General features: G+C 31.1%; 18 protein-coding genes across 18 annotated transcripts; 10 read left to right on the top strand and 8 right to left on the bottom strand.

The window, feature by feature from the left end:
• Positions 1 to 901: 901 nt before the first annotated feature.
• GO595_004191 (uncharacterized protein) lies at positions 902 to 1,507 on the top strand (the record flags this gene model as incomplete). Its single annotated transcript, XM_067917295.1, has 1 exon — positions 902 to 1,507. The coding sequence occupies one exon, from the start codon at positions 902 to 904 to the stop codon at positions 1,505 to 1,507; it is 606 nt and encodes a 201-aa protein (XP_067775729.1).
• Positions 1,508 to 1,958: 451 nt separating this feature from the next.
• Positions 1,959 to 2,690, bottom strand: GO595_004190 (Flavodoxin-like fold family protein; the record flags this gene model as incomplete). The annotated part of the gene is made up of 1 exon (XM_067917294.1): positions 1,959 to 2,690. One exon carries the CDS (start codon positions 2,688 to 2,690, stop codon positions 1,959 to 1,961), a length of 732 nt encoding a protein of 243 aa, XP_067775728.1.
• A 901-nt stretch (positions 2,691 to 3,591) lies between these two features.
• On the bottom strand, positions 3,592 to 3,939 carry GO595_004189 (uncharacterized protein; the record flags this gene model as incomplete). The annotated part of the gene is made up of 1 exon (XM_067917293.1): positions 3,592 to 3,939. The coding sequence occupies one exon, from the start codon at positions 3,937 to 3,939 to the stop codon at positions 3,592 to 3,594; it is 348 nt and encodes a 115-aa protein (XP_067775727.1).
• Positions 3,940 to 13,470: 9,531 nt separating this feature from the next.
• On the bottom strand, positions 13,471 to 13,857 carry GO595_004188 (uncharacterized protein; the record flags this gene model as incomplete). Its single annotated transcript, XM_067917292.1, has 1 exon — positions 13,471 to 13,857. The coding sequence occupies one exon, from the start codon at positions 13,855 to 13,857 to the stop codon at positions 13,471 to 13,473; it is 387 nt and encodes a 128-aa protein (XP_067775726.1).
• Positions 13,858 to 19,052: 5,195 nt separating this feature from the next.
• Positions 19,053 to 19,547, top strand: GO595_004187 (uncharacterized protein; the record flags this gene model as incomplete). Its single annotated transcript, XM_067917291.1, has 1 exon — positions 19,053 to 19,547. The coding sequence occupies one exon, from the start codon at positions 19,053 to 19,055 to the stop codon at positions 19,545 to 19,547; it is 495 nt and encodes a 164-aa protein (XP_067775725.1).
• Positions 19,548 to 19,654: 107 nt separating this feature from the next.
• Positions 19,655 to 21,902, top strand: GO595_004186 (protein ZGRF1; the record flags this gene model as incomplete). The annotated part of the gene is made up of 2 exons (XM_067917290.1): positions 19,655 to 21,139; positions 21,264 to 21,902. The coding sequence occupies 2 exons, from the start codon at positions 19,655 to 19,657 to the stop codon at positions 21,900 to 21,902; spliced, it is 2,124 nt and encodes a 707-aa protein (XP_067775724.1).
• Positions 21,903 to 23,763: 1,861 nt separating this feature from the next.
• GO595_004185 (Farnesyl pyrophosphate synthase) lies at positions 23,764 to 24,783 on the top strand (the record flags this gene model as incomplete). The annotated part of the gene is made up of 1 exon (XM_067917288.1): positions 23,764 to 24,783. One exon carries the CDS (start codon positions 23,764 to 23,766, stop codon positions 24,781 to 24,783), a length of 1,020 nt encoding a protein of 339 aa, XP_067775723.1.
• Positions 24,784 to 24,893: 110 nt separating this feature from the next.
• Positions 24,894 to 25,751, top strand: GO595_004184 (uncharacterized protein; the record flags this gene model as incomplete). Its single annotated transcript, XM_067917287.1, has 1 exon — positions 24,894 to 25,751. One exon carries the CDS (start codon positions 24,894 to 24,896, stop codon positions 25,749 to 25,751), a length of 858 nt encoding a protein of 285 aa, XP_067775722.1.
• An 8,349-nt stretch (positions 25,752 to 34,100) lies between these two features.
• On the bottom strand, positions 34,101 to 34,985 carry GO595_004183 (TIGR02452 family protein; the record flags this gene model as incomplete). The annotated part of the gene is made up of 1 exon (XM_067917286.1): positions 34,101 to 34,985. The coding sequence occupies one exon, from the start codon at positions 34,983 to 34,985 to the stop codon at positions 34,101 to 34,103; it is 885 nt and encodes a 294-aa protein (XP_067775721.1).
• A 115-nt stretch (positions 34,986 to 35,100) lies between these two features.
• GO595_004182 (uncharacterized protein) lies at positions 35,101 to 35,952 on the top strand (the record flags this gene model as incomplete). Its single annotated transcript, XM_067917285.1, has 1 exon — positions 35,101 to 35,952. The coding sequence occupies one exon, from the start codon at positions 35,101 to 35,103 to the stop codon at positions 35,950 to 35,952; it is 852 nt and encodes a 283-aa protein (XP_067775720.1).
• A 2,226-nt stretch (positions 35,953 to 38,178) lies between these two features.
• On the top strand, positions 38,179 to 39,120 carry GO595_004181 (major facilitator superfamily transporter; the record flags this gene model as incomplete). The annotated part of the gene is made up of 1 exon (XM_067917284.1): positions 38,179 to 39,120. The coding sequence occupies one exon, from the start codon at positions 38,179 to 38,181 to the stop codon at positions 39,118 to 39,120; it is 942 nt and encodes a 313-aa protein (XP_067775719.1).
• Positions 39,121 to 40,492: 1,372 nt separating this feature from the next.
• GO595_004180 (Appr-1-p processing enzyme family protein) lies at positions 40,493 to 41,323 on the top strand (the record flags this gene model as incomplete). Its single annotated transcript, XM_067917283.1, has 1 exon — positions 40,493 to 41,323. The coding sequence occupies one exon, from the start codon at positions 40,493 to 40,495 to the stop codon at positions 41,321 to 41,323; it is 831 nt and encodes a 276-aa protein (XP_067775718.1).
• A 3,959-nt stretch (positions 41,324 to 45,282) lies between these two features.
• Positions 45,283 to 46,533, bottom strand: GO595_004179 (26S proteasome non-ATPase regulatory subunit 12; the record flags this gene model as incomplete). The annotated part of the gene is made up of 1 exon (XM_067917282.1): positions 45,283 to 46,533. The coding sequence occupies one exon, from the start codon at positions 46,531 to 46,533 to the stop codon at positions 45,283 to 45,285; it is 1,251 nt and encodes a 416-aa protein (XP_067775717.1).
• A 670-nt stretch (positions 46,534 to 47,203) lies between these two features.
• Positions 47,204 to 47,617, top strand: GO595_004178 (FKBP-type peptidyl-prolyl cis-trans isomerase; the record flags this gene model as incomplete). Its single annotated transcript, XM_067917281.1, has 1 exon — positions 47,204 to 47,617. One exon carries the CDS (start codon positions 47,204 to 47,206, stop codon positions 47,615 to 47,617), a length of 414 nt encoding a protein of 137 aa, XP_067775716.1.
• A 127-nt stretch (positions 47,618 to 47,744) lies between these two features.
• Positions 47,745 to 51,011, top strand: GO595_004177 (uncharacterized protein; the record flags this gene model as incomplete). Its single annotated transcript, XM_067917280.1, has 1 exon — positions 47,745 to 51,011. One exon carries the CDS (start codon positions 47,745 to 47,747, stop codon positions 51,009 to 51,011), a length of 3,267 nt encoding a protein of 1,088 aa, XP_067775715.1.
• Positions 51,012 to 52,652: 1,641 nt separating this feature from the next.
• GO595_004176 (Immuno-dominant variable surface antigen-like) lies at positions 52,653 to 54,302 on the bottom strand (the record flags this gene model as incomplete). Its single annotated transcript, XM_067917279.1, has 1 exon — positions 52,653 to 54,302. The coding sequence occupies one exon, from the start codon at positions 54,300 to 54,302 to the stop codon at positions 52,653 to 52,655; it is 1,650 nt and encodes a 549-aa protein (XP_067775714.1).
• Positions 54,303 to 54,543: 241 nt separating this feature from the next.
• Positions 54,544 to 58,109, bottom strand: GO595_004175 (protein ZGRF1; the record flags this gene model as incomplete). Its single annotated transcript, XM_067917277.1, has 2 exons — positions 54,544 to 55,819; positions 56,494 to 58,109. The coding sequence occupies 2 exons, from the start codon at positions 58,107 to 58,109 to the stop codon at positions 54,544 to 54,546; spliced, it is 2,892 nt and encodes a 963-aa protein (XP_067775713.1).
• A 148-nt stretch (positions 58,110 to 58,257) lies between these two features.
• GO595_004174 (uncharacterized protein) lies at positions 58,258 to 59,435 on the bottom strand (the record flags this gene model as incomplete). The annotated part of the gene is made up of 2 exons (XM_067917276.1): positions 58,258 to 59,330; positions 59,402 to 59,435. The coding sequence occupies 2 exons, from the start codon at positions 59,433 to 59,435 to the stop codon at positions 58,258 to 58,260; spliced, it is 1,107 nt and encodes a 368-aa protein (XP_067775712.1).
• Between the last annotated feature and the right edge of the window lie 2,579 nt (positions 59,436 to 62,014).

The following is a 62,014-nucleotide window of genomic DNA, read 5'->3' as shown; positions in this document are numbered from 1 at the left end:
TTCTCTTGCGTGCTTTGTTGTGTACTTACCTTCGCTTATCTTTTTTACTCACAAAAAAGTTCGTACGGAACAATTATTATCTTTATTTGGATTATTAATATCTTTCTTGTCCAATTTCCCTCTTAGTTTTAATGACAGACTTTACGATAACATTTACGCTTATGTGTTTTCGTTAGCTATGAAAGGTATATTTCATACATATATTCTTGTATGCATGTATCTCTTCTTATATATTGCTAATTCTGGTAAACACGTTTTGCTTTGTTTGCTTCTCTCCATTCTTATAGTTATTGGAAGTGGTTTTTCCGAAGTCACCAAAGATACGAGATTACTTGGAATGTTCTTTGAAGGTAATGTTATAGTTTCTATATACTTTAGCACTGTTACTATCATTGGGAAAGTTTGTATTTGTTCTCTAATTGTTTATAATATTATCGATTTCATGATACAAGGAAAAGATGGAACCATCTTATTCCTAGCCTATGGTATCTCCTCTTTCTTCCTTGTATTGATGTGCTTTACTAGTTGGATAGACATTGTCTTGAACCATTACGAGAATTATTCACTTGAATTCTTTACATATTATTCTTTCCAAACGATACTGTCACTTTTTTATGCCGACATTCATTGGCCTCAAATCCCTTATTCTAAAAATAGAAATTATCAAGAAAAAGCACTTGATAATTCTGGATTTCAAGAAGTTAGTTCTGTTCATGAAACAGTTGGAGATGAAGTAAATAATTTTGATTGAATGAATTCATAACGTGTTAACCGTCAGAAAAACGGTTATCAATTCAAATAACTTTTCGTTTTTCAGGGCAAATTATGTAATGAAAAAGTTATTAGTGTAATGGATGTAAAATCAATGCTCAACAAAAAGGTTCAACTACCTCCAATCGATATGTTTTTCAATGGAAATCATGCTGGAGTATCACCAGCTACCCAACTCCCACCTCTTGAATCAACAAGTTTCCCAGTAAATAATTGTCAACCAACAATGAACCCAATTGTTGAGGAAAACGAAGAGCCTGAAGAACCTGAAGACAGCGGAGATCCAAATAGATCAGCACCTTATACATTAAGGGATGACTTACTTATCTTTAAGGTAGTTGCAACATATTATGGCTTTGGATTCCACGGAAAGATTCCATGGTCATTTTGGCAGACCTACAAAAGGGTCGCTAACTCAAATAGATCTAATTCAAGTTTGTACCATCATTGGAATGGAGCAATGAAGAAAAAATACGACGCTTTTATTTCTAATGGAAGACTTGGTGATTGTATAATGTGGCTGGAAGCTGTTATTTCTTCAGAAGGAGTGAAGAATACACAACAACCTTATCAGCCAACAGGCCAACCACTATTTCATAATAGATCTCAGCCATCTGTTCCACTGTCTCAGTTTAACATCCAACAACCAAAACAGCCGCTTGCTCTAGTAAGAACTTCATCTTCCTTCAGTGCGGCTGACATACCAAATTTTCCTCAAAAACAGATGAATTTATGACTACGCGTAGATAAATATATTTTCCATCACAACAAAAGTATTACTCTTGAGGAAAATGATGGAATTACAGCAATAAAAAGAAATAAAGAGTATTTTTTCACATTCTTTTGTTCTATCGTACAATGAATTCAATTTCGGTTTTCGTTCCATCCATTCAATTATTCTGAAGAAAATATTTACACAACAAATTTTACTCACAATTTTGAATGGAATTAATTTCTTTGTGAGGTGTTTTTTCGATGAAGATTTTTCCCCTATGTGAACTTGTTGTGAAGAGTTTTTTTGAAGTTTTTAAATGAACTATTTCAATCTATCATAAACACAAAGTATTATTTGATTAGTAAATTGATTTGTTGAACATGATGTGAAATAAGAATTTTATTAAACAGTTAAAAATTAATTCAAAATTGAATTAACAACGATCAAAAATACCTAAAAAAGTTTCAGCTGATTAAAGGTTTAGCATATCCTCTAACGTGAAATCTGGTGTTGAAGCAAGAACTTCAGCATCAGTTTTTCCTTCAACATCTTTGTGAGTTGGAATTGGTGGGATTTTGTCAAGCTTTTTGATTCCTTTCTTGAAATTAGCTAAATATTCGGCTTCATTAGCTCTTGTTTGTGGTTGGCGAGCAGAATAATAGCAAAGAGAGCGAACTGGTTGCATACCACTAAATCTAAATCCAAAAGTAGTTGCAAATAGAACGCTATCAATAGGAGCAACCTTTTCAAATAACAATTTACCAGCACCAGTGGTGATGATGCACATGATTTTCTTGCCACTAAGAAGACCTGATTCCATATTATGTGTTTTATCATATGCAAAGCCGAATGTGAAAACACGTTCAATATATGCATAGAAGCATGCTGGGAAACGGAAGTAGTACATTGGACCAACTACAATGACATGTGTAGCCCACTTAAGAAGTTCTTGTTGCTTTGTGATTTCTTCAACTAAATTGTTTTCTAATGCTTGGCTAGCTTGTGGTAAGAAATCGTCACCTTCAAAAACAGGGTGAACATAATCGTTAATGGAAATTGTTTTAAGAAATCCTTCAGACTTTAAATCAACAACTTTAACCTCATTGCCATCCTCAAGGAGAGATTCCTTAGCAGCGTTAGCAAGTCTGTAAGCTGTTGCATGGTTATTAGGGTCTTGATGAGCGATTAAAATTAGAACCTTCATGTGACAAAGTGACATAAAACGATACAAAATTGAATTGGACGATTCGCCGGGCCCTCAGAATTATGTTAAAATTTAGGTTAAAATTTTAAAGCCCACAAAATTCTGAGCCTCATTTATGGATTTGAACGGTTGACATTTTTGGATTCTGAATGGACTTTCCGATAGGAGAATTTGAACCAATTTTTATCGGAAACCTTCATAGGTATTTTTAACGTATTCACAGTTAACATCATTAACACGATATATTAAACTCGAAATGCGATTTCCACCCATCGTACATAGCGATCAACCTACAATTTTGATATTGTGGATATATAATATACATACATAGTTGCATCTATGATTAATAAAATACTAAATATAATATCATGATTAGCACGAGATAAATTTATTCTTTCTTTCCAAATAGTGCCAAATATCGACTTTTGCATTAGTTTACATTAAACGATATGAGCTATGATAAGTGACGATATAAGAGAATTCGAATGACGGTAAATATTATTCAATATTTACTTTTTTCTTGTAATAATAAATATTTATCCACATCATTGAAATTTGCAAACAGCCAAATTAAATGATTCTTAGTTTGTTAAAAAATAAAAATATTGAAATTTTATCAACCGTACCAGCGGGGACATAAACTAGAGCCCATAATAATGGGATATCGACATCAGTGATCATTTTTAAAGTAAAATTCTTTACTTTACGCATACCTTGGGTAGCGACGGCAGTGATAAGGGTGGTATTTACTTGATCACCTACGGCGCCGTCACCGACACCTGTATTAAATGTAATGTTTCCTGAACAGTTATAAGTCTCATTAGAATACTTTACAGTTTTCAATGGACGTCCACGTGAATAACTACGTCTACGTAACCTACGAGGCATAACAATAAAAAATTTAATGCTGTGGGAGATTTATTAATTGAGGGTGAATAAGATAAGAAGGAACATCCTTACGGCGACGATCATAACGGATGGCACCTATCGAGACTATTGGAAGTACAATAATCCAATTCTCAACCAACTGAGGATTCTCCTTAATAAAGCCCTTAAGTAGGCCAACGTTGCTGAAATATATGGATTTAACTTGGCCTTCATTGTCTGGCATAAGGCATGGAGCAAGGAGTGTAAAAACTGGTGGAGGGATAGGGTACGGTTTTTCATCGTCTTCCGACTGCATTGATTCGGGACAAATATTAGAGAAATCAAAATCATTGTCGCTAAAGCCAATCGAAAGAATCTTCATATTCCTTTGGACAAAAAAAATTAAAATGATATTCCCACATTCGTGTCAAGTTAGGAACTTGCTTATGACATGTTACATGAAAAACTTTAACTTTACAACATGTCAATTGAATACTATATTAAAAAAAAAAGAATTCAATTAGAAAAATTTCAACGGTTAGAAAATGTATAAGATTCCAATTATATAATTATATTTCAATTGAAAATAAACGTCAATGAAATTAAATCACTTTAAAGAATGATTGGTCAGAGAAGAATCCAAGAATTACAAGGAGATCAACAGGAACAACAACAACAAATTAATCAAAGAGGTACAAGATGGATCTTTACATGGAATCAGAACCCAGACAATTGGCAAGATTTTTTTAAAGCAGATTGGTTTGAAGAAAACATCAAATACTTAATTGCAGAACAGGAATTTGCACCAACAACTGGTATGCCTCATATTCAAGGATATTTAGAAACAAAAACCAGAGTGTATTACAACACTTTTAGATCAAAAATTAATTGTTACTGGGCATTAGCAGTAGGTTCAAGATTGAAGAATTACAAATACTGCACCAAAACTAATCAACAAGTGCTTGAAATTGGAGAAAAACTATTGGTCAAACCATGGCGATTGAAAAAGATCAGGAAAGAAATGAAATGTTGCAGGATTTATTGAAGATGAGCTGGGAAGAATTTGGATGGAAGTGGACAGCTCAAGCCTTACATATAAGAAACAAATTATTGAAATGGAAATTTGATCATACTCCAGTCTTACCTCCATGGAATGGCGATTTCAAAACGAAGAATTATTGGATTTACGGTCCACCGGGTACCGGTAAAACAAAATGGGCAAGAAGTCAAATGGACCCGGATAAAACATTCTTCAAATTACAAAATAAATGGTGGGAACATTATGATGACTTCCGCCATAAATTAGTCTTAATTGAAGATATGTCATTAGATAAAGCAAAATTATTAATAGACCACCTAAAGAACCGGTCGGATAGGTTCTGGTTCGCTGCTGAAATAAAAGGTGCAGCAATTAAAGCAAATCCTGGAAAGTGGTTCTTAATAGTTACATCAAATCATTCTATCGAAGATTGCTTAGGAAATAACAATGATGCTTTGGCCATAAAAGAATAATTTATAGAGGTAAATGTAAATGATCCTAATGACATTTTTTTCCGAACTCAATCAAATTATAACATTTTGACTCAATAATAAGTTCCCTAAAATTATTTTTTAGGTACCTGGCACTTTTTGTAATTCCACTTTTTCTATATGGGCAAGTTTTCGGACATGTGATATGAAAAATGGATAATTACGATCAAAATGAATTGAATTTTGAAAATAAAGTATTCAATTCCAAAAATCAGGAGACCGTTAATGGACAAATTTATATTTTTCGCTAGGTAATAAGATTATGTCTGGAGGTACCAGTTAACGTCCTCCACAAGATAAGGACCTAGCGAAAAATTTTTATTCATAAACGTCCTAAAATAACGGCATTTTGAATAGTAAAATTTAAATTTAACCCCCACCCCTAGTACACTTTATACTGATCACCTGTCTACGCCCTTTTATAAAAAAAGTGCTCCGCGGAGTCGGGCTACGGCAGGTTTGTGATAAATGCACTCATTCGCCATTAGTACGTTTTTGCCTAAGTTGCTTTTCCAACCAAGGAAATACAGTTCCCAAATATCGAACAAACATTCTATGCCAAAAAATATGTTGAAACGATATAATAGAAAAAGTCAAATGATAAACCGCTCCATATTGTCAAACACAAGTTTTTATATCCTCACGACGATATCGTCTCAACCGTTTTTGAGTTTACTATATAAAATGTGTTTATATTCTAATCATTTATTTTTTACGTAAGCTGAAGTAAAATACTACAAAATTAAAGAAGTTATGCTTAACATTGTTGAATAAATCTCATAATATACAAGACAAAATTAATACAAAGAGAATAACAAGAAAATTACAAATAAAATTGATTTTTATAATTTTTTTTTCACAAAGGAAAACTTTACAATAGAAATTGTACAACGTTTTCTAAAGCATTAAACGAGTTATATGTTATTAAATTTTAACTTTTATAAAATTGTGATGGATCTCATTGATTTCTTTTTCTGGCAGATGATGTAACTTATTAAGTTATTATTAAATAAGGAACGTCTTTAGAACGCTTGAAGATATCGAATAAATTACATTATAACTGATATTATAAAAAAATAAATTTATCCAGTGTCACGTTGTCAGGAAATATTTTGGTTGACATTTTATACAAGTCACTTTACAACAAAATTTTTACATGTACTTCCATGAGTATATTTATTCAAAAGTAAAATATTACAATGTATTTTGTGACTTTGATGATTTTCATAAGTTTGTGCGCTTATATTAACTTTTGTTTTGATATTTTCATTTTTATTGTCTTCTTTATACACTTGAAATTCGAGTCAGTTTTGTTCATTTGTAAAGCTATTTTCAGTGTTTATCGAAGGCCAAGAAGTAGCATTCAGAGAAGAAGATGAGAGTTTTCTTTTGCACCTTTTTCAAGAAGTAGATTTTTTATAATGGTATAACCATTTTGATGTGCAATTTGAATTGCTGTCAAATATTATTAAAACATATACCAAATCATTAAAATATAAAAGTTTTTACATTAACATCAATTCCTTCTTTATCTAAAAGTAATTTTACTATTTCTGTGTTTTTAATTCTAACTGCTATATGAAATGCTGTTTCAAATTATTAAAACATATTCCAAATTATTCAAATGAATATTTTTTGCATTAACATCAATTCCTTTTTGTTCTAAAACATATTTTACAAGTTCAATATTTCCTGATTCTGAAGCAAATAATAAAATATCTTTCGGAATTTGATTATTTTTTAGGAAATGTATTGCGAGATATAAATTTCCAAAATCCTTGTGTACTGATTCCAGGTGTGTTCTTAAGGTTGTACTCCAAACGGTCGCCACCGAAAAAATATTGTTGCGTTAATAAATCGATACACATTTATAATTTTAATCTGTAAAATAAAAAAAAAACATTTATAATTATTAATGCTTTTTGTTAAATACCAAATTATTTTAATTTCAATTTTTTTATGATAGATAATCGATTTTACTTTAAATTAAAAAGTTGAAAAATCTCTCTATTACATTTTTTAGAATTATATGATATATTTAAATTTTTTATTAATTTTGATTTATATATAAATCAGTTAATATTGAGTACTATTCATTTTAAAATCAAAAAATCATGAAAATTGATATTGAAATATAATATTAACAAGCGAATAATGTCAGTTTTTGAAATTATAGAATAGTGCCAATTATGATATTATTCTTAGATTCATATTAATCATAGATGCAACTATATATATATATATATATTCATGTTATCAAGATCGTAGGATGATCGCTATATACGAATTGCAGAAATCGAAAGTCAATATTACATATATGTTTGAAATATAATATACATAAAATTTTGCCATTTTGAACCTCAAATATTTGTATGTATTAAGTTGTGGATACTTTGTGAATTCCTAATAATTATATAATGTGTAATATCTTTTGAAATACTTTAAATCAACCAAGAAATACTTTTTATAGATCATCTATCATCCGTCTATCGTCACCTATCGGCGTATTGGACAAAAATAAACTATACAAAAGTGAAATATTGTCACTTTTAAAAATGAAAAAATAAATTTTTCTTGGCTTATTGTATAATATTATTTAGCATTTATAGTAAATCGAATATATTTATCACTTGTTCATTTTATTTTGCCATTATTTCATACGAAAATCATCCAATTAACCAAATATTTCCAATGATAATTTAATTATTTGTAACTGGTATAAACTATAGTTTTTCCTATTTCAATCTTTGAAGTACCAATCGAAGAAATAAACCGAGAAATCACGAACAAAATGATTATGTTATTAAGAAGTGTAACAAATGAATTTTCATTTTCAACATATTCATTAAAGATTTTAGATGATGAATATAAGAATGGAAATGGTATTATGAATTGCCACGCTTTTTTCGATTCACTTTTTGTATGAATAAAATGACCGTTTAAAAAACAGAAAAAGTTTTTTCATGTGGCCGTTTAAAATTTTAACGGACAGAAAACTTCGGAAATGGCGGTGCGCAATGAATCCACCGCTCCTCTTAATGTTTTTAATGATGAGATGATAAAGAGGCTTTCCAATTACAATGATGGTCAACAGATTGATGCTTTTTGTTTTGATTATTCACCAAAATTAGGGAGAATAATCAGAATGGAACCATTACAAAAATTCAAAAATATCACAGAATTATCACTAATTGGTCACAATATTGAGAATATTTCGGTTTTAACAAATCTAACATCATTAAAACGTGTTAATCTTTCATGGAATATTTTATCAGCAAAATCAATTCTCCCACTTATGAAATTAATATCTTTAGAATACGTGGTTTTAAGCCACAACAATATTCAAGAAATTCCTAAATCAATATCCAATCTCAAAAATTTAAGAATTTTCAAAATTAGTGGAAATCCAATTAATAATCTATCACAATTAGCAAGATTAAAATCTAACATCAGTTTATACAGTTTAGAAGGTGAAGGGTGTCCTCTTTTCAAAGATCAAGATTCTATTTTATATTGTATTTTTACTCTTCCACAATTAACCATTCTTAATCGTAGTCCTATTTCAATAGAATTACGAAGACAATCATCAGAACGTTTTGAGCGTGAGCAAATCGAAGAATTAACAAAAATAAGTAACGAACTTGAAACCGAAAAAACCGAATTAATTTCAATGAACACAAAATTGAATGAAAAATGTTCGTCACAAGAAAAAGAAATAAAAGATTTAAATGATAAATTAAATCCTTTACAAGAGCAACTTAAAGAATTAAATATCAAAATTAAAGAACAAGAATTAGTAATTGAACAAAGAAATAAAGAATTAATTCAAGAAAGAAATACTGTTACTGAACTTCGATCACAATTATTTTCTACATCTTCATCAGAAGATTTAGCAACGAATAAAACTAATGAAATTACAATAGTTAATGATAAACTTAAAGAAGAAAACGAATTAATGAAAACACAAATCGAAACACTGAAAATTCAATTGGAAGAAATTTTACAAAATTCAGAGAAATTGAATGAAAACATTCAAATTTTTCAGAGTGATAATACAAAAATTGGCGAAGAAAACGATAAGTTAAAAGAAAACAACGAAATTCTTCAGCAAAACTCAATAAAAATACAACAAGAAAATCATAAACTACAACAAAAGATTGAAGTTATTGAGCAAATTAATCAAAAGTATAAAGAATATAATGAAAATTTAGAAACGAAATTTGAACAAATTAATAATCAAATAACAAAAACTGAAAAGTATAATAATAATAAAATAAATGAAATATACCAAAAAAGAATCAAAGATTTAGAAGAACGAAATTTAGGATATCAAACACAAATTGATAAACTTAATTTAGAAATCATAAAAAAAGAACAAATTTATGAATCAGCGAAAACAAATTTTAATGATAAACAAATCGAAGAAATAAAAAATAAAAATTTGGAATTAAATGAAAATTTAACGAACAAAGAAAAAATCATAAATTCATTAAATTTAGAACTAAATAAATATCACGAAAAGTATAAACAATCGAAAACATATATACAAAAACAAAACAATGAATATCAAACGACACTTGAAAAAGTCTCGTTTTTACAAAAGGAAATATCGAATAAAGAAAACCAATTAAAGAAATATATAGAACTTGAAAAGGAAAATGCGAATTTAAGAGAACAAATTGTTAATTCGATGAATTCGGAAGAGAAAATACAATTAAAAACTAAAATATCACAACTTGAAGAACAAATAATTAATTTAAATGAATCTAATTCAAATTACATCAAAATATTACAGAGTAAAAAAGATAAAAATAAATTAATGAAAAATAAATTAAATCAAAGCAAAACAGAAATTGAAAAATTAAAGAATTTAAATAAAGAAATTTCAAATGAATTAAATAATCAAAAGAAACAAAATGAAATCAATTTAAAACAATTAAAATTACAAATAATCAATGAACAAAATCAAAATGATAATTTGCAATTTCATAAAGAAAATGATGTTGATTCATTTGTTAGAAGTCAAAATCAAAATTCTGTACAAGAAATAACATTAGAAAATATCATAAAAGAAATAACAAAAATTATACAAATTTTTCCACAATTAAATATTGATAATAATTCTTCTTCTGAAGATGAAATTATATCTTTGCTTCATTCTTTTAAAGATAATTATTTAGAATTATTAAATAAATATCAAAAAAATAATAAAAAATATCAAAAGAGAAAAAATAGTTTTAAACAAACATTGAAAAATGTAATTATCGAACAAGAAAATAAAAAATCAAAAATTTTGGAGTTGGAATCAAATAATGAAATATTAACTAATAAAATTAAAAACTTGAATTTCGATATCGAAGAAAAAATTAATCAAATTAATCAAATGAAAGAAAAAATTTCGTTAAATAAACCTATTTTAATATCAATGAAAAATGAATTAAAAACAATAAAAGAAAAAGTAAATAATTTCCAAAACAAAGAAAATCAATACAAACAACAAATAAATGAATTACAAAGTAAACTAAAACAAAATGAAAAAGAAATTAACAAATTAAAAGTAAATAATAACCAAAAAGTTAAAGAAATCCAAAATTTGCAAAAAGATTTAAATGAGTTAAAACAACAAAAAGTCGAAAATGAAAAACTTCAAAATGAAGTTAATGAAAAAGTGAAAGAAATTGAAGAAACAAAAAAATTAATTTCACAAAAAGAAAACGAAATTCAAAATCTACAAAAAGATTTAAATGAATTAAAACATCTTAAAAACAAAATCATCGAAAAAGTTAAAGAAATTGAAGAAATGAAAAATGAAATTTCACAAAAAGAAAAAGAAATTAAAAATTTGCAAAAGGATTTAAATGATTTGAAACAAGAAAAAATTGAAAACGAAAAACTTAAAAATGAAATTTATGAAAACAAACAAAAATTTGCCGAACAATTACAAGAATTAACAAATCAAATTTTTATATTACAAAAACAAATTTCAGAAAAAGAAAAAGAATTCGAAAATGAAAAACAACATTTAATTAATGAATCAAATAATAATATAACAAAAGAAAAAGAAATTGAAATTTTGGAACTTAAAAAACAAAACGAAAATTATTTCGAAAAACTTCAAATTATTTCGAAGCAAATTAAAGAAATATTTAAATCGTCAAATTTGAGAATCAAAAATCTCGAAGAAAAAGAAAAAGAAGTTAACAAACAGAATCAAATTTTATTAAAAGAAAATCAAATTTTACAAACCAAAATTAAAAATTTAAATGAAAATCAATTAAATAAAATCGAAAAAGATGAAACAATCAAAAAATATCAAATCGAAATCAATGAAAAAGAACTAAACAATCAAAAACTTATCGATGAATTATCAAAAGAAAAGAATGAAAAACATGAACTAAAAGAAAAACTTAAAAATATCTCGAAATCGGCTATTAAAAAAATACAAAAATTACAAAACAAAATCGAAATTTTGACACAATCAAAAATTGAAAAAAACGAAATTTCGCCTCAGAAAATTCAATCAACAAAACCGTCGAATCAAACTTTCAAAATATTATCAATTTTGAAAAGATTACACGCGTCACTTTTGGTTAATTCAATGTATTCTGTGATTGAAGATTTAAATGAAATATTTTCTATTATATCACTTGAACCAATAACAAAACAAAAATTGGTTCGAACACATACAAATGGAGTTTTTAATAATATATCAATTATAAAAGATACAATACAAAATCATGAAAATGAAATCGAAGAATTGCTTGAAATGATTTCAACACAACATAAAAAAGTTGTTGCACTATCAAATAAGGCTGTGGATTCACTCCTTTATGTACAGAACGCAGAAAGCGAACAAACACATAAATAAATTGTTTTTAATATGTAATTTATATTGTTTTTGATCAAATATTATATTTAAAGAAAATTTAGTTTTTCAAGATTTTTTAATGTATACTTAATTAGAGGTATCTATCTAATTAGATATTCAAATAAATTATCTATAGATAAATCAGTCATCGTGATCAAAACATTTTAAATTATGTCTTGATTTAACTAAAGAAGGGTAATCTAAAATATCATGTTAATCTTGAGTTAGGAAAAGAAAGATGATTTTAAAAACACGTGGCATTAACGCGACTTAAAACTAAACAATTTTGTGAAAATATTTCTTCCATGACGTAATTCAGAAGTTTCGTAACATGTTATAAAAAAAGTAAAAAAGTTGACGAACATAATGAAAATAATATTATAACAATCACAACGAAGGGGACCAGGGGCGTTGGCCATAAGGGCCCATGTAGTTGTGCTGTGTGTTTTATCGTAAAAATATTATGTGCAGGTTGTGCATGGTGGAAATGGGGGTTTTAAATTTTGAAAATAATTTGTTTCAGCTTTTTGCCGATAATTTGATGTGAATATATATGTCAAATTAACAAAAATTTGTGTTAAAAATACATGTTTTAGTTTTAGCTTTGTGGAATAAGATATGTTTATATGTGTAATTTGTATATAAGTTTTGTTGTAAATTATATGTTTGATTGACAAAATGCTAAACAAAATTTTTCGTTTTAGCAAATTATATATTGCTTGCTTGTGAAACAGACCACAATAAAATGGTGCTACGAAGTAGCACAAATGAAACTGTATGTGTGTAATAACGTGCATAGATTCTCGCATTATATCTTATTACAATCATTTATTTCTATTGATCCTGGTTTCATTTGATTATTTTAATATTTTTATCTCTATCTTCCCTCTTATTACTTTATTGTTGTTTTTTTATATATTTTCATCATTTAACATTCGGTATTGATTAATATTAAAAATATAATAATAAATACCAATTATTAATATAGTAATTCAGCCTCAGTATTCAAATCAAGATGCAGTTATAAATTACATGTATCATAAAGCCCAAATTTGAGCTTATAAATATATATAGGTAGGTATATGGTGCGGTCGGGAGGGGTCGGGAGCAATCTGGGTCCCCAGATTGCTCCCGACCCCTCCAGATCCATAAGTTGGCTCGCTTCACTTGCTACAAATATCAAAATGATTTTTGAATGCCATACGATTCGTTCAAAAATTTGAATGCCCATTATCGTAATAGACGTATTTGGATTACGTTGCTCGTTTCAGTACTGTGAAGGAAATGATGGTTGTCTTATTAAAAATGACATCTAAATTTATTTGTTTCGACTAAAATTGACGAGGTTTGTCTGTAGCAAAAAACGATTGTTCAAAAAAAAATTTTTCAGTTTGTTATAAAATCGAAGTATGAAGCAAATCGTACAGAAAATTCATCTGGTTCTGAAATGATAATAATTTATAATAAAAATGTTCTCGCAAAATATTATTAATATTTTAAGGTTTATTACTTACCTTATAATATTAAGACAATTGACAGAATTAACATCACAATGGAATACGTTACAGTGGTCCTAAATCTGTTGCTATCTGTAGACTCTGTTTCTTCTGTTTCTGTTTCTGGATGTGGTGTGTCCGTTTCTGGTGGTGCTGGTGTTGGTGATTCAGTTGGTGACTCTGACGGTGTTGGCATACATTCCTGAACAATTCCTTTATATGTATTCAAAGTGCCAATTGTTGGACTTCCTTCATAATTATTTAATACCATAATATATGTTGTTTTAACACCTGCAAATGCATTTTCTCCGATTGTACTTGGTTCTGTGGTACCATTATAATATATATACTGAAGATTAGAGCATCCATTAAATGCACTTTCACCAATTTCTTTGGATCCAATCATTACTGTTTCTAATGATGTACATTGTAAAAAACACAGATAGCTCTATTGTAGTCAAACTATCCGGAAGTGTAATGGATTTCAAACTTGAACAACCTCTAAATCCAGCCTCACACAAAGTTTCTAATGTATCTGTCTGGAAAGTCACATTTTCTAATGAGGTACAATCCAAAAATGCATTCGAATTGATTTTGGAGCCTGAAAATGTCAGTGATACACTTTTCAAACTTTTGAACAATATGCAAATGCACCTGCGCCAATATAGTAATCAGTTACTATAACTAATGTATCCTATGACGTACAACGAATAAAAGCATCTTGATAGACATCAATGTTTTGAAGATTTAATGTTTTAAGTGATGTGCATTGGGCAAATGCATTAGACCTTATATATTCACAATGACTGAAATCAATTTCAGTTAATGAAGTGCATCCTTGACAAATGCCATAAGAATAATAAGTGCAACCACTTGGAAGTGATATACTTTTCAATGATGTACAGCCAGAGAAAACATAATTACCGGTGCCATTTCTAATAGGACCACTGAATGTAATTGATTCCAAATAAGTGTTATTAGAAAATGCATAATCCAGTATGTTAGTTACATCTGAGGGAACTATAATGTGCAGTGATTGTTGTGATTCCTCCACTATTAATAACTAAACCATTTACACTCTCATTGAAGGATTATTATTATAGGTAGGATAGCTGTTTTCATAACTATCTAAATATAGTATACCATTAATTAATTGATCACTTAATGATAGGTTGAAAAATAAAGAAATCATTGAAATTAAAATTAATTTAGAAATCAGATAAGATATAAATAAATATAAATAAATATGAAGTGAATAAAATATTTTCATAAAAATTACAAAGTAAGTTCGACAAATATAATGAAAACCAATATTAAATTGTATAAACAAGAATGACATCATTGATTTTTGGATGTTTCAAACATAAGATTTTTGGCTTTGTTGATCATTGTTCATATTTTTTAGTAAAATGCCAAATTATTCAGAAAAGATCGACGAACAAGCCTGACAAATCCCCTCAATATTCAATGATCATTTCTAAAATTTGCTTTTTCAGAGCGAAGAACAAAAAATTGAATTTTTTTGGCAATTTTTTTTCACGAATTTAATTAAAGAATTCAAAGAACCACTTATAAATTTTGTATAAGCTTTTCCATATGAAAACAAAAAATTTAGTGTGTTATATCACTTGAATGATGATGAAAACTTTGATTGCGTTAAATTGAATTTTCTACAATATTTGATTTTTAATCATTATCAGATCTACTTGACACCAAACTAAATCATTTTGTTCAACATAAAATTCTAATTCAATATCACCAACTAAATCATTTGGATATAAATCAAATGCTTGTAAAGCTAATATATCTTCAAATAAAAATTTCATTTCAAATTCGATATCATGTTTATTTCCATCTGCAATTGTATTTAAATCAACATAAGTATCACAAACAGATCGAGAATATTCTGAAAGATTTTCATATAAAGAATGTGTATATTTCCTAGTTTTCTTTTCAGCATAAGGTTTAATTGTAGAATAACAATAACCTTCACGACAACATTCATTTTGTTGATAACCAGTAGGAATATTATTAGACATAATTTGTAATTAATCTAATAATTGATTAGTTCTCTTAAAACCTGTAAATAAAGCTTGATCAAAAACGATAACCCACCATTTTAAATCAAATCATAAGAATATTGAATAGGTAGTGGTACTTCTTTTTTTAACACTTATTTGAAATGTTTACTTACGATCATGTCACATATATGAATATATGAATTGCAGACTCTTAGTATCCGTTGGGCTCTCCTTGGCGTATAATTATATTGTTCAGCCTGTTTGGCATCGAATCGACAAGGTTCTTAATCAAGTTTTCATCAATTGAATTCCAAACCTCGAATATAGCATTAATCAATTCATCAATAAATTGGGGCTGTAACTCTGCCACTCTTTTCTTTAGTATTGACCACAAGTTCTCTATGACATTCAAGTCAGGATAATTTGTTGGCCAGTTCTCAAGAACATTGCATCGACTTTTCAAATATTCCATTCTTTTTTGCTTGTGTGTGAACTTGCTCCATCTTGGAGTAGGGTCCCCCATCCTTCATCATATACGTTATTCATTCCTCGTATCAAGTCAGAACGTTCGATGCATTCGTGAATGTATACTTCAGAATCAATGTTCCCTCTGATTGCAATAAGTGGTGTTTATAATTTGAACTTATTCCACCAAAGATCATAACCTTTGGGGTGAATTTAGTTTTTTTCCGAAAAACATCCGAACAGATTTCGCCTCTTCTTCTCCACAACCAGCGATGGTTGTTGTCTAAGTAAAAACAGGATCTATCAACAAATAAAACATTTTTCCAGTTTGTATTTTGTTGAATGTGATATTGAGAAAAACTTATTCGCTTTTGTTTTTGATCATTGGTAAGCAAGAACGTTTCCTTTGGCGGCAAATAATTAAACCCAAGGCTCTTTCTTACTTTGTACACTGTGCCATAACTAATTTTATTTTCTTCTGATAACAGATCAGCTATCGTTCAGGTTCCCATTCTCCTGTTATTAATAGTCATATTGTTGACCTTATCCGTTAATTCCGAGTAAATGATGGAAGGTCTTCCAATATGAGAATTTTGGTGTAAAACAGAATTATTCAATAATTCATTGCTAACCATTCGAACAAATTTTCTGCAATGACCTGTTTCTCTCTCGATCTCGAAGTTATTTTTTCCCTGTGAAATTAGCTGTATCACTTCTAGGCGCCTCTAAATCATACATTGACTCATCATCTTAAACTCAGATTCCATGGAACGATTAATTATAAACAGTATCCATTCAATTAGGTGGGATATCGTTTTTGATCAAGCTTCATTTTAGCTAAATTCTCAGGATCTTGTAAATTACTAGAATTAATAGCTTTTGATAATTGTATAGTTATTCTAATTTTAAAATAAATAAAACCTTCAATTATTTGTGAAATCATATGATCACCATGAGTAATTATTAATCTAGTTTCTTGAGATTGATTAAAAGGAGCATTTTGATCATTACAATTTTCAGTTCTTATAATAAAAAAAAGAGTACGGTCATTTTTAGCAATTAAATCTATAAGACGATCAAAATAAACTCCAACATTAATTTGATCATATTGTTCATCATTGAATTGCGTATTATTATCATACATTGATAAAATGATAATATTTTTTTCATAATTTTTAAATGGGCTGAAATGTTTGGAATAAAATTAAAAACGGAATAAAGAAAATAGGATCTTTACTTAATAAAGTGAAAGAAGGATTCACAAAAATTAGTCCTAATATTGTGAAAGGTTATGAATTTGCTAAACAACATATAGAAGACATTAATAAAATAAAATTTCTTAAAAAGTTACCTGTGGATAAAATATTCGAAATCGGTGATAAAATAATCCCATCGTTTAAAAATATAGGTAATGAAGCGAATGATAAGATACATCCCATATTTTATCAATAAATAAAATTAATAATTAATTTTTATTATTATTTATCGCTTGGAATTTATGGAACAAAATTAAAAATGGATTTAAAAATACAGGTGCTTGAATCAGAGATCAAATTATTATATTAGTTGGAAGATTTATAGGTAATGTTTGGAATAAAGTAGCCAAACCTGTTGTAAATACAGTAGGTAAGATATTTGGAATTGAAAATTAACCTGGACATGCAGGTGCTATTGCAAAAGAAATTAAAATAGCAGATAAATTCTCACCTGTTATAGATGGTGTAGCAAATGCACTAGTTGGTCAAAAGTCATAATGAAATATTATATATATATATATTGTTTTGAATATTTGAAACTACACTATGCCGAATCCCAGGCGTTTTTTAAGGACGCCTGCATCCCATTTGTCATAGTTTAGTTCCAAAAAATTCATTGTTATTTAATAAAATTTAAATCATTTTTTATAAATGTCGAATTATAAACATAAGGTTATAGTAACCTATCACAGCAAAAATAGGTTGAATATTCCTGAAATTACAAATCTAAAAGATATAGGGAAACATAAAAAAGTATCATTTACAAATACAATTATATTTAAGAAACCAATCCCATTTTCAGCTTTAAGACAAAATAGTGAAATATATGTATCACGTTATGAAAAAGAAAATAAATAAACATAATTTATTTGTTTATTATAATTTAAGTGTCCTTGAAAATGATCTGGCTTTAAATCGAATGCGGTCTGTGTTGTTTCGTTTTTATGTTGGTTTTTAACCATTACATTATTCAATAATGTACGATTAATTTCATCATTTCATGACTCATAGATGTATGATTCATACCATCGTCCAAATTTACATTACAATTCATAACTTAAAACTATTTCTAAATAATGAACATTTTGATTTAACGGTGGTTGCTTATTTTCAGTAATTGGGATTGAAATTCGAATGGAATTATCAAAAAATTCTATTAATTGTTTGTGTACAAAATAAAAAATCGGAGAAATTATTATGTTTTATTATCATCCCTAGGGTCCTTGGGATCGTCCCGACCGCATTATATACCTACCTCAATTTACGCGAATAATGATTTCAAGTATTAATATAACATTGAAGTATAAGCTATTAAAGGAAAGAGGATGTTTCTAAACCTTTTTTTGAACTTCATGGGAATTTCTCGTATGGTGGTATAAATCTCAGGCTTATATTAGAATTTTGTAATGGAAACAAAAATTTATGTGGACAAAACCCACAGAAATATTTATGTGGACATTTCTATATACATACACCTATGTTAGCAAGTGGAAGCATCTTAAACTTGCTTCATGATAAGTTGTATTTTTATCAATTTCTTCATTAGGATCATGTTTAATCTTAATAGACAAAGGTATACTATATTCAGTCTTTTTGATAAGTAAGGGATTGTAAAAATAAAGTTTTTTCATGTTTTTTTTTTTAAAATTAACGAGAAAATAAACGATCAAAATAATGTGAAAAAGTTGTATGCTGTTTTCAATATAAGGAAAAGTGCCTTATCAAAGAGAGTGAAGTAGCTCTACGATTATTATGCATTCAATTGCGACGGCTTGAACCTTGATGCTATAGCTCGAGAGAACTTCACTTTTGCTGGGTAAATGGGAGAAGAACTCCATGCAAAGGTTTGCTTTACAAAAATGCTAACACAAAAGAGGAAGAAGTGGGATGATGGTATAGCAATAATTAAACATTCAAAAGAATTTCAAAATCGTTATAGATTTGAAATCAGAGATTTAGAAGGAACAATCGTCGAAAATTCTATTTATAAATCAGAAGAAGGAGTTCCTCCAGTTGGTGAAGATCTTCGAGTCGGAAAACTTATAGTTAATATTGACTCATACGATTCAGGTTCAACCGAAGAAAAAAAGGAAGAACCACCTCCACCACCTCCAAGGACATTAGTTCGCCCAATTCGAACAGCAGGTGCTAACAGATTTGTAGCTCCTCGATCTATTCCTCTTCATCAAACCAGAAATTCACCAGAAAAACAAAGCCCAGAGAGAACCCATGTCCCACATCTTAATGTCCAAGTACAACCAAGTCCAATAAAGTCAAGTCAACCAGTAATACTGTTCCAGAAGAACCACCCAAGACAATTCTTGTTAAACCGCGGACATTTGATGAGATTTTAAACTTCTATTCAGACAATCCTTCGCCACTTGATCAATTTAAAGTCACCAAGTCAATCAACGAAATCACACTTACGCATGAAACCAATCTCAGCTCGATAAAGGAAAGCATGCAAGACGGTACCAAACGAAAACGCCCTGACGAAAGCCTTTCATACGAAGATTTCCCCGTTGATCCGAACACTGACTTTAAGTCTCCACAAAGGACGACTGGCTATGAGTCAACTGACGTCAACCAAACGAAAGACAACATCATTGCGATCAGCTGGGGCGGGAAACTTGCTCCCAAAGTTCCGACGGTTCCATTTGAATTTGAATGCCTCGACGATTACAAAACCGCTTTTTTAGATGGGATTTCATATGAGTTAAATTACAAAATCAATGAAGTGTATAAGATGTATGTTGCAGCGTTATTTTCTGCATCCAACAAAGCGCCTCGTTGTAAAGCGCATGGTCCTGCAGCATTTAACGTTGACAAAAAAGGGAATTATTATTACAAGTGTAAACAGTGTAATTTTTATCAACCAATTCAACCGGACATAATCACGCCATCAAGGAGAGATGTCAGGTCCATTGCGACAGTCATCAACTTTATGCATGTGCGTAACATTAGTTATCACGAGTCAACATTAATCAGAAAGAACAACGTTTACACGCTGTACTTTTCCGACGACAAACTTGACAATGTAGAGTACTCAAAAGATGATTTGTGGGTGATTTTCTCAGATCACATTTCCCCCATATTTGTTGTATCGGAGTCGTATGGGGTATCCCAGAGAAACCGTTTAGAAATAACACCTTTTTTTAATAATCGTTTAATTGAATTACCGATGCAAATTAAAGTCACATCAATTCGTTTATTTAATGTCCAATCAGAGAAGTTATCCATTTCCAAATTATTTAGTTTAGATGAGAGTAGTTTACCAATTTTACCTGTATTACTTAATAACAATCAACAAAATGTAGTAACAAATGATTTTCTTCTTAATGATAAACAAATTGAAGAAATCCGAAATATTGCCGAAGAAATTAGTAACGAGTATCATTTGAATGAATATCAAAAACTTTCGTTAATGAAAGTGATTGACTTTTTCCATCCAAACACTGCGACGCCGCTGTTATTAATTCACGGAATCTTTGGCGCAGGTAAAAGTAAGTTACTTTCCATCATAATAATATTCATAGACCGGATACTAAAGCTGCTTCACCTCGATGACCAAGTGCTCATAGCCTCGTCAACAAACGTCGCAGTCGATAACATATTGAACAATTTAATCGAATACGAATTTGAGGACTTTACACGTGTCGGCTCAGTCAAAAAAATCAAAAAGAATCTTCTTCCGTATGTAACCGGCCACGGCAACGACGAAGCGATTAGCGAACTGCATTTGATAATTTCGGAGACTGATAACAGTGAGCGGAGTGTGGTGCAACGCGCATTAGAAAACGCGCAAAATGAATATAACCAAAAGAAATCCAAGATAGACAGCGTCAGAGTTGTAGGTGCCACTTGCGCTGCGACGTCCTTCAGCGTTATGTCGAACAAAAAGTTTTCTTTTGTCATTTTGGACGAGTGTTCGCAGCAAACGGAGCCCGTATCGTTGCTCCCAATTTCCTTCGGCTGTAAACGGCTGATCTGCGCCGGGGACCCCCTACAACTGCCGCCGACGTTAAGCAAAAGTGCGCCGAACGGTTACGGGCGGCCACTTTTCTCGCGAGTCTCCAAACGGTTTCCGCCTGTTATGCTGCAGACACAATACAGATGTCACCCGTCAATCGCTGACATATGCAGCTGTTTGTTTTATAAGGGAATGGTCAAAAAACGGCGTCACCGAAGATGACCGGAGGCCAGTTCTGGAAACCCTTCCGACGATGTGTTTGTTTGATGTGAAATGCGGAGCTGAGCAATACCGAGGAGGAAGCATCTGCAACGCAGCGGAGGCAATCACAGTGGTGAACCTTGTGAAGTATTTGGTCGACGCTGGCATCAGTGCGAGAGACATTGGCGTGATCGCGTTCTACAAGGCGCAGGTGGAACTCATCTGCGAAGGTCTGACTGTGGACGGACAGCGAAAGAGAACAATTGTTGACGTGTCGACCGTGGACGCGTTCCAAGGCGACGAAAGAGAAGTTGTTATCATAACAACAGCGAAGACAAAGAAGACGGCGTTTGTGGACTCGCCCGAAAGAGTAAACGTCGCTGTGTCGCGCGCGCGAAGACATTTGTTCGTCGTGTCGAACGTAAGGCCGCTGATCGAATCAGAGCTGTGGAACACTCTGTTCGCAAGGGCGTGCAGGGCGCCCAACAAAAGAATCGCGCTCGAGAACGCGCCGGACACGGGCTGGAGGCCGTTCTGAGGAAAGAGAATCAGAGACGCGCCGCACCCTCCGCGTGGATGTAATAAAGAACATTTCCGTTGCAATGTTTAAATTCGCTGTGCACAAAGTGTATAAATACTTTCGAATTACGAACGAACGCAAATGCGAATTCAGTAAAACTTTGACTGCGTTTTTGGAATCGGCGGCAGAAGTGGAGCTGAGTCGCCCACCAACTTACTTCCGCATGCACATATCTTTGAATCATTGCAAAAGAGTTAATTTGCTTAGTAATTTGATGTCTCCTTTGTGAAACATTCGATTAAATTAATTTGCAAAACTTTCTCAAATATTAATTATATCTTTGAATCATTGCAAAAGAGTTAATTTGCTTAGTAATTTGATGTCTCCTTTGTGAAACATTCGATTAAATTAATTTGCAAAACTTTATCAAATTGTTCTGAATTCAACGTGATGATTCATAATGCATTACAGATAAAACCATTTCTTGTCTATAATTGTATGCTGTCGTAAGGCGAAAAACAATCTAAAGCAAGCAATTCCTCGAATGGCGTAATTCTCACCGCAGTTTGTGCATTAATTGCGGTGATTGTAGTAGTCACAATTGTCGTCTTAAGGAACAAAAACAAAAATTCAGACCCAGCGCCTGAAGTTTAATTGCTAAACAACCTTAATTTTTTATCAGATTTTCTACCAAAAAAATTATGTTTAGCAATAATAATTTTAAATTTTTAAAATTATTATCATGCATCATTATTCCAAGTCTTTAACAAAATTAATTTCATTGTTATAGAAAATAATTTTATATACATTCCACAATTACGTTTAATTCAAGGTATTATTGTCAACCGTATAAGTAATATACGATATTAATTTATAATAATTTCGAACGGATTACTGTGTCAATAATCAACCGTTTAGTTTTGAAAGAAATTGAATATATCGCCTATTCCGATATTTTGTTTGATTTTTGATCGGATTACATCTGATTTTTTACAACCATTTTCTGGCTTCAGACAACGATTTCCTCATCAACGTTCTATAAATACGAGGACACTACCTTAAATGAGTTTACTAAAAAATTAAAATTAAAAATCTACTACATAAATCTTCGTGTGTTAGTCCTGTTAATAATCAATCAATTGATAAAATAAAAATATATAAAACATCGTATATATGTTAATTTACAAATCTTAAATTGCCCCATCCATTTCAGTTTGGTTGTATTGGTAGTTTGGTGGGGAAATTGTTGTAATTGTTGAAGATGAAATCATTTTTGAGTTTCTAATCCAGTTGGCCAATATATCATAATTGTCTTGGTTGCTGAGAAACTCTTGAGCCAAAGAGCGTGCTCCAAGCCACATCAGACGTGAGTTTTTCTTTGTAATTGGTATATTTGGAATCATTTCAATTTTTATCCACTTTTTCTCGTCATCACCTTCATTAGAGACAGTAACTTTTCTGGCTTTGACGCTTTTTTTGATGGGATAATTGGAATTATGTTTAAATTCATCAATGCTTTGTCGAGCTTGAATATCAAAAACAACTTTATCTTCTGGAGGAAGTGATTTCCATTCTTCGTTTAAAATTTTTATTATTTCTGTTGATGAAATGTTTGAGTTCATGTTTTGTATTTCATTTCTTCGCTTGTTACAAAATATCTGAAATCCAGTTTCTGGCCTTTTTGGTTCAAATTCTGTTGTTGATGTACCATTTGAATTGTATATTGCATCATTTTCCATTTTGGTTGATATAAACGGTCGTGTAAAACCGTTACCGTAAACTTTACATTAATAAAAGTGGTATAAATTAACGTGCTCCACAAGATAAGTCAGATGACCGTTTATTATCCATCTAAAATTAGACTTATTAAAGGTTGCAAATGAAGGGAAATATACTTTCTGCCTTTCAAGACTACTTTCCAAAAATTATTGAAATTATCAATGAATATCTCAGACCACGTACAGTTGACTTTGTTCTTGAGCATGTAAATAAATTAGTTAATTATTCACTCAAAGGTGGAAAAAATGTTCGCGGAACTCTTGCAGCTTCAACTTATCTTGAGCTAACCGGATTTTCTCCAAGTGATAATTTTGCTCAAGTTGGATACATTCTTGGCTGGTCAATTGAATTACTCCAAGCGGCATATCTTGTAGCAGACGATCTCATGGATCAAAGCGAAACACGCAGAGGACAGAAATGCTGGTATTTACTTGATGGTATCGGAAATTCCGCTACAAATGATGCGCTTCTTGTTGAGAACCTTGTATTTGTTCTTATCAACTATCTCCGTGAAAGGTTTCTTGATGATGAAACAGTTGATGAAATTATATCTATTTTTAGATACATCAGTACAATCACAACCATAGGGCAAACATATGACTCAAAAGCCGAGTCATTTACTCTTGATTGCTACAAAATCATTGTTGAAAACAAAACCGCTTATTACACATTTTGGCTTCCTATTTCTGTATCAATGATTGCTTCACAAAAACTTCCAAAAGGTAAGTATAATGATAAGTCGTTTACACAATTCATGCTCGACATTGGTTATTTCTTCCAGTCACAGGACGATTATTTGGACGTTTATTGCGATGAAGTCACAACCGGCAAAAAGGGAACCGACATAATTGACAGAAAAGTGACATGGTTTTCATGCAAAGCGTATGAACTTGGGAATGAGTCACAAAAGGAAGCAATAATGAAAGTTTATGAGAACCCAGATCAAAGGTATGAAGCTGTGATGAAGGTTTATGAAGATTTAGGTTTGAAACAATTGTTTGAAAATTATTCCGACAAAGAATATGAAAAACTTTCAAAAGAATTGAAAGAATTGGATCCTGTTTTCCCAAAGAATACATTATCGGAACTTTTGGGTTCTTTAATGAAAAGAAACAAATAAGTAAAATTATTTATGTAAACTTTACAAAATAATTTCAATTAAAATAAAATTGACAAAATGTTTTCAATGAATCGATTTTTGCTAGAAAAATCCGTTATTTCATTCGATAAATGAACTCAACAAAAAGAACCAAAAGCTTAAATCTATCACAACATCAGGCCAATGAAATAAAACCTTCTGATGTACATGAGCTTAAGCTTAAAACTCAACAGATTTTACTTAAAACTCGTCAATTAAGAACACAATTAAATAGATTAAATGATAAAATTACAGCCAAAACAAATGCCATTAATAAAACATTTGAACAGCAATCAGGTCAATCACCAATTGTTACTAATCATTCCAATTCTGTTCCACAACTTCAGCGTAGTGTTGAGTTAGCAGAAAATACATTATCTTCTCTTAAAGAAGAAATTGAAGCAGCTTATCAAGACGATAAAACTTTCATTGTCAAAGAACTTGAAGAAGAAGTCAAACTTGCATATTGTGAAAATCAAAGATTATCACAAGAGGCAAAAGAAGCTCGACAGCAATCAAACAGCACCTCCAAACTTCTTAAGGATGCTACTTACAAAGCTTCGAATCAAAATATCCAGGAGTTACGTTCATCCATCCGCGATATCCAAGAAACTAACGCATCACTTCGAGATAAATCATTTGCATATTCATCAAAGAATGAAAAGCTCCGAGTTGATCAAACGATACTAGAAAACGAACAGAACAAAGTTTCACATCAAAAAGCAATTGACGATGCGAACAAAAAGAAAGAAGAATTGACTGAAAAGCTCAACAAAAAGACAGAAAAAATCGAAAAACTTAAACAAGACTATCAAGAAAAAATAGATGAATTAAATCAAATCATTCAAAAACAGAAACAAGTGATCAACGATTTTCTTTCAGGGAACTATAAACCAAAAGAAGAGAAAGAAAAAGATGACAATAAATCAGATGATGATATGAATCAATAAAATATTCCTTCAATCATTTTTTAAAAAAGAAAAAACAAAGTTATTCCTTTTTGAGGATAAGCTGATAAAAATAAATGGTATTATCACAGAAATAAAGCACTAAAAAAAATATTTAAAAATTTCATTAAGATTTGTCACTTTTGATAAAATGACCGTTAGGGAAAAACAAGACGAAAACGGTTCTTTCACAGAAAAACGCTATCGGTGTGTTGAAAATTCTATCGTTCGTCTCAAGATTCTTTTAGTAAGTTAAAATTACTCAATGACAGAGGGATCTCATCCTTTTAAGTTTGTTTTTGTAGGAGATAACCTTTCAGGGAAAACATCTTTGTTGTTTACATTTCTTAATGGTAAATTCCCTAAAGATTATGTTCCCACTATATTTGACAATTTTGTTTGCTCGACTGAAATCAATGGTACATCATACCATTACACTACGTGGGACACACTTGGTGATGCTGACGGCTTTAGGGCATATTTACGAACATTATCTTATTATGGTACAGATGTTGTTATGCTTTGTTTTTCAATTGAAGATAGATACTCATTTGAAAATATCAAAAAGTGGCATAGTCATATCACAAAATATATAATCAATCCTGAAATTCTTCTTATTGGTACAAAATCAGATCTAAGAAAATCTGTTCCGCAAGGGCCAATGCGTTTCCAAAGATGAGGCGATAAATCTAGCGAAAGTAATTAGTGCATTTGACTACGTTGAATGTTCTGCTCTTCTAAATGAAGGTATTTACGAGATATTTCATAAAGCAATTTTAAGGGCAGGCAAAAAGAATACACACATTTCAAAATGTTTTGTTTCTTAATTAGTTAAATTGTTTTTCGTTATTTATGTATTGTAATTATTTTAAATAAAAATCTCATATTATGTCTTACTGTTTTACTTTCGAAATACAATTTAATAATTATTAATTAGTGAAGAAGGATGCACCCTCAGTGTTTAAACAACTACTGTTAAAACTTGTGAATTTTCAAATTGCTTTGTGTCTTAATTATATTCCCTAACTGTTTCATCAATTTTATATTTTTATCATTTGTTAATTTAAATTATTTATAATTCTGTATGTACCATACGAGAATAAGAGATCCATGGATTCCATATATTGATGTTTTTTAATTGATTTACTGATCTCGTAATAATGGAAATATTGGATATCTTGAATATAACGTTTACTTTGTTGTATGTATTAAATAATGTGGTTATAAAGTCCATTGGCTTTATGACCAATTTGATTTCGAATGATATCAAACTGATTAGTAAAAACTGGTACAAAATCCCGTTATTGTTTTTTAAAATAAGCTCAGAGAATTGGTGTTGAAACAAATGTGAACACTTTTTAATTAGATGTATAAATTATTATGCTCAAATTTTCATTAAAGCCTTCTCACTAATCATCGATATATTTGGTTATATTCCACAGAAGAAGAAATATTAAATTAAAATTTACATCAAAACAAATATTATTATAACGTAAAATCGAAATTACGTTTTTTATTCAAAATTTATTTTTTGTATATATATTTTGTTTAATGTATTAATCATTGACCTTCAACATGTCTAATTAGATTAATAAATTTGTCATCAAAGAGCCCAGTTTGCTTTTGATTATCTGAAGATTCTGAATTTTTATCTGAACCTTTGTTCAGGATTTTCCTGCTTTTTGGAACTATAAAAATTATTATTCCAATGATTAATAAAATTGCTACAATTGAACCAAAGATAATTCCTATTAATGCATTTGTAGAAATTTTTTTAGTTGGTTGTGAGTTTGATAAAATATTAACATTATCAAAGAATAATCAAAGTTATAGATAGAATATTGAACAATTGTATATTCATAATGAATTATTTCTGTAGATATATAATAGTAACATGTATTATATAATGTAAGTAATAAAGAATTACAAAAACATGCGTGAAATAGATAAAATTGATTAATGTATCCGAATATAGATAAGCTTTTATTGGCACAAATATTTCTGATTCGGGAAATGTTTTTGTTTCTAAAAATGTGCTTGATAATAAATATAATAGATTTAGTGAATGCATTTGATCTTGTGAATGTATTTGTGCGTTGACCAAGGATATTGGTTGCAATCATCAAATGGGATTTGTGAGATATTTGAAGTCCACCAAATGTTTCATTTCGAATTAAATCTGATTATCGTTGAAGATTTGCTAAATATTTTGAAGAAAACGACCTTATATGAAAATTTTAATGTTTTTATTGGATTTACCATGATAAACATATAATATATAATAGAATGAAACATAAGATTCGCAAATAACAAAAATGCTGTATTTATTAAATTAATAAATAAATAAAAATATTTTGTCCTTAAAACATGTTTATTTATATTTCACTTATAAATTTTTCTTCTTTGAAATCGTCTGAAAATGGATCTTCTTCAATATTTGAATTATTAATACCAACTGAAAATGTATTATCTATTTCATTAATTTTATTATTATTTTCATCTGAAACATTCATTTCTTCTTCATTTTGTTTTCGCTTCTTATTTTGATATTTAATCATAAATATTTTTATTATCATTATAAATGCAATAATTATTACAATAACAATAACAATTATAATGATAATTAATGTATTATTATCATCATTGTTTTTGCATCTTCGACACAAGAAACATAAAAGAAATTCGAATAATAAGTAAAATATTCTGGATAATATACAATTGTATAATTATAATATATAAAATAGACATAAATATATTTAGTTTCAGATTCAATAAAAGTAATTGAATAAGATTTTAAGAACGTATAATAATAATAAATCGATAAAGTTTTTATAAACGATAAAAAATAAGTTAAAGTATAAGGATTAACGAAAGTAAAATTCATCGAAAATGTATTAACATAAGTATTTGAATCAAAGTTATTTTTTGCTCTGGTAAATGTGTTTGAATTAATGAATGTATTTATGTTAGTAAATGTATTCGATAATTTGTTATTTTTGATATAAATTAAATAACTTTAATATTTAATAATAAGATAAAGAATATTAAATATAATTAAAAATGAAATAATATATCGAATGTTAATTGTTGATTTAAATATATAACAAAATATAATTAACAAAATATATAAATTCCTCAATAAAAAATAAAATATTTTTACTTTATTCACTTTATAAATATCAAAATAAATTGAAATTTTTTTTAAAACATGAATAAAATGATTTTTAAATATAGAAGAAGAAATTAATTCGAAACATATTTTAAAGACATCAAATAGTTCTATAAACAAATGACTAAATAAATGATAATATTCATAACTTATTTGATAAATCTTTTTATATGAGAAAAATAAATTTTTGTTATTTGAAAAATTTTGTTATTGTTGAACAAATAATGAGTATAATCGTTATGGTTCTGTTGATTTGTTGTTACATTTTTGTTTTTGAAATTTATATATTTTAAATTTTTATGGAAAATATTTTCATGTTTTTTGATGATAGATCCTTTCTTGTATTCCAAGTTTTATTAATGTTTCATGCATTTCTTTACATTTCGACAGAAACAAAGCAGTAACAATTATTTTACATTATTTTTTAAAACAAATACTTAAAAAATTTAATATCATTTTGCATAGGTTTTATCTGAATACTTGTCTTCAAACAGTTCAAGCCTTTTTTTAATACAAACTGGCATTGAAATAAATTTAATAATATCTTAAAATTTCATAAAGTTGAAAGTAATTTGCCATAAAAGGGTCATAAGCCTTAATCAGGTGTGTATGTTTATCGATAATAATATATAATGACTTAGGTAGAATTAAAGTATGTTAAAAAATTAAATTTCATAAAGATATGCAAACAAACTTAATTTTAGAAAACGACCAAAATTAAGATCCAATTATGGAATTGGTATTCAGATTTTTTGTTTTATTCATCTGACAATAAACGGTCGTTTTGGTCTTCAAATACATTTTTCCTTTTTATTTCAGAAAATATATAAATTTCACATAAATTTTAAACTCACCTATTAGTAGATGGTAATATATTTTGATAACTCAAAATAATTTACAAAAATTCATTCTGAGAATGCAAGTTGAAAGCTTGATTTCTTATCTATTATGAGTATTTTTGTTCATATTCACTTAAAATTAATAAAGAATAAAATAATTCATAATCAAAGGGAATATATAAGCTGAAGGCTTTTGCAATTAGAAAAGCACCTTGTTCAATAAACTTGAACCCACATTTTTGCCAAAAAATAATCTTAATTAAGCATAATTATTGATTGTGAAGACAGAATCTAGGATTGTTATATTTGCGAATGATTTGAAGAACAGGAATAAAAAAAAATATTTTCAATTGTTTCCAATGGTAATATTGATTTATTAGAAAATGCAACACTTCCACAGACTTTAAACAGTTCTTAAACACTTACATTAACTGTATAAACAATTACCGACTTTAAACAAACCTGTCATCATAATTATAGGAAAATATTTGTCCAAAAAAGAAAACAAATAAAAGTGGAAGTGTTTTGTGTTTAGTTTTTTAATAAATCTAAAAATTAAGTTTAAAATATATATATATTTATCAAAAGAAATAAGAGAAGAAGGTTGCAATAGTAAAAAAATTTGATAAAAAAAGCATGAAATTTGAAGAGCTTTGAGTACGAAAAGAAACAAAAGAAGTGCATTTTTGTGTATAAAGAAGATGACATAAGATCTGTTTACACAAAGAAAAGAACCACCAATTCTGGCATAAAAGATTTTGGTATTTCTAGTTTCATATAAAATCTGAAGATTGAAATCATATTGAGAAATAATTTAAATTTAATGAATAAATGTATTATCCTTGAGTTGAAACCTTCTTAAAACGTCTTGGGATGGCATAATATTGTGCGCTCAAGATATAATTGTTACAATCACTAATTCCCAAAGAATTTTCAATGAAAATAAATTTATTTTTTATTAATAATGATCAAAATCGACAACAATTTCTTATTCAGCTTCATCCGATTCGTCTGAGATTTTACCATAAAAATCGAAGTTAATTTTGTTATTATTTTTCGGGAAATGGAAATATGCGATGATTAGTGCGTAAGCATTTATCACTATTAGAGGCACTATTTCATCTGTCACATTATACTTAGATGCGTTATTCCACAAAGGCAACAAATATGCAACTTGCAAAGTAATTATCGACACTAATGACAAAACCGAATATATCAAAAATTCCGAAATTTCGTCTTGTAGCAAATTTTTATAATAAATTATAATTCGGAAGACATAATATATCAAATAAAACATTCCAATTAACACATCTAAGTTCTCATTATTAATAAAAATGGCTAAAATCAATGTGAAAAATAAAAAATATTCAACATAATTATTCATAAATGAAAACGAATTCGACTTAATCTTAAACAAAAGTAAAATATAAATTCGGAAAAAACAATTCAAAAAATGTCGAAGAAATTTATCAATTGTGGCCAAGTTTTCATGTGGATAAAATAATTGGATAAGATGAAATGGGAATTCGCAAACAATTAATGTGATTAACAATGCAAATGTTAAAATTGTTTCGTTTCGATGATTTTCATGTTTGCTCATGCTACGATGTAATGAGATTAAGATAAATATGGTACATATGTAAAAGATAACACGCAGAATTGAAATAAGTTTTCGTGTTAATGGATTTTCAACTTCAAACGTTAATGAGGCATATGAAATTGTGTCAGATTCAAAGCGAAATTTGATATTGGCAGTGTCATATTTGTGAATGTATTGTTGATGAACAAATAAACGCTGTGATACATTGTCAGTAAAAGATAATGAATTAAATTTAACATTATTTTCAATAGAAATGCTACCTTGAGAATTTTTGTAAGAGACATGAAAGTTTCCAGTAGCATGTTGATTGGGTTCAGTGTTATTAGAAATAAAAAATGTATAGATTTTTAAGTATTGATAGAAAGATGTTAAATCAAATAAAACAAATGACTCAGTTTTGACTTTGTAAGGTCCTGCAATATTTGTTTGAACTTTTAATAAAGATTCGCCAAACATTATTGAAATAAATGAAATTAAAATGAATACAAAAACGCAAAGAAAGTTTTCTTTTTTCTGTGAATTATCTATTTCGAGAGTATTAGATGGTTCGTCATGAATATCTGGTAATTCCTTTTCATTGATCAAAAGCATTTTGCTACTAAACGGTCAATTACGGAAAAGTGCGACAAATAAATCACTGAATTGATAAAAATTATTAAATAATTATCGCATATAATAAACCGATTTTTTTCAATTTATAACCGCTACGATACCTATCGTTCACAAGACTTTGATGCGATTTTTTGATGTTTTAATTTCATTTCGATGCACGAATGCCCAAATTATAAAATCTATTTAGAAGGCATACAATAATGCTTTGGGCCTGAATTCCATGATATGTATCAAACATTTATTAATTTCTTTCAAACAAATCAAGTAAAAAGAATGAATCAAATGATTGAGATTTCCATTAATGATTTCTCAGAAGGAAGTTATTTATTTAGATTTAGACATATTCTTGAAACAAATCCAAATGTAATTTTTCAAATGCTTTCAATGTGCGCACATAAGGTTTATGTAGGAAAAGAACTTTCAGGAGGAACTTTGTTTCATGTCGGAATCAATGATTGGCCCAATTTAAATCGCATTAAAAAATTGAAATCAGAAAATGTTAATACGATTGTTAGGGTTATAGGCATTGTTATTAGTGTGTCATTAATTGATTATCAAATTGTTGAAAGTGATGTTATTTGCAAAAGATGTGGAAAAAAAATTCATTTTGAAATTGACCAAAATCATTGTCCATTTTGTAAATCGACACAATTTTCTGTTCTTGACAAAAATCCCAAAGTAAAAACATATCAACGGTTTGTACTTCAAGAATTTGGTAATAATTCGCAACTTTTATGTGAATTAAATGGCGTTCTAATTGATTCTATACGAATTGGACATATCATTGATGTGACAGGAATTGTTTTTACTGAAGATTTGGATCGAATTTTTAAGATCTCAATGAAAGTAAATTACATTCGAAAATTAAATAATATATATAACAAATTCATTACACAAATAAATGTTCAAGACATAACAAATATATCAAAAGATAAATATATTTTCCCAAAATTAGTTAATTCATTAAATACATTTTTATCACCATTAAATAAAGCAGCGATTTTATTATTATTATTTTCTACTGAAGAAGAACCAATTCATATATTTATAACAAAATTTTGTCCGAAACTTATAAATTCGATATCGAAACTTATAAAACATTATATAAACATTGATGAAGCATCCGAAATATTAATTCAAACTAAGAAACAAAAGAATTGGATTAAAGGCGGTGCATTAACACAATCAAATTTAGGTTTATTAATCATTAGTGACATCGAAAAATTGATTTCTTCACAAGAATTAATATTCGATGTAATGGAAAACAAATTCGAAACTATTGACATAAATCATTTAATCGACACAACATTTGCGTTGTTAATATTTTCGGATAATAAGAACAAAATAAATCCGAATTTATTAGAAAAGTTCACATTAATCATTGATATACAAGAAGAAATATTTAATACAAATAAACAAAGATCACAAAAGATGAAAAAATTCGAAGGTTTTCCTAAATGGGATAATACACATTTACCTTTAATTGATCGATTAAGAGGCGAAACACAAAATACTTTTGATTATAAAGAATTAATGAATTATATATTATATTCAAAACAATATATTAATATTCATTGGAATGAAAAATGTCGGAATTATTTAAAAGAAGTTTCAAAAGATATCGGAAACTTCTCTAAAATTAAATATCTTTCTCAATGTAGAGCAAGAGTCGAATTACGTAATTATGTTAAAGAATCAGATATAAACGAAGTCGCTGAAATAATTATCGAATGCCAATCGGAGAAATTAATGAAAAGTTCCACAAGAAAAGTTCGAAGAAATTCGAAAAATGAAATAATTTCCAATTTTATGAATGAATTTAAGAGAATTGCAAACTATAAAGAAAATGGAATTGTAAGAGATAACGAAATGAAAGAAATCGCAGAGTTAATACATTACGAAAATTCGTTTATGTCGTTCGAACATTTGATTGAAACACTTCAAATAAATAATTACATATTAGAGTCTGGACCGCACATGTACAGGGCAGGAAACAGACCATTGTAACCATTATAGCAAATGTGTAATTACAAATGTGTTACAATAGAAGTTTAATGGTTTTAATAAGTTACATGTTTTTAACGTTAATTACTGTTCAAAATATAATTACAAAGTATAAAGAAGCGAATATTTTATTGCCCACCAATTGGCGTCAAGTGAAGTTCGTTTGCGAAGTCATCGATTATTTGGTTATTTCTTGGCGAGAATATTGCGAAGACGACTTTATCGAAGTAGTCCTTCATCTTCTTTTCCACCAAGAAGTGGTTAAATATTGACGCGACTTCCTTTGGCGAGTTACCGAATGCACCGCATCCGAAAGCGCCCAACACCACCGCCTTATATCCTCCTTCGATGCATGCCTGTATGATCTTTCTTATTCTTTCCTTCAGCACTTTGCCGACTGTCTTCGTGTCATTTGGGTGTACCGTGTTATATCTTATTGCAATTGGCGCTGGCGATGTAATCACGGACATATAAAATGGCTCATCGAGAAACTTAAGGAGATCATCGCGGAACACTGGTACGTTCGGGGAGATGATCAAGTAGTCGGTGTAGAGCTCCTCGTTCATGTGCTCGAAGTTGTATGTGTAGAACTCCGTTTGCGTGACAATCGATGGGAACAGCCCTGAGCATCGACAGATCGACTCCTCCTGCGTCCACGCGCCGCGATAGAACCCGCCGCCAGGCTCAACCGGGTTTGCGAAGTTGAGGACAATTGTCTCTTTGATTCCTTCATTCACAACAAGATGATATGCAGCGCCAACGGTGGTGCATATGCGGAGTTCCATTGCGCCGGCGCCGCTCTTCTTACGCGGTATCTTGAACTTGTGCTTCAAGTCGAGCGTAACAGTGTTCGTAACACACTTCTCTAATTCAATTGTCTTCTCTTCGCCTTTCTCGTTGGTGTATTTCCCGGCTTTGCAGATCTCGTCCTGCTTGAGCGCAACAAGGGGATACGACTTGAAGTCCGGCTTCTCACCAAACTGATCGAAGTTGCTGGTGCTGTAGAAACTCATTGACAAACGATGGCGAATTCAATGCGCCGATGGCCGCATTTCAGTTGAAAGTAATCGTGTTTTGATGCAGATTTTTCGGCGGTTGCCGGCACTTTTGGAATAAGTCTGAAATGGGATGGAACCAAAGCAAATTACAGATGAACAAGAAGAACTAAACAGTTCATACAATGAAGCGCCAAGCACTCCTAGCTTGGATACCTCACAACAAGCAGGCCAAGAAGAACCAAATATCAAAGAAACGAAGTTCGAAGATAACTTACAAAATCCAAACGAAACTAATATTAAGAGCCTAAATGAAACTAATCCTCAAAATCCAAGTGAAACTAGTCACCAAATTCCAAATGAAAGTAATCTTCAAAATCAAAATGAAAATAATTCTCAAAACCTAAATGAAACTAATCTTCGAAATCAAAATGAAAATAATTCTCAAAATCAAAATGAAAATAATTCTCAGGTTCCAAGTGAAACTAATTCTCAAATTCCAAATGAAACTAATCTTCGAAATCAAAATGAAAATAATTCTCAAATTCCAAATGAAACTCATCATCAAGCTCCAAAACCCGAACCCAATAAAACTAATTCACTTCCCCCAAAAGCGCAAACCAAAAAACACATTCCGATCAAATCCACAAAGCGTTCACATCCAAATGTCGCGGACCCCATTCCTCCTCGTCTCAAGCCGCTTGTGTACCACCCAAACACATCTCTTACATACCAAGCGCTTCAGCGCAAGCAAATTTGCGGGCTTCCACAAAGCAGCATTTCCAGCATTGTCGCTGATCTCCGCGGATACATTGACGCTGCCATCGACAACAACCTGTTTGACGAGGCCTGCTACGTCCAGAGCTGCATTGACATCCTCAAGGAAGACTCGTCAGTGCATCAAACTGAACTCAAGCGTGAGATAACCGCCATAAACCGCAAAATTCTTGAGGCTCGATCTGAGCTGAATGAGCGCCTAAATTAGTACGTTTCTACACTAACACATAGTTGGAGCGATCAAGAGAAACTCATTGAAAAAGAGCATTCAATGAATATGACTGATCTTGAAATGAATCGGAAAACGGCACTGAAGGAACTTGACATGGAATGGGATTCGCCGAAGAAGCGCCAACAGTACAGTAAGCCATCACCGAAACTGTTGAACCTTCGGCACGTTACGAAGATGCTCATTCAGAACAAACGGTTTGACGAAGTGAAGCAAATGTCAAAGTTAATTGAGTCAACAGAAAAAGTGGAAACCGAAGAGGCCGTTAAGAGGATGAATAACGGTTACCAACTCGCAAACAAACATTTAAATGAACAATATGATCATGAAGCAGAAGTCCTAAATGAGGTGAAAGAAATGAAGTTACATACTCTGAAACGTTCTCGTGACCAAAATGTTCAACCAATAATGAGAAGAATTGAAAATCTCGAAAAACAGAAAAATAAGATACTGAGTAATGAAAAAAGAAATGAAACTTCTGCTGTTACATCGCCAAGAAGAAACAATACAAAGAGATACAATAGTTACTCAAGTAAAAGTCAAAATGTGCAATTGCCATCAATCATTGCACAGCCAAAGTTAACAATACCACCAGTGAACTTAATAAAGAGAGACGAGAAAATGGAAGTGAAACAGGAGAAAGGAAATTCGGCGGAGACAAAGTGTCGGAGAAATACGCTAATTCGACTATCGGCAGTTCATAAAAGGGAACAAACGAAAAGACAAAAAAAGAAATAAAATTTGTTTGAATTGAATAATTTGTTTGTACAAACCATAATCAAAGAGCTCGAAAATGTTTACATGGAATTGGACCATTTTAACGGCCACTAAAATGTTTTGCCTGATTCCACTTTTTGAGTTCGAAATGACCGATTTGATGGTAACTCAGTTGATTATAACCGTTACAAATGCTCTTGTTGTTATTATCTTTTTTATTTGCGAGAATTAAATCTATTGAAGGTTACAAAGTTACCTGAGGCACTTGCTGATATTAATTTACAGGTTAGAGTCGTTATACCATTCATAACATCTATCACAATTGAAGATTTGAAATTTCAAACAAATGCCTAAGGGTGATATACTAGAAACACAGCTAAATATAGATTCGAATTCATTTCTTCTAAGTGATATTAATTCGTGGAAAACAAATGACACAATTGGCATATTTGGAATTTCAAAATTTTGTAAAAATTTTATCAATTATCCTTATTTTACCACGTCCGCTGGCTTATTTGAGACAAATACAATATATGATATTTTGCCATTCAGTACATATGAAATTAATATTAATTTAATTTCTTACTATCATATGATTCCAATACAATTGGAATTTTAAATGCTGATTCAAGCAAACAAAACTTAACAAATCAGGAAAAAATAAAATTTATGTTTGGACATATTGAAGATGTTTCGAGTAATATCCCAAAACAAATAGCCATTATTTTTGTGTATAAAGTATTTTTCTTGGATATAAATTTTGAAGAAAAATCATCGTAATAAAAATATATTTTTAAAGATAAATTCCCATATTTATTTAATATATATGATAATCGGATGGAACAATTTCAACGTCACTTCACATAAACCAGATTTTTCTTAAAAAACCACACAAAATTGCGGCTGATCCGTTTATCCGATGGAATAAATCTTCTCAAAAGTATTCAAAATAACCCGTTTATGGTTTTTGAATTTGAATATGTCTTCTCAATTGTGTTGTAAAACAGTTTCAATTATCAGCGGGTCGGAATTCCCAAAAAAACAAAATTTTTCATGCTTTCGATTGATTCAACTTCGTTAATATCAAAAATAAGTGGAGAATGGATTCCTTTACATTCTCGTGAAAAATTATCAATTATCAGAATCATAGGAATTACATTTGCTTTATTAGGGTACCAACTTGCATATTCATGTAACTTTTCATTAATCACTCCAATAATGGGACGTCTTGGATTTTCAAATAGAATTAAACCAATTATTTGGTGGGCTGCCCCAATCACAGATTTAATTGTTCAACCAATTATAGCATTTTATTCTGATCAATCGCATTCACGGTGGGGAAAAAGAAGGCCATTTATTTTTGCTGGAGGCCTTGGAACTCTTATTGGATTTTTACTAATATTTTTCTGTGAAGAAATTGGAAAATTTATAAACTCAAAACACGAAACTTCCCTATCTCAAGCTGTTTTTGTTTTTGCTTTTGTTTTAATGAATATAGCTTTAAATGTTCTTCAAGGACCAGCACGTTCTTTAGTAGGAGATACTGTTCCAACTCATCAACAAATTGTAGGGAACACAATAGCTACTATCATGAATGGTTTAGGTGCTATCATTGTTAATCTAGTTGGAGGATTAGATCTTTCAAAATATACCAAATTTACCAACGAACAACTTGTTTTCATCATAGGGATGGTTTCAGTTACATTTGCAGTCGGTGTTACTCTTTTTTGTGCTCAAGAAGAAAAATACAATGGCCCAAAAAGTGACAAGTCAATGATTGTTGAAATTTATCGCTCATTTCGTCATGCTCCAACTGAGGTATTAAGAGCAGCAGCATGTTTTAGTTTAGCATGGTGCGGGTTCTTTATGTTTCTTGTAGAGACCACCGATTATTTTGGTAGATCAATTTTTCATGGATGTCCTACAGAAACATCTGAATGTTCATACATTGATTATACGAAAGGAGTTAACTTTGGTATGCTTACAATAGCATCTACTTATACTGTTTCATTACTTTATGGTTTCATCCAACCGAAAATAGTAGATTTAATTGGAGCCAAAATTTGCTTTTTGATTTCACAATTCATTGAAGTTATTTGTTTAATCGTTTTTAATTTTATCAAAATGAAATGGATACTTTTTTCTTTGTTTTCTTTATTAGGAATTTCTTTTATGTCTTTTAATTCGATTCCTTTTGCAATAGTTGCAATGTGCGTACCTGAAAAAGATATGGGCAAAAACATGGCCGTCGTCAATTCTTGTGGTTGTATAGGTCAACAAGTAGCAAACGTCTTGATTGGATCAGGCGTGGCTGAAGTTTGGCCCAATTATTATAATTTACAAATTGCAACTGGTGCGGTTTTCGCTTTTTTATCAGGAATCTTGGCTGTGAGATTAATTGTTCCTGAAACGAAACAAAATGATACTTAATCACTTTTAGAATAATTTCATAAATAAATGTTGTGATGTATGGATTAAAATTATTTTCTTATTTTTTTCAGGGGCATGCTGGCAGAGTCACTGTCAGTGTAACCGATTGAATCATCAACACCAGCGCAGACACAATTACCAGAAACGAACACACCACATCCAGAAACAGAAGAAACAGAGCATACAGATAGGAATTTAGGACCACTGTAACGTATTCCATTTCAATGTTAGTTTTGACAATTGCCTTCATATTATGATGTAAGTAATAAACCTTAAAATATTAATAATTTTAATTTAAATTATATTTATTTTCATAATTTTGCGTGAACATTTTTATTTTTTATTATTTTCATTTTGCATCGCATTTCAGTAACCACTTTCTTAAAGAGTGATTTGTAATAGAAAGTAAATGAAAATGTCATTATATGTAAACAAAAGTATTGAACTATCACACGAAAATGGATATGTTGATGTTAAATATGCAATTTCATCATAAGCCTTTATAAAAATTATTTTATTTTCTTGTAAAACTTCCAATATGAGAAGTTTTAACACCTGCAAACACATTCATTTCGAACATATTTGTTTCTTTTTTATCATTATAATATATATACCAAAGATTAAAACATCCATTAAATGCATTATCATAAATTTCATAGTAATAAATAAGAAGATTAAAATTAACAAGAAAAGAAATCAAGCGACCGTTTAATACATCCATATTTCGTTCTTCAATTGCAAGATCACATAAATTACGAAACAAATCAAGGGAATAATACCAGTTCTGAATTATTTGGAATCAAATGTAATAGTGAGATTGATCCAAATCAATTAAAAATTGCAATGGAATCACTCGGGTTTGAATTTAACAAAGAAGAAATGCAAAAAATGATAAAAGAATTGGATCCAAAAAATAGTGGTGAAATAGATTTTCAAAAGTTGTTTACTTTAATTCATCAAAGGATGTCAACAAGAGATATGATTGACCAAATACAACTTGCATTCGATATGATGGATGAGGGTGGTTGTGGATATATATCATTTTCAGATTTGAAAGATATAGCCAAAAAATTAGATGAAAATATATCAGATCAAGAAATACACGAAATGATTAATGAAGCAGATGTAGATGAAGATGGCAAAATTTCATTTGAGGAATTCGTTTCTCTTATAAGAACTGCTACATTCTCATGAATAATTCTATTTTATAACTAAGTTCCAAAACATTTTAAGATTTTATGTTTATTGAACTACTTTCATTTTTATATTAGTTATTGATAAACAGGATGAAAAAAATCTTTTTTCCAGAATGGGGCCCCCCTCCCGTTGTAAATAAACCGTCGCTTTGTTGGCCAACTTTTTTACTTTTCCAATGTTCCACTTCAGAGCACCAAAAAAAACAGTTGTTGTAACTGTTGATAGTCTACCAACATGGGAAGTTGAAGGCCCCGCTTCACTTGGGTTACATCCAATTCCCGAAGAATCCCAAAAATCTGATTATAAATATGATAAAGAAATCAATTCCAAAGTCACATTTTGGATGCGTGGTGACAGCAGTGTTTTAGCAGCTGATGCAATTGTCAATGCGGCTAACTCAGGACTTTATGCTGGTGGTGGAATATGTGGTGTCATTCATTCTGCTGCTGGTCCAGAACTCGAAAAAGAGTGCATGAAAGTAGGTCCATGCCCCACTGGTAAAGCTGCGTTAACCAAAGGTTACAATCTCCCTGCTAAATATGTAATTCATGCAGTTGGTCCTATAGGTGAACAACCGGAAAAGTTAGCAGAAGCCTACAAATCCACCTTGGCATATCTTGATGGTGATAAGATCAAGAGCGTTGGTCTTTGTTGCATTTCCACTGGTATATACGGATATCCAATTCGTCCTGCAACCCACATCGCACTTAAAACTGTTCGAGACTTCTTAGAAGATCCCAACAATAGAGCAAAGACAGACCGTATCATCTTTGTTGTCTTCGAGCAAAGAGATGTCAACGTTTACTACCAACTTGTGCACAAATACTTCCCACTCGATCCGAACGTTGTACAGGAGCAAACGAAGAAGAAGGAAGAAGAGAAGAAAGAAGAAGCGAAAGAAGAGAAAAAAGAGGAAGTGAAAGAGGAAGTTAAGGAAGAAGTGAAAGAGGAAAAGAAGGAAGAAGCAAAGGAAGAAAAGGAGGAAGAGAAAAAAGAAAGTGAATAAAATATGAAACTTCTTCAAGTGAAATTGTACTCAATTATTATGCGAAAGATAAATGTTTTGCGCATTTTTGGATGACTTAAGTTTCATATTCAATGTGTTGATAAATCAGAATTTTTTATATACTTTTATCTTTAATGATAATCAATCACTCGAGTGATGCAAATTTACGTTATATTTAAATATGTATATTATTTTGAATTTTTATGATAAGTTTTAAATTTTGTAATAAACCATTTTTTTTATACAATGAAATTTTTTGATGATTATATATATATATGGTAGTCCCTAATTATTCTAAAGAAATTTTAAATCGCAATATTTTAGAATAAGAAAATAAGTTATTAAATTTTCCACTTTTTATTGTGAATCACATTATTATAGAAACAAACAAATATATCTATGTTATTTATCTTTAATCCATTAATATAATCTATTGAGATTTTAAAAATTGTAGTATCATTTTTTTGTAATGAATATCTACTTCTTTATTAAAAAAAAATAATCAGAAAATTCATTTTTCAACTCAGGAGTTAGTCCTTGATTAATATAACCCATTAGGCTGGCTAGGATTTGAAAAAGTCCAGAAAAATTTGCAAAGAGCCGAATCCCTATTCATTATATTTAAATAGAATTAATTTTAATTAATGAAGAAATTAGCACTAGAACAAAATGATAATATGATAAAATACAAAATGAAATAAAATTATAATTTTTGTTTATTGAAACATTTAATTTATTTATATATTTTTTTATTTTATTGGTAAATATTTTTGTAATTTCGTTTGATATTCGTTTGGAAATATTCCAATTACAAAACTTAAGAATTCGGAATTCGACATTTCGTACAATGGATGCATTCTTATCATTGGATTGACTTCTGAAAAATGTATTGTTTTATATCCTTCCAAATAAAGATTAGAAATAGCCAAATGTCTCAAATATATTTCGAATGATTTTATTTTCATTTCATCATCAACATTAAATGTAAAAAGAAAATAGAAATAAAGATTATTATCAAATTGATAAGGAAGTTCAACATAACTATTTAAAATCATATCATATAAAAAGTTAAAATTAATATTTCGTTGTGTTAACCAAATATCAACATTTCGTTTATCTTCAAAATAAATATAGGAGATCGTTAAAATTAACGTGATCCTATCGTTAGTAAGTGATAAATCATTGAAATTTGTTTTGAATTGAAAAAGTTCAATGACTAAATTCATTATGTTGTGTTTCGTGTGCCCATTCCCTTGTTTGTATAATGAAATAGATAAATCTGAAAAGCGTTGATCAATGTATTTCTTTTGATATTTACTTGTAGAATATAATATGAAAAATTCTTCAATTCCTTCTTTTAAATTAATTCGAACAAAAAATGATAAAATTCCAAAAACATAAAAAATTATTTCTTGTTCAATTTTCATTTTATGATGTAAAAATGTTATAAACATTTTATGAAAAATATATATATTTTCAGTTATAACAAAATATTCATTTGGAAATCGTGAAAATATCGAATATGCAAATGCAATAGCATTTATATATTTGTTATCTTCAAAAAGAAATTCACAAAAAATCGGTAAAAAAGTTTCTTGAATAATTAAATAAAATTTCGGATGTATTAAAAAGACGCAAATTAATTCTGATATTTCACTTGAAATATACCCATTCTCTGAATATTTAATATACAAATTTTTATATATGTTTAAATATTCTGGAATTATATCTTCGTAATTATTTATACACTTAAATAGAATTTCATTAACAAGTTTAACAATTTCAATGATATTCCCATTAGAAATCATTTCCATAACATTTGTTAATGGTTTTAACGCATATTGGAAAAGATATTGAAAATTTTTCTGATTTCTTAATAATCGCTTTCGATATAAATAATGGAATTGAGAAATGGTTCGCGTGAAGTCCATTAATATAATCTTCCGGAATTTGTCGATTTAAATAAATGCAACACATGAAATATCGTCCAATCAAAATAGGATCTTCATTCGTAATTGGTGTTGGAAGCGGAAATTCATTTTTAACTTCAATATGTTCTAAATATGTAGAAAGAATATAATATAAAGTTTCTTCATTTCGATTGTTATTATTCATATTATTAAAATATGGAATTAATGTACTGAACGAAATATACTCTTGAAGAAATTCTTTGACATCTTCACGAAGAATTGTGTTCTCTTCAATATCTTCATTAATGTTATCAGTAACAAACTGTTCAACATCATTTAGCCAATTAAAATATTCATCTTCTGATGCAATGCAAAGTTGTATATAAATTGGAATTAATGAAATTTGATTCATTTCTTCATTGTTTTGAACAATATCAATAAACATTTTAAAGAGTTCAATTCCATACGTAGAAAAACTATAATGCGTGCCATCATTTAATACAATTTCTTTCGGAAATGGACAAAATTGAACTATTTGACTAAGTTGAAATGTGATAACTTTCAATTTTTCGAGACTTTCTGGAACAAGAGTAAGAAGTGGAACAAGTTCAATAAAAAATTGGTAAATTCGAAATTGTAATATTTTTGTATTGTGAAATATTGTAAAATGAAATTAAATAATGGAATAAAATTTTCTTCTTTTGTATCTTCTTTATTATCAAATTGATAACAAATAAAATTAGTAATACAACGTGATGATAAAACAATACTAAATATATCTGAAGATGTGGAAATGATTTCACATAAATATTGAAAGATGTTTTGTGTTATTAAATGATGAACTTCAATATAATGAAATAATGTATAAAGAATTCCATAAATTTGTTGTTTATTACTGTGAAATACAAATTCTTCAATGTTAGAAATATTTTCACCTAAAACTAACGAAACTTGATAAACAAGTGAATTATTCGAATCATTTAATAAAGGAATTAATGATTGAATCATTCCTAAATTTAATTGTAATTTACAATGACGAATTATAGATAATGATAAAAACTTAAAATTAATATCAACGTTTGGATTTAAAATTACATTTACAAACTGTGCTGATATTTCAATATTTTGATTGTTTGTTATTAAAAATTGTTGAATTTCATTCAGTTGTTCTGAATTACCTTCATGATAAGCAATAAATAAAGTTTTTGGAATGTTCATTTGAACAAACATTCTCAAAAAATGCAGGCCACCCCAACAATGATTTATAACGGTCGTCTTCAATCATAAACAAAAAGTGTTGAAAATATTTATTTGAACAAAATTAATGATTTTACTAACTTATTCATCATTTGCACATAATTTTCCCAAAAAGAAATTAAGGACTTTCGATATATTACCAAAGTAACATTTGACAATTAGAATTACTTTATAGACATCTTATTTACATATAATGCAAACTTATTTACCATTTGATAAATTATTTGCTATTTAGAACTGTATCTAATTTTTAAAATATTATAGCTCATATAACGAATTTACAATCTCATTTGTGTAACTTAAGAATATAAAAAAAAATTCTCACAATTATCTATTTATCAATTATATTTGTTGTTTTCCATACAGAATGGGCAACCACTCTGTTTAATTAATTCTGCGCATTCCTGGCAAATTGGGGGACCTACAATGTTTACATCTTAATTTTGCAGCCTTTTCATTACACTTCCTACAAATCACTGTTCTACTATTAGATCTTCTTGAAGACATCGCTTGTTGTTGTTGCTGTTGTTGTTTAATTTGATTGTTTTCATTTTGCTGCTCTAAATGTAAAGCAGCATCGAACGTTAACAAGATACCGTTTAAAGTTTGTTGTAATTTTTCGATATGTTTTTGAATATCATTTTGATCGTGTTGTAAAATTTTTTGAGCGATTTCTTGGTTTTCAATTTTTTGTCGTAAAACTGCATAATGGTCAAATTGCTTCCAAATAAAGTATCATATGATGCAATAAATAACAAAAACAAAATGTCCTTTGAACAAAAACGTTTTTATTTATTGATTTTTTGCACGATGAATACATTGTCTTTCCTTTTCTATCAGCGAATGTGCCTGGTCGACCAGCCGGCAAAGTTTCATTATATTTTCCGAGAACTCGTCCGCAAGTTCGCTTGTCTTCTGCTGCTTCTTAAACGTGATGACTCCCTTTGGCCGGTTCACTTTTGCGTAAAAGTCCTCGTTAAACACCAAATCGATGATTCGCGCCTCGAGCTCATCCACAGTGAGTTGGAGAAGCTCTGCGAGACGAACGAGCCGAATGTTTGTGTAATACATTGCAACAACTCGAAGACCATGTTCGATAACTCTTCGGCGCATTACTTCCTTACAATCATCTGCAATGAAAGAGCCATAGCTGTTCTCAAAGTCGGGCCACGGAACAAGTTCTTTCCCCATAAATACTGATAACAGATTTTTGGCATCGGGTAAAAGAGCTAAATCTTTGAGCGAATAGAGCTCATTGCAAAAGCGTAGTTGATCTGGCGAATGTGGAGCAAGAACGGCGTTGATAATTGCATTCATTAAATCATCATGGTTATTGTTAAGCTTATAAACATCATAATAAGCTTTGCCAATCTCAAGGAAATCTTTCGTGAACTCAGTGTGGTATTGAATAGAAAGTGTAAGGAATTCAAGGCGAAGATTTTCATCAGTAAATTTCTGATCGTTGATCTTTTCGGCACAAAGTGAGGCGCGAAGCTGATCTTTGCACTCAAGACAAAGCTTGAACTGATGGAGCATAAGACCAATTCTTTCCTTCTCATCCATCGTCGTCAAGATTTCGAGACGAAGATCTTGGAGAAGTTCCATACATTCTTGGAACTCTCCGCGCGCTTCGAGGTAGTCAACCAAAAAGCTTGTAAGTCTTGCCCTTTCGATTTCAACAAATATTTTTCCTTCTGTAACGTCACGTAATACCTTGATTAATGAAATTCTTGTTTCTTCATCTTGTATTAAGTTTAATGCTTCCATAGATAGTTGAACAATCTTTGTGACAGATGTTCTGGAATAACCACGGCGTTTGGAAAGTATTGCAACATTACTTCCAAGGTCTGTCCATCTCTTTTCTTTTATACATAAGTTGACAATTTCAGTACAAACACGAGTATTAGATTTATCATCTTTTGCAATTCTTGTTCTACGCTCAAGTGCATGTAATCCTTCAATAGCAGAATCGAAAGGAAGTGAAAGAAGTTCGGGAAGTTGAGAATCAACTATTGGCTGAAGAGATTGATTTTCTTCATCCATTTGGATAAAATGTCAAAACCGTTCTATCCAACCAACTTAGAGTAAACGGTCGCATGACACCGTTTATTTATTTGACGACCGTTATAATAATACATGATTTTATTTATCACTTTAGCAATAGAAAAATGGGTTGGATATATATACAATAACAAAACAAACCCAATCAAATTCATTGCAAATGTTGAACATGTCAATGATTCAATTAATGTTTTTCTAATCTCAAATAATCAATTATTCTTCAAAAAAATTTTAATTCAAAAAGATCATGAAGACATCAGCATAAAGTTAGACGAAGGTAATTATTTACTTGCTAATTTGAAATATTCGATGGATGGAACATATTTGTTCGGAAAATACAATGATTCAATTCAATTCTCATACTCTCAACCAAAAGGCATTCTTTTCTTGAGTTCAAGATCTTTTTATATTACATCATTTAAAGACCATTTTAATTTATTTTCAATAAATGCTGGCATATCTGGTCCTCTTAAATTTTTTTTATGGGGATTTTCCTGGACTCTTTTTGTAGGTTGGCTTGCAAAGATAATAAGAGGATATTTTTCTTAATCATTTTATTTTTTAACACTAAAGATAGTTTTAACGGTCGCTAATGTGAAACGGTTAATTGAATAGTTTACAAGTCTGACATTTTTCTGGTCCAACCACAAAAATGACTGAAGAACCAAAACAAGAACCAATTCAAGAGCCAAAGCAAGAACCAGCACAAGAACAAAAGCAAGTTATCAAAGTAACAGAAGATGGAAAAGTCACAAAGGTAATTCTTAAAGCAGGATATGGCATGAAACCAAGACGTGGTCAAAAAGTATCTGTTCATTATACAGGATATTTACTTGATGGAACAAAGTTTGATTCATCAGTTGATAGAAACAATCCATTTATGTTTCAGATAGGCAAGGGTGTTATTTCTGGCTGGAATAATGCACTTTTGTCAATGAAACTTGGCGAAAAATCGGAGTTCACACTAGCACCAGAATATGCATATGGAGCACGTGGTGCACCACCCAGCATTCCAGGAAATGCAACTTTGAAATTTGAAATTGAATTATTAAAGATTCATAAATAAAGTCATTCCAACACTTTAATTTTATTAAACAATTTATTTTTCAACATTTTTTGGCGTAATCATTTTATCGATAATTGGAACAGTTTTTACAGTTAAAACGCAAATTCATAGAAAAGTGACAATATAAATGTTTTTACTTCTTGTGGCTTCTGGTGTTTCAACAATTTCAGTCTGCGTTGATTACACAGGAAATAACAGTGCAATATGTCCTACCGGAGCCACGTATTATCGGAAAATTGAAGATGTATCATTCTTAATTTCAGAAGATTTAGTAATTTATGCCTTATCAGCTGATAAAGGGTCATCTGTTTTTCTTAATTTCACAGAAATCAATGAAAACATTAAGTACACAGTCAGTGGTTTAAATAAAGTGAATGTTTCTGTCATTACAAATCCCAAGATGAAATATCTTCGTCTTCGAGGCGTAACTATATTACCAAACAATGGTACCAAAACAGATCTCATTGCCCGCGAAATTAGTATATTGAGCTCAATCTCTCCAGAAAATAATATTGTCAATATTGATTGCGGTACTTTCACACATGACATCGACATAATTCCATACCTTGGTGATGTTGTTGCTTATAAGTATTCTTTATCAGAAGTCACATCAATACCAAAATCCTACACAGTTAAACTCGACAACTCAAGAAAAGAACTTACAACAAGCACTTATGCCACTGTACAAATAACTGGTGCAAATGAAACCGATTTAAATATTACTCCAGAATATATTAATTTCAAACTTACAAATGAGGAAAATTCAGTCACCATTATTCCGGATGGTTTTCATATTATGTATTACACGGCTGAAAAACTTAACCTTGTTATCGATGATTCGGCTACGAGTAAATCATTTTATTCTGTATGTCAATTAACATCAGAAAATACATTAACATCCAAAATTACAATCAACAATTTGATGCCGTATTCAATTTCAAACAATGGTTTCATTTTGATTGGAAGTCAATTATCAGGAGATTATACTGGAGATATGAGCCATGTCAGAATTATCCTAAAGAGTGTTGATACGGTCAATCATCTTTCAAACATTACTCTTAACACTCCTGGATCAACATTATATTCTGTTACAATTCAAAATAATAACACTGTAACATTTACCAACCCAAATCCCCATCTTTATGCAATTCAATCAGAAAGTGATTGCGTTGTTAAATGCACAGATTTGAGTATGATGACACTTATCTTAAACGGAGGTCATCTTTCACTTGAAGACTTGGGTACAACCGCCATAAACTATTCAATTCAGTTTAACGGCGGAACCGCCAGAATTCCAATACTTTACACCGGCGGTGAGACGTTTGTTGGGATTCAAGTTTTCATGTCTTTGTATGAAGATTCAGAGCCTACACCGACGTCAGCGATTACTATTGGTCATTTAATTAACAATGGCATCTTTAAGTTTGGCTTCTATGAACCGACCGAGACAACTACATCAGTTCAAAGTATTCTTGAGTATTATTATGCATTATCACATTCTACAATAAATTATGTAAATTATACTACGCCAATAATAGTTGTAGAAGATGGACAATTTGATATTACTAAGTTTGGACCTTCTTATGATGAATTATTTTCAATGCCCGGATTACAAAAAGAGAATTGCGTATTTTCATTAGTTAGTAATGGTACAAATATTTATCTTAATATGCCTTATGAACCTTATGTAGTTCAACCACGATTCTGTCATGTCTTTGATTCATGTTTTAGTTCGATGCCTGAAGCAAGTGAATACAGAAGTTATTTGACACCCCTTACAGAAAAAGTGACGTTCAGGTTCACTTATTCAATGAACGATGGCGAGTCAATTTACCTCGACGATAGACTGGCAAACGTTGACATTGCAATCGATTCATTCTTATCGTTAGAAGACGATGGAATTCGAGCGAAGTTTACCAATGGTGAAATACTTACGAAGAGTATAACAATTGAAGATGTCTTTGAATCAGAAATTAACTTGTCTTCTAACAAATTAACAAAAGCAGATTTTAGTTATGGCCATTTAAAGCCATATGTTTCTCCATCTAATTTCGATGAATTTTTAGTTTCGTTTGATCAAACTTCTTATATTAACTTTGATAATTGTAATAGTGATGTAAAATTAACCGATATGTTACGATACAATGAAGTGAACGTCACTTTTGACGAAAACGGTTGGCGGTTATACGGAAAGAACACTGAAGAATTATCAGAACTTTACCCAGGCGATGGCGGTTATATGCCACGAATTAATGGAAAAGTCACTTTTACAGAAACGACCGATAAAATTTCCAGAACCGTTTCAATGATATTAGCGTCTGACAAAGTTAGTCAAATGAATTTCAATGATGTACGCGGAATCCGTTTAATTGGAAATAATTGGTCAAATTATAATATACAAAATGAAGCGCCAATTGTAGTCACTGGAGTTAAAGGTAGTTTAAGTCTTAATACAGAATCAGAAATATTGCCGATACAATTTAAAGATGCTGGTTATATGGCAGCAATAACAGTTACAAGTGAATTTAAAGATTTAACATTCCCATATCCAATGGAACTGAATAATGAGTTTTATCCAATGTTTAAATCTGATTTAAATTTGAAATTTAATGAAATTAAAGCAATTGGAGATTCAAAGTTTTATGGAAATGTGTCAATTGATAAATGTATTGTTGAAAGAGATTCAAATTTCTATTCAATCGAATCAAATATTAACGAGTTAATAATGTATGGAAATACAACATTTGATAACTTTAATGCTAAAGTTAATAAGATATCGATTACATTGGCTTCAAAAACAGATGTTATACCAACGCTTAAAAACGTCGACGAATTTAACGAATATAACTTATGCGGCCAGGAATTCGATTGTAATGAATACTTGGAAAATCTTGCAAACAAAAGCGATGAATACGTATATAAGTGTTTGACTGTTAATGAAACTTATAGTTGTTTGAATATCGTCAAACGGACTGAAGAAACCACTACAGTAATTACCGAAGTCACTACATCCGAAGGCCCAACTGAAGTCACTACATCCGAAGGCCCAACTGAAGTCACTACATCCGAAGGCCCAACTGAAGTCACTACATCCGAAGGCCCAACTGAAGGCCCAACTGAAGTCACAACAACTCAGAGTATGACTGAAGCCGCTTCTTCCGATGTAACTGAGGTGACATCTGACGTCACAAGTGAAGTCACTTCTGTTGAGACATCAAACACCACATCAAGCGATAGCAGCAATAAGAAAACGGTTACTATCGTCGCATCAACGGTTTCATGTGCTGTTGTTGTGATTGTTGCTGTTATAGTTGGTATTGTGATCTATCTGAAAAGGAAGAATAAGGTAGTGAAAGGCGACGAAACATCGTCACTTCAACTTTCAATGGTCTGAGTAAAAATATCAGTGGAAATTATATCGTTTTAGGAAGATTTCAACTTCGTCATTCGACTGATTAACAGGAAATAACCAAAACTTTGTTAAAATTCTTTTTATTTTAGTTACAAAAGAATTTTATTATATGATTCTTTATGTTAAAGTAATTCAGTTATTTTAGAATGATGTTGTGAAATTAATTTGATGATTTTATGTTAATTCATTTCTTTACAAATAAAATTTTATCTGGTTGAAAAAAATAAGACTTCAATTTGCAAATAACAAAAAAATTTGTATTTATTAAATAAATAAAAATATTTTGTTCTTAAAACATGTTTATTTATATTTGACTTATAAATTTTTCTTCTTTGAAATCGTCTGCAAATGGATCTTCTTCAATATTTGAATTATTAATACCAACTGAAAATGTATTATCTATTTCATTAATTTTATTATTATTTTCATCTGATATATTCATTTCTTCTTCATTTTGTTTTCGCTTCTTGTTTTGATATTTAATCATAAATATTACAATTCCTACAATTATCAAAACTATCACAATAGCACCGCATATAATACCAATTAACAAATTTGATATCGAATTATCTTTTGGTGTAACATTAGTTACAACTGATATATGTAAGTCAGAATAATAACTATAATAAGACAAATAATATATATCAGTGTAATCGTAATAAATGACATTTGTCGATATTTAACTATAAGTGGATTCAAATGTTAACAATGTAATTGTATTTATATATTTACTATAAAATGTAATCGTATGTGTAATAGATAATTAGTGAGTTAAAGTGAACGAATGTGTTAAAGTTAAAGTTACATCCGATGGAAGTGAATGTGAATAAGCAACTGATGCAATGAATGTGTTGGTGAATGTATCGCTTTCTTTCAATGTGTTTGACATGATAAATTTATCACTTTGTGTGAATGTTTGTGTTGGCGGGAGACATTTGTCAAGTGTTGTTCCCTTAGTAATATTCATATTTCCAAATGTTTCATTTTGATATGTTCCAGTGTCATAACTAATTTCCCATTTATATTAACAAATGCATCATTTTTTATTACTGATGTTAATGAAGGTCATTCTCTGAATGCAAAATTTTCAAGGTCTTAAACATTAAAAATTATAACACTTGAAAGAGACATACACAAAGCATTATGTGACGTGATAAGATTTAGACATTTGAAAACACCAACTTTTGTTATAAGAAAGTTTCGATTAAACAGTCGTTGAGCTTTTGTGTCAAAATATCTTCAATTAAAACCGTTCACTGTGCTATTAGCGCCTATTTTAAATCCGATCATATCGTATTTACGAATTTTTGTATCACCGATAAATTCAATTTCTACGGTTTCCCAAAACAATTCGACATGTGATCAATTAGATGCAAAAAGCGTTTCAATTTCAAAAACAATTTTACTAAAATAAACTTAAATTTCAGGTGCTGAATCTGAGTATTTGCTCTTTTTCTTCTTCAAGACGACATTTATCACCACAACAATCACCGCAATCACTAAAACAACAGCAATGACAATTGCCGCAATTTCGCCACCGCCCAGCGAACTCGAATTCTGTCCATCAGAATTGGAACTAATTGCACCAGAAGTTACATTACCTTCTTCATATTCATTGGTTGTCTAAGTCACTGTCTCTGACTCTTCCGCCGGTGTAAAGGAGCCTTCGCCTGACAACAGCACGCCGTCGTCTGTTATGAATCCTGCGATTGCGACTTCGCCATTGATGTCCCTGATTTTCAGTTCGTGGACACTTTCGGCGTCGATGTCGTTCATTATGAACAGCAGCGACATGTACAGACGCGTTTCCGCTCCGTTCGCGCGCGAGTTCTTTTGTGACGTTGTCATTTTGCTCGTGTCGAATGTTCCGATTTCTTCGTCATCCAAATACACTTTCGCACTTCCCCCGTATTCGTAAAGATCGCCAATGATTCCGATGTTGCTCGTGTTACGGAACTCAAACGATATTTCGCCTTTGCTTCGTCCAATGTATCCTTTGCCGTTATAGTACACGCCTGCGCGCTGTTCTGTCATTTCGCTGATTTTCATTTGCGAATGTGTAATTGGTACGATGTGCTTGCAGCGCGCGCTTTGCTTGAACTCGATCTTGCGTATTGACGTGCCGCCAGGATTACCGTTCATCCATGTTTCCGTGTTATTGTACGTGTACAACTGAAGTTTCGAACATGTGTACGATCTATCAAATAAAATGTCGTCGTCATCAGACGTGTAATGTCCAAAGTAAATCGTTTCGTTGTCACATCGTAATTCAATCGTAGAGTTCATTTTGAATGTGTTTTTGTTACTTCCCAACACAATTTCATTAAATGAAGTATATCCTGCAAAGTCAATTTCGAACTCTTGTGGAAACGGAACTTCTGAAACTGCGCGCGTGCGACAATTATCGCATTGTCCACCATTTACTGAATTGTTAATGCCTTCGCCACTTAAAAGAGGAGGATATTTGGAAAATGTGAAATTATCTGGCGATGGAATTATGGAATTCGTGCCTTTGTAATCGAAGTTCCATGAAAATGTCGGAATCGTCGGCACAAAGTCAATGATTTCTGTCGAACCATAACCATTGAGAACAATCATATTCTGTGAAACATCGATGACACTGTCAGAGTTGAAATTACCGTTCGAATCTTTAATGCGATATCCAACACTTCCGCCGCCATCACCATCAGCATTTTGCATCACAAATTGATAATAATATTCTTTACCTTCTTCAAGTCGAATTTCTTCTGATGGATAATTCGTATTATAATTCGTGTGCCATTCATTTAAAATTAAGATTAAATATGGCGCATCGTCTGTTGGATTTCCTTTGAGTTCATGTTCACTGATATAAAACGCTGCCTCTTCGTCATGCTTCATATAGAATACGTATGTGCCGCTCTGTCGTGGAACAATTTTTCCCTTATTGATGCAGAGCCATGGGAGTGTCGAATAATTCAAATTATTATTGATCTTAATTCCAGTAGTGAGATATTTGTCCTCGTATTCCTTGTCTTGTATGCTGTTGAAGCCATGCGTCAAATTGCCTGACTTAAAGTCGATGTTATAATATGAAAATGTTTCGCCAAATTGCACTGTCGGCTGTATCTTGACAATGCACGTCGTTTCTTCCTTGTTGACAACATCACGATAAACAACATAAAACTTATTGAGTAAGGTGCCTTTCGGTGTGTAATCGTATGTACCTTCGTCAACTAAGTCAAATGTCGCGTTTTCGCCGCCATAATATCGAACAAATTCGAAGTCGTGCATTCCATATTTCGCTCGCGTTAATATGTCGCGTTTGAAGTATAGTCGCGTCGTTTCGCCTGCAGGAACTTGATACGGACGCGACGTTTCCGTTTCTTCACCATCAACGATATATCCGCATTGGTAAACAAGTCCAATCGGATGAAATTCTTTGTAACCTGCTTTGCGAACTTCTTCCAATGATTCTTCCTTATAATAAGTCGTGTCATTGAGATTCGCCGCAGCAATTAATGACGCATACGAATTAAAAATATGGTATTAAGTTACGCTGTAATACTTTGCACGCGGTCATGAAGTAACGCGCAGGCCGTGTGAGTGTAGTTGAGTCACCATCGCTGTGATAGTAATATGTGTTATAGCGATCTGCATGAATGATTTCGAGCGTTTTCTCTTGGCCAAATGCATACATAAGATTCGCATAAAGTGTTAACACAACATTACCTCCTTCGTAGTTAAGAATTCCGTTTTGATGTGTAACATATGACCAGCCATCATTGGAAGTGGCTGACATTGTTCCGTCACCATTTGGTGTACGTGTGGAACTAATCGGCGTGTAAAGTGAATATGTAATTATCGCATATATATTATTCGATGCTTCCCCATATCTCTCGAAGCCCCAATCCTGGAAGTGGTGTCCGTACTCGTGAATGGTTCCCCAGCAGCCCTGGCGCTGCGAGTTATAATTAACAATTGATCCTGACCAATAATTCGGTGCTCGAACAATATTTGCGCCTTGTACTGCATAAGCTTCCCCAACTCGAACATACGAATCTAAGTACCAATAATTTGGATTTTGAACTCTTCCATCACTTCGGCGATCATTGTATGCGATCTCTCCACCACTGTATGTAATGACACTAACGCCGCGTAGAAATGCCATCGCATCATTTAGTTGTGTTGCACTGCGTATTGTTGATGATGGTAACTGAATATGAACTGCACCGGTGTCTAAGAATGTGTACGGACCTGGATATTGGCGAATTGTGTCTTCCCATTCTTCATCGGTAGTGGAACCATATCGGAAATATGGTGATAATATTACGCCTGAAATGTTGACTTCAAAATTGTTGGTATATTTATCAATACCAAAACTAAAAACAAGATTTCCACCAAGTGGCCATCCAAATTTGGTAACACGACCTGTAATACTAATTTTTGTGGTACATCCTAATATTGGATAACGTGGAGTTCTTGTGACATCATCAACATTTTCTGCATGATTGTTAACTGTAATTGAGACGCCGTTAGCATGCTTCTCAGGAAGTTCAATCGTTATTAACTCGCCTGGTGGAACATATAATGCTGTAGTATGTTGTTCTGCATAATTCGGATTAAATATGTAACGAACTTTGTAACGTTTTGCATTGGAAATAAGTTCTTTGTCACCATATAATTGTTCAACTCCAACAGGATGAGCATAAAGTTCATCCTGTGTAAGATCTGGTGAATTCTTACAAAAGTCTTCTTTTATTGCTGTAGCTTCTGTTTTGACAGCATTTGCATCTATTGGGTTATATGACCTTGCCAACCATAATCAGATTCTGCAATTTCTGGATATCTATCTGGGTGTAACGCATGTAATTCAGAAACTGACTTGATATTTGAAGGCTTTGATACTTCTTCAAGAATTTCATAACTATCAAATTCTTGTGTTTGAACAGTGTCTGTACCGGGATGACCTACAACAGATTTAGTGTAGCTAAAACTTTGATGTACAAATATTGCTTGCAGCAAGAAGCAAACAATCATCGAAGTGTTCAAACCGTTTCTTTTTTCAAATTTTGAATTGGAAAGATTACCCTCCGAAGTAAACATATCAAAATTGTGTTAACACAATTGAAACTACTTTTTAAATTGATAAACAAATGCTCCATCAACAAAAATAAAGTTTACACCAATTTTCCATAAGTTTACCACCACGAAACATTTGCATTAAAATTATTAATCACCTTTATCTTAGTTCCCATAAAGATATTAATACGCAATGGCTTTATGTGTAATGATTATTTCATTACTTTGAAGTGATAACAGATGACAAATTTTGGCACATAAATTAATGAAAAACAAAACGAATGTCATGCGGAAGTAAGTTGGTGGGCGACTCAGCTCCACTTCTGCCGCCGATTCCAAAAACGCAGTCAAAGTTTTACTGAATTCGCATTTGCGTTCGTTCGTAATTCGAAAGTATTTATACACTTTGTGCACAGCGAATTTAAACATTGCAACGGAAATGTTCTTTATTACATCCACGCGGAGGGTGCGGCGCGTCTCTGATTCTCTTTCCTCAGAACGGCCTCCAGCCCGTGTCCGGCGCGTTCTCGAGCGCGATTCTTTGTTGGGCGCCCTGCACGCCCTTGCGAACAGAGTGTTCCACAGCTCTGATTCGATCAGCGGCCTTACGTTCGACACGACGAACAAATGTCTTCGCGCGCGCGACACAGCGACGTTTACTCTTTCGGGCGAGTCCACAAACGCCGTCTTCTTTGTCTTCGCTGTTGTTATGATAACAACTTCTCTTTCGTCGCCTTGGAACGCGTCCACGGTCGACACGTCAACAATTGTTCTCTTTCGCTGTCCGTCCACAGTCAGACCTTCGCAGATGAGTTCCACCTGCGCCTTGTAGAACGCGATCACGCCAATGTCTCTCGCACTGATGCCAGCGTCGACCAAATACTTCACAAGGTTCACCACTGTGATTGCCTCCGCTGCGTTGCAGATGCTTCCTCCTCGGTATTGCTCAGCTCCGCATTTCACATCAAACAAACACATCGTCGGAAGGGTTTCCAGAACTGGCCTCCGGTCATCTTCGGTGACGCCGTTTTTGACCATTCCCTTATAAAACAAACAGCTGCATATGTCAGCGATTGACGGGTGACATCTGTATTGTGTCTGCAGCATAACAGGCGGAAACCGTTTGGAGACTCGCGAGAAAAGTGGCCGCCCGTAACCGTTCGGCGCACTTTTGCTTAACGTCGGCGGCAGTTGTAGGGGGTCCCCGGCGCAGATCAGCCGTTTACAGCCGAAGGAAATTGGGAGCAACGATACGGGCTCCGTTTGCTGCGAACACTCGTCCAAAATGACAAAAGAAAACTTTTTGTTCGACATAACGCTGAAGGACGTCGCAGCGCAAGTGGCACCTACAACTCTGACGCTGTCTATCTTGGATTTCTTTTGGTTATATTCATTTTGCGCGTTTTCTAATGCGCGTTGCACCACACTCCGCTCACTGTTATCAGTCTCCGAAATTATCAAATGCAGTTCGCTAATCGCTTCGTCGTTGCCGTGGCCGGTTACATACGGAAGAAGATTCTTTTTGATTTTTTTGACTGAGCCGACACGTGTAAAGTCCTCAAATTCGTATTCGATTAAATTGTTCAATATGTTATCGACTGCGACGTTTGTTGACGAGGCTATGAGCACTTGGTCATCGAGGTGAAGCAGCTTTAGTATCCGGTCTATGAATATTATTATGATGGAAAGTAACTTACTTTTACCTGCGCCAAAGATTCCGTGAATTAATAACAGCGGCGTCGCAGTGTTTGGATGGAAAAAGTCAATCACTTTCATTAACGAAAGTTTTTGATATTCATTCAAATGATACTCGTTACTAATTTCTTCGGCAATATTTCGGATTTCTTCAATTTGTTTATCATTAAGAAGAAAATCATTTGTTACTACATTTTGTTGATTGTTATTAAGTAATACAGGTAAAATTGGTAAACTACTCTCATCTAAACTAAATAATTTGGAAATGGATAACTTCTCTGATTGGACATTAAATAAACGAATTGATGTGACTTTAATTTGCATCGGTAATTCAATTAAACGATTATTAAAAAAAGGTGTTATTTCTAAACGGTTTCTCTGGGATACCCCATACGACTCCGATACAACAAATATGGGGGAAATGTGATCTGAGAAAATCACCCACAAATCATCTTTTGAGTACTCTACATTGTCAAGTTTGTCGTCGGAAAAAGTACAGCGTGTAAACGTTGTTCTTTCTGATTAATGTTGACTCGTGATAACTAATGTTACGCACATGCATAAAGTTGATGACTGTCGCAATGGACCTGACATCTCTCCTTGATGGCGTGATTATGTCCGGTTGAATTGGTTGATAAAAATTACACTGTTTACACTTGTAATAATAATTCCCTTTTTTGTCAACGTTAAATGCTGCAGGACCATGCGCTTTACAACGAGGCGCTTTGTTGGATGCAGAAAATAACGCTGCAACATACATCTTATACACTTCATTGATTTTGTAATTTAACTCATATGAAATCCCATCTAAAAAAGCGGTTTTGTAATCGTCGAGGCATTCAAATTCAAATGGAACCGTCGGAACTTTGGGAGCAAGTTTCCCGCCCCAGCTGATCGCAATGATGTTGTCTTTCGTTTGGTTGACGTCAGTTGACTCATAGCCAGTCGTCCTTTGTGGAGACTTAAAGTCAGTGTTCGGATCAACGGGGAAATCTTCGTATGAAAGGCTTTCGTCAGGGCGTTTTCGTTTGGTACCGTCTTGCATGCTTTCCTTTATCGAGCTGAGATTGGTTTCATGCGTAAGTGTGATTTCGTTGATTGACTTGGTGACTTTAAATTGATCAAGTGGCGAAGGATTGTCTGAATAGAAGTTTAAAATCTCATCAAATGTCCGCGGTTTAACAAGAATTGTCTTGGGTGGTTCTTCTGGAACAGTAATTACTGGTTGACTTGACTTTATTGGACTTGGTTGTACTTGGACATTAAGATGTGGGACATGGGTTCTCTCTGGGCTTTGTTTTTCTGGTGAATTTCTGGTTTGATGAAGAGGAATAGATCGAGGAGCTACAAATCTGTTAGCACCTGCTGTTCGAATTGGGCGAACTAATGTCCTTGGAGGTGGTGGAGGTGGTTCTTCCTTTTTTTCTTCGGTTGAACCTGAATCGTATGAGTCAATATTAACTATAAGTTTTCCGACTCGAAGATCTTCACCAACTGGAGGAACTCCTTCTTCTGATTTATAAATAGAATTTTCGACGATTGTTCCTTCTAAATCTCTGATTTCAAATCTATAACGATTTTGAAAATTCTTTTTGAATGTTTAATTATTGCTATACCATCATCCCACTTCTTCCTCTTTTGTGTTAGCATTTTTGTAAAGCAAACCTTTGCATGGAGTTCTTCTCCCATTTACCCAGCAAAAGTGAAGTTCTCTCGAGCTATAGCATCAAGGTTCAAGCCGTCGCAATTGAATGCATAATAATCGTAGAGCTACTTCACTCTCTTTGATAAGGCACTTTTCCTTATATTGAAAACAGCATACAACTTTTTCACATTATTTTGATCGTTTATTTTCTCGTTAATTTTAAAAAAAAAAACATGAAAAAACTTTATTTTTACAATCCCTTACTTATCAAAAAGACTGAATATAGTATACCTTTGTCTATTAAGATTAAACATGATCCTAATGAAGAAATTTATAAAAAATACAACTTATTATGAAGCAAGTTTAAGATGCTTCCACTTGCTAACATAGGTGTATGTATATAGAAATGTCCACATAAATATTTCTGTGGGTTTTGTCCACATAAATTTTTGTTTCCATTACAAAATTCTAATATAAGCCTGAGATTTATACCACCATACGAGAAATTCCCATGAAGTTCAAAATAAGGTTTAGAAACATCCTCTTTCCTTTAATAGCTTATACTTCAATGTTATATTAATACTTGAAATCATTATTCGCGTAAATTGAGGTAGGTATATAATGCGGTCGGGACGATCCCAAGGACCCTAGGGATGATAATAAAACATAATAATTTCTCCGATTTTTATTTTGTACACAAACAATTAATAGAATTTTTTGATAATTCCATTCGAATTTCAATCCCAATTACTGAAAATAAGCAACCACCGTTAAATCAAAATGTTCATTATTTAGAAATAGTTTTAAGTTATGAATTGTAATGTAAATTTGGACGATGGTATGAATCATACATCTATGAGTCATGGAATGATGAAATTAATCGTACATTATTGAATAATGTAATGGTTAAAAACCAACATAAAAACGAAACAACACAGACCGCATTCGATTTAAAGCCAGATCATTTTCAAGGACACTTAAATTATAATAAACAAATAAATGATGTTTATTTATTTTCTTTTTCATAACGTGATACATATATTTCACTATTTTGTTTTAAAGCTGAAAATGGGATTGGTTTCTTAAATATAATTGTATTTGTAAATGATACTTTTTTATGTTTCCCTATATCTTTTAGATTTGTAATTTCAGGAATATTCAACCTATTTTTGCTGTGATAGGTTACTATAACCTTATGTTTATAATTCGACATTTATAAAAAATGATTTAAATTTTATTAAATAACAATGAATTTTTGGAACTAAACTATGACAAATGGGATGCAGGCGTCCTTAAAAAACGCCTGGGATTCGGCATAGTGTAGTTTCAAATATTCAAAACAATATATATATAAATAATATTTCATTATGACTTTTGACCAACTAGTGCATTTGCTACACCATCTATAACAGGTGAGAATTTATCTGCTATTTTAATTTCTTTTGCAATAGCACCTGCATGTCCAGGTTAATTTTCAATTCCAAATATCTTACCTACTGTATTTACAACAGGTTTGGCTACTTTATTCCAAACATCACCAACAAATATACCAACTAATATTATGATTTTATCTCTGATCCAAGCACCTGTATTTTTAAATCCATTTTTAATTTTGTTCCATAAATTCCAAGCGATAAATAATAATAAAAATTAATTATTAATTTTATTTATTGATAAAATATAAGATGGATCTTGTCATTTGCTTCATTACCTATATTTTTAAACGATGGGATTATTTTATCACCGATTTCGAATATTTTATCCACAGGTAACTTTTTAAGAAATTTTATTTTATTAATGTCTTCTATATGTTGTTTAGCAAATTCATAACCTTTCACAATATTAGGACTAATTTTTGTGAATCCTTCTTTTTGCCTTTATTAAGTGAAGGTCCTATTTTCTTTATTCCGTTTTTAATTTTATTCCAAACATTTCAGCCCATTTAAAAATTATGAAAAAAATATTATCATTTTATCAATGTATGATAATAATACGCAATTCAAAAATGAACAAGATGATCAAATTAATGTTGGAGTTTATTTTGATCGTCTTAAAGATTTAATTACTAAAAATGATGGTACTCGTTTTTTTATTTTAAGAACTGAAGATTGTAATGATCAAAATGCTCCTTTTAATCAATCTCAAGAAACTAGATTAATAATTACTCATGGTGATCATATGATTTCACAAATAATTGAAGGTTTTATTTATTTTAAAATTAGAATAACTATACAATTATCAAAAGCTATTAATTCTAGTAATTTACAAGATCCTGAGAATTTAGCTAAAATGAAGCTTGATCAAAAACGATATCCCACCTAATTGAATGGATACTGTTTATAATTAATCGTTCCATGGAATCTGAGTTCAAGATGATGAGTCAATGTATGATTTAGAGGCGCCTAGAAGTGATACAGCTAATCTGACAGGGAAAAAATGACTCTGAGATCGAGAGAGAAACAGGTCATTGCAGAAAATTTGTTCGAATGGTTAGCAATGAATTATTGAATAATTCTGTTTTACACCAAAATTCTCATATTGGAAGACCTTCCATCATTAACTCGGAATTAACGGATAAGGTCAA

Source organism: Histomonas meleagridis, assembly GCF_020186115.1.
Source record: "Histomonas meleagridis strain 2922-C6/04-10x chromosome Unknown contig_25, whole genome shotgun sequence".
Classification (NCBI taxonomy): domain Eukaryota; phylum Parabasalia; order Tritrichomonadida; family Dientamoebidae; genus Histomonas; species Histomonas meleagridis.
Note: the sequence above shows the minus strand (reverse complement) of the source record. Positions and strands in the feature narration are given on the sequence as shown.